The 72089-nt window shown below is 47.6% G+C and overlaps 1 protein-coding gene across 1 annotated transcript; it reads left to right on the top strand.

Moving 5' to 3' along the window:
• The first annotated feature begins 22541 nt into the window (after positions 1-22541).
• LOC100381684 (uncharacterized) lies at positions 22542-27075 on the top strand. The gene is made up of 4 exons (XM_008645250.4): positions 22542-23827; positions 23953-24140; positions 25635-25858; positions 25953-27075. Exons 1-4 carry the CDS (start codon positions 22702-22704, stop codon positions 26752-26754), a joined length of 2340 nt encoding a protein of 779 aa, XP_008643472.1. The 5' UTR covers positions 22542-22701; the 3' UTR covers positions 26755-27075.
• The last annotated feature ends 45014 nt before the right edge of the window (positions 27076-72089 follow it).

Genomic DNA, 72089 nt, shown 5'->3' on the forward strand with positions numbered 1-72089 from the left:
GAGAGAATAGAAGGCGTCCAGTTCTTTACGCTAGCACAATTACATCAAAGAGCTTTGGCTTGTGAAAGCCGAAGCAAAGAACTAGCCAAAACAGTTCGTTATGATGTCTAGATAATAGAATACGATCAAAGTAGTTCGGACGACGAATCAAAGGAAGTATATGCTGCCGAAATGGTTTGTCCCAAGCAAGCCAAACCTTCGGCTTGTTCCTCCTTGCAGCCGGTTTAAAAGAAACGGCAAGAGGAGGTTAAGTTTACATTTAATGTTGGCAAATGTGATAAGATATTCGACGGATTACTAAAAATGTCAACATTAAGATAGATTATACTGTTCTACCCGCCGATGAACTAAAACGACGCGCATATTGCAAGTGGCACAACTCATTTTCACATGCCACTAATGATTGTAATGTGTTTCGACGACAAATCCAATCGGTCATTAATGAGGGACGATTGAAATTTCAGGAAGACACAGAGCCTGTCGGAGAGGAAATCTCTCTGGCCAGGTGGCGGATTGCACCCGCCCTAAATCCTAAGAAGAGAAGGGGCCTAAGCGTTTTGCTTGTTACGAGACTGGTGGATGAACACACAAGAGCACGCGAGGGTTTAGAGTGGTTCGGGCCGCCAGAGCATAATACCCTACTCCACTGTGTGATGTATTGCTTGAGAGCTTGTATGAACTTGAGAGTGTCTGAGTGAGCATAAGATTGGATCTGTCTAGTAACGCCGCATGCCTCCCCTTTTATAGCTGAAGGGGGCATGCACAAAGGTACTAAGCCCCGACATACAGGCCTAGGGACATAGCGAATACAGCACTTGGAGCCACAAATGCTTGCTGCTGGGGCGATCTTCTAGTGCCCTGACACCCGAGATCTACGTATCCTCGGCATGTAGGGGAGGCTTCTTGTAGACGGGATGATGAGTACAGTGCGCCGCTCGGCACGGGCGCACTGTTTGCCAACAGACCGGTCAGGCGCGCCGCCTGCTGGATGACCCTGACGTCGTCTGCCAGCGGATTGGACAGGACACATTAAATGCTGGGAGGGCACGTCGCCCGTTAGCGTGGTGGCAGGCGGCGTGTCCTCTCCGCAATAAATGTAGAGGCTGCACGGCTTTAAGGGCTTTACGTCAGGCTCGGCCCGTTGGCTTATGTCACGGGCCCTAAGCCACGCGGCAGCAGCGGGGAGCGCAGGGCAAGGCCTGGACACATGTCAGCACCGGACCCCTACTCATGCCAGGGCCCTTCTCGTCACGGGACCTTGCTAAGGCTCGGACCTTACTCAGAGGGGGACTAGGGCCCTCCCAAGGTACCCGGTGTGCCTTCTTGGGGGCTCTGGACTTGTACGCATGGGGGTCCGGTGTCCTTCTATGGAGGTCCAGACCCAATAATGAATATTGGGATGATGTGACGTGGCGCCCTTGGACCTGCCCATGTGGTGGGGTTGGGCACCATTCTCCAAGTGGCCTTGAGGTGTTGCACGGGTGCGGTGTCTTCATGCTGTAGAAGAGGGTACCCCTGATCCTGGGTACCGACAGTGGCCCTCGGGCCCACCTCAAGGGAGGATGCGAGCCTGCAGGTGGGGCCAGAATCTGATTGGCAATCTGCCTGCTGCTCCTGCGTGCCTGTTGGTGCAATTACTACCGGCCCACCTATGGCTACGCCGACTGTCATGCCCGTTCCCACGGCTGACTGGCCCATGACCTTTGTACTTAATGTCACTGTTGGGCCATGCGCGGGGTGCCTCGAGTCGCTGCACCGGTTCTGAAAACTCATCTTTTCAGTCTTCTGTGATGGCCCCGAGGGGACGTGGCATTGGTGCAAGCGGCGGTGCGATTTTTTCGCACCCAGTAACCGGCACGCCGGTTGCATGACATGTGGGCCTGGGTCCGCATGTTGGACCGCCGATTGCAGCGAAGCTGAGGGAGCGCACAACCGTGGGGCAGTTGTTCGCTTCCTGTGTGGCAGTTCGCCTTCTTGACCACTGGTTTTGGCGAAAATGAAGGGGCGCATAACCGCGGGGCGGTTGCACGTTCCTTGTGCGGTGGTTCGTCTTCCGGACCATTGGTTGCTCCGAAAATGAAGGGCGTATAAACACGGGGCGGTTGCATGCTCCTCAGCCATCGCTCGGCTTCAAGGATTTTTATCATGCAGCCCGGCTGCAGTCCCCCGCCAGTGGCCATCCAGAAGGGTGACCACCAACCTCGTGGTGGGGAGAAGCAAGCCGGGCTACGGCCTCCCCCCCCACCCTCAGCTTCAAGGATGTTCATCATCCTCGCTGGGATGGAGGGCGAGCCAAGTCGGGGCCTTGCCCTCCGCATGGACTGGTGACCCAATTCTTCCTCCAGCATTCGGAGGGAAGGGTGTTCACCAGCCTTGCGGAGGAGGCGAACCCCGGCTATGCGGGGCCGGCTGGCTGCAGGCCGTCAGCTGCAGCATGTCTGGCCCTTTGGGCTGGACGGCTTTGGTGCTGCCTCCGACACTGCCTCCTGCCGTCTGGTCGGAGCGCGGCTGTCCGTCCACCGCACAGGCGACGGTCGCGCCGTGCGAGGGTCCGCCACATCCACAGCTTCTCCCGCGCCGCTGGCCATCCTGGGGGGGCCGTACAAGGCATCGTATGCCGCGGGGGCGGCGGCCGCGTTCTTGGATGGTCTTGTCCCCACTCCTTTGGGAGGACGGGAGCGAGGACCCCTTCGTGCGTGCTGAGGCAGCCGCCGTCCACCGGTGCAGAGGTGGGCGCTGTCGTCGGTGCTGAGGTGGTCGTCGCCGCTGGTGAGGCTACCCAATGCAGAGGTGGTTGCCTCCGCTAGCGGGACCATCAAAGCCACCTGCCGTCGAGTCCCTGACTCTTTGGCTTTAATGGCCTCGTTGTCGCCCCCGTAGGAGGACGGGGACGAGGACCTCCTCGCAATGGCACACACCCTGAGGTGGTCGCCGCTTCTAGCAAGCCGCTCGGAGCGGAGGTGGTTGTCGCTGCTAGTGCAGAGGTGGTCGCTACCGTCGGTGAACCGTTGGTGCAGAGGTGGCCGCCGCCGCCGGTGAGGCCACCCGGAGCTAGCTTCCAGCGCGACTCCTGCTAGTGCAGCGCAGTTCATTCCTGTGTATCGCTCGTTCCTGCTGTGTGCGATGTTACATTGCTGACTCGCCCTGGTGGCTGGCCCCCCGCCTGGGATGCAGGCTTGATGTGTCGAGATTGGATACCAGCGCGTCTAAAAGAGTTGTCAACAATTCTCGAGAAGCGGCTTCGCCGAGACCTGGATCTATACATAGCTTTAGCTAAGGAGCGTTAGCAGTATACCCGTAGGACCCGTCATCTGACACTAGCCATCCTTCGATACATGCTCGGGACTTGCAGGGTCTAGCCTGGGGGAGCCAAGTTGTGTATCCGGACCCCTGGATGGTGATTCTAGGTACTAGGACACCTGCCGCAGGGTGGTGGAGTGTGCAGGCCCATAGTACGGGACCAGGCTGAGCGGCTACACGGCTCCGGACCACCCCAGGAGACAAGTGTCTCTTCTCTAGTTCTGGACCCCAGGTTGTCGTAGCCACAGGACTTATAGCTCCAAATAGTAGGGTACCCTTCATAGAGTGGTGGAGTGTGCAGGATTTCGGGTACGGAACCAGGCTAACCGACCACACAGGCTTCGGACCACCCCATGGAACAGGCTCCCATTCTCCAGAGCTGGCCCCCAGGTTGTCGGGCCCTCCTGCTTTCGCATAGAGGTCCTAAACTGCAAGCCTAGCTGCTCAATTCAGATGTCATCATGCCTGATAGGATGGAAACTGATCGGGTGGGTTAGATAAAATACAATCCGGAAACTGCAGGGTAAGACCTTGGAGCAGTAGGATAACACTATCATAGAGGTACATCTAAGAGGGTAGTTTTCCTTTATAACTTATCATGCATGGGTGCGGACCAACAGGCCGGGTTTATGGGGACAGACCCCACCGGGTTGGCGTACACGTATGTGTTACCTAGTTACAAAAGGGAAACACTTCGACCCCTCAGACTTGCTCTGTAGATAAAACTTACAGAGATGTTCCGGCACCGGGGGAGGCACTCATTCAGTCGTAGCTAGAGAGTTGCCCTCGGGTCGGAGTATTCCCGTTACCTTGAAGGGTCCTTCCCAGCTGCAGGAGTGTTGCAAAGCCCTAATTTGGTTTGGTACTTCCATAAGATTAGGTCCCGACCCCGGGTTTCTATCTGCGTTTGACGAAGGAGCCCCCGTCTTTGGTTGCGGTCATTCCTGGATGAACATGTCAGAAGTCTGGACCCGTGGGGAATCCAGAAGGGTTTCCGGAGGAAGGCAGGCTTCAGCTCCGTAGGCCGAGGGACATGGGGTCCCGTCGGCGGTCCGTCTAGTCATCGCCATCGGAGTGGGAGTCCCTAGTGAAGACGTCCTTTAGGTCCCCTTCGGGTGACTGATACCCGAGGTCTCGCTCAGCCGTGGCTACCTCACCGTCGTCGACCTTTTCCTTGCCAGGGCAGCGACGAGGTGGGGAGTCATCCTTGGAAGACTGCTCACGCCGCTCGCTGATGCGTTTGCTGACGCGTTTTGTGAGATCAATGATCTCGCGACACTCCGTGGCGCTGTGGCGACCGTTGGGGTGTACAGGGCACGAGCCACTGTTACCTATTTGCGGTCGTGGGCGTTTGTTGTGGTCGCCCTGGCCCCCGGTCGTAGCTGCAACGACTAGCACGGTAGACTGCGGCCTTTCGTAGCCGCGGCCCTTCTTTTTCTGTTTGCCGTCCCGGGGGCGGCACCTGAGCCACCTGTCTGGGTAGTCCCGGTTTGTGGGACCGAGTGCCATGCATGGCCCTCGGCGACTCTGGCGCACTTGTCAGCCAGAGCGAAGAGCGTGGGGATAGTCTCCACGTCATGTGTGGCTAGCTTCTCCAACATTTTCTTATCACGTACCCCCTATCGGAAGGCTGTGATGATGGAGGCATCGGAAATACGAGGTATAGTACCTATTACCTTGGTGAAGCGGGAGATAAACGTCCGGAGGGTCTCTCCGGGCTCCTGCCTCACTGCGTGTAGGTGGGCCTCCACGCCGTGTTGCTGGTAAGCGCTGGCGAAGTTTGCAATGAACCGTGTGCAAAGCTCTTCCCAGGTGTAGATTGACCCTGGGGCGAGGTTCATGAGCCAAGTCCGGGCAGGTCCAGACAAGGCGACATGAAATACGTCACCATCACAGCGGTGTTTCCACCTGTTGCCTTGATGGCGGTGACGTACACCTGCAGGAACTCTGACAGGTTTGATGTTCTATCATATTTTTCTGGCAGGTGCGGCCGGAACTTGGGCGGCCATGACGCCGCGCGAAGATGGTCCGCGAGGGCGGCGCAGCCCACGCCGACCAAGAGGACACCCATTTGGGACCGGGTGCCCATTGGTGTCTATGGTGTTGCCGCAGCAAAGTCTTGATCGAGGCTACGGCCCTCGATGTTTTGGCGGCGCTCGCGCGCCCTTTCCAAAGAGATCCGGGTGTCCTCTCCCATACGCCTGCGGTTGAGTTCTCCCGGAGGTCGTCGGTCTGTGCACCCCTTACAGAGGGTGAGCATACAGACGCCGTCGCCTAACGTTGGCACCGGGATGACAGAGGCCGGTCAACATCGTCACGCCACTGCTTCATGGCCCCCGATGAAGCCGTGGAGCTAGGGGTGGCGTAGCAACTCCCTGGCCACAGACAGCGCTGTAGGTGCTGCCCTCGACGGAGTCCGGGACACCTGTGCTGGCGTGTGCTGTTGCACTGCGTGTACAGCAACAGCCCCAGACTCAGGGCGGTCGGGTACTCGCGGCGCGAAGGATGCAACTTCTTGCTCCATCACCAAATCTTCTGAAGTTTCGGTGCGGTGCTCGATGATCTGCACCATCATGCTGAGCAAGAAAACAAGCAAAAACTTCAAGCCTAGACCCCCTACCTGGCGCGCCAAATGTCGGAGAGGAAATCTCTCCAGCCGGGTGGCGGATTGCACCCGCCCTAAATCCTAAGAAGAGGAGGGGCCTAACGTTTTGCTAGTTACGAGACTGGTGGATGAACACACAAGAGCACGCGAGGGTTTAGAGTGGTTCGGGCTGCCGGAGCGTAATACCCTACTCCACTGTGTGATGTATTGCTTGAGAGCTTGTATGAACTTGAGAGTGTCTGAGCGAGCCTAAGATTGGATCTGTCTAGTAACGCCGCATGCCTCCCCTTTAATAGCTGAAGGGGGGCATGCACAAAGGTACTAAGTCCCGACATACGGGCCCAGGGACATAGCGAATACAGCACTTGGAGCCGCAAATGCTTGCTGTTGGGGCGATCTTCTAGTGCCCTGACACTCGAGATCTACGTATCCTCGGCGTGCAGGGGAGGCTTCTTGTAGAAGGGATGATGAGTACAGTGCGCCGCTCGGCACGGTCGCACTGTTTGCCAATAGACCGGTCAGGCGCGCCGCCTGCTGGATGACCCTGACGCCGTCTGCCAGTGGATTGGACAGGACGCATTAAATGCTGGGAGGGCACATTGCCCGTTAGCATGGTGGCAGGCGGCGCGTCCTCTCCGCAATAAATGCAGAGGCTACACGACTTTATGGGCTTTACGTCAGGCTTGGCCCGTTGGCTTATGTCACGGGCCACAAGCCACGCGGAAGCAGCAGGGAGCGCAGGGCAAGGCCTGGACACGTGCCAGCACCGGACCCCTACTCATGCCAGGGCCCTTCTCGTCCCGGGACCTTGCTAAGGCTCGGACCTTACTAGGAGGGGGACTAGGGCCCTCCCAAGGGACCCAGCGTGCCTTCTTGGGGGCTCTGGACTTGTACGCATGGGGGTCCGGTGTCCTTCTGTGGAGGTCCGGACCCAACAATGAATACTGGGATGTACTACCTTTCCTTGCCACGTGGCGCCCTTGGACCTGCCCATGTGGAGGGGTTAGGCGCCATTCTCCGCGTGGCCTTGAGGTGTTGCATGGGTGCGGCGTCTTCATGCTGTAGAAGAGGGTACCCCTGATCCAAGGTACCGACAGAGCCCTTCCTGATGAATGTGATCAACTTTGAGGGCAAAAAAGTCCTAATTCAGCCCAGCGCGACCGATAAGGGCGAAGGCAAGGAAGTCATCATTGGCAACGCACGAAAGGCCGATGAAAATAATAGAATTTCATACAGGAAGGTGGTTGCCGAGAAGACTCCTAATAGAGGGGAAACTCTGAAGGTTACCATCACAAACGTTAGGGGGCAATCTGTAACACCCGGATTTTAGGGGTCCAAAACCCGGGCGCGAACATAATCACCAGGTGTGCTGGGACCAAGTCTCACACATATGATGATACATGGCACAGGATCGAATGTCACATCTTTACTATATAATCAGAGTTTTGTACAAAATAAATAAATAATTACATTATATGGAGACAACGGTCCAGCAACCCAAAGTTGACTGGGAGACGACGACCTAGACCTCTCACGAACTCGTCACAGCATCCTCCAAGCGCCTCATCCTGTGGTACCTGCTCTTGACCTGTGGGGGGGTGTGAGACAGCAAGAGTGAGCTCACATACGTTCATCGCTCAACAAGTTGTGGGGAATAATGTGCATGAACTCGCCAAAGGTGGGAGCTCACGTGAAGTGTAAGGCTTACCAAAGAGGATGGTTAGAGCTGAGCATTGCTTTTAAAGTTGGTCAAAATTTTATTAGCAGTTACTAAGTATAAGTAAATACCAACCCAATTAAGTAGTAGAACAAAAGTAACATCATCACCTGCGATGCAATGCATATGACAAATTGAATTTAGTTCCATAAATTAATCATCAGAGAGTCCTGAGCTGCTCATGACCGTGAGCTCGGCTAGTATACCAGTTTTACACTCTGCAGAGGTGGTACCCTTTACCCACAAGTCATGTTACCCATCTGCCAAGGGATCGCGACTTCCCATACACCTCTACCGAGGAGGCGAGGCAGGGTAACACTACGAGGCCTTTACAAAGTTCCACTAGCTTCAGAAAACCCGCTACAGTTTATAGGAAGCTCCAATGCAGAAATCCCTTGCAGGACTGCCATCGCAGCAAAATCCTCCCGAGGGCCTCCCTACACTGACCACTCCCCTACTGCCCTTGCCCCTTTCGGGTAAGGTAGTCCTCCACTAGCTTTCCTAATTAGTCAGCCAAGGGCGTCCCATTAAACCCTTGTGGTGGCACGTGGTTCTCAAGTTAAGCTCTATGTTCCAATTAACATTAATGATCTTGACATGAACAGTAAATATCAACGAATAACAAAAGTATAATCATGAATAATGTATCTTCATACCCAAAACCACATAAAGCACTAGCAAGTACTACCCAAAAAGTTAAGTGGTAAACAAGGTATAAAGATAGACAAACTAGGGTAACCTATTGGGTCCCATCAAAATTAACCTATGCAGATCATTATGATTAATTAGAACATGAGTGGGTAAAAAGAAGTGATCAAGGGCACAACTTGCCTGGGACTTGAGATTCCAGGTACCAGGATGATCTTCAGATGACACGTGTTCTCACCGCTAAACGTAGCAATACAGACATACATGTATAGGCAAAATTAACATCACACCAAACATAAGAATAAACTGCGTAATAATAATCTATGCACTGCTACGATACTAACGCAACTTGAACGGATCAAATCGGAGTTAAAACGGAGGAGATACGAATTTCCTAAGGTTTTATGTATTTGATATAAGATTAATCGAGATATACATTTTAATATGGTTTTCATGTCAAAACAGAGACACTAGATGATAAACAATAATATTATAAAATTATAGAAACTGGAATGAATAAATTTGGACTTCATATGACTTTTCTATGAATTGAACAAGTTATAGGGTTTATTTTCATATTAAAAATCAAATTCTCAATTCATTTAATCAAATTAAAACAGCTCTGGACTAGGCCTCAATAAATAGAAAACGCAGGGGCTACGGAGTAAAACTCCTAAGACACAGCGCACAGTGATCTAGGACGGCGGGTTGATTTCACTAAAGTCCGAGGGTTCTTTAGAAAAATATCCAGGCCGAAGGGGTATCGGATCGCGCTGGCCGCACGATCAGGAATCTAGGGCTACGATTAGATTCATCCTAACAATGAAACGGTACACTCTGGTCGCCCATGGATCGAGGATCGATGGTCTTGATTTAAAGTACTGAGATCTAATCCTGACCCTACGATTGCCATCGGATGGACTCGAACTTACCGACCCAGGGAAAAATCCAGATTCAATCCCAGCCGCTGGAGTTTTGATCAACGACTCACACGTTATTACCCTTTGGTCTAATCTTGGCCGCACAATTGCTGATTAACGACGTAGGCATCATCTTCCACCCAACGTCCACTCGAGGCAGCTAGCCACAGCGGCGCCGTGACCTACGATGGAGACTAGCGCCGGGCATCCCCACGCAGGTTCTAGTAGCACACCCGCACAAGCAAATACTACCCTGCGCATCGCGACTCATCGAACCAGTAGGACACCAAACAGAACAACTCACCGGCGTCGAATTGATGAAGTATTCCGGCCTCGGGCGGATGAGCTTGCTCATCACCGGCTATGGCTTGGGCGGACCGCAACCAGGCGGGCATGCCTACGCAGACGAGGCCCTGTGCGGCGGCCCCATGCGTCTCGCTTCCTTTCTCCCCGATCGGCACAGACGCGGTGATCTTCGGCTGCAGGGGCCAGCAGAACCACCATCCGTTCTCTCTCTCTCTTTGCTCACGGTTCCGCACAGCGCAAGAGCAGTCTTCGTGGTGGCGATTCTAGCGAAGGTGAGAACGCATCTACTAAATTCCAAGGGAAGAAGTCCCTCCCGACCTTATAGGCACGTCGGGCGAGCAAATCGTGGAGGCCCAGCCGCGGAACTCGCGGAATCCGTTGCAACGATCGACGACGGAGGTCTTCGCGCGGAGTACGGCAGCATCACTGACATGCGGGGTCTCGCGCACAGTTGCAGCGGTGATGGCTGGCCAGCGTGACCCACACGGCAGAGGAACACGGGAGCTGCCAGCGAGAAACCTGCAGGAGGGAGGCGTGGGCCGCGAGCGCCATTCGGCCCAGGAAGCGCAGGTTTGACCTTTTCTTCTTTTCATTTTATTTTCTATTTCCTTTTCCCAAATCCAAAGGTTCAAGCTAAATTCAAATGTTTTGAATTCCAGATTTCCAATATCCAACATAATCCTAATGTGATTATAAATACTACTATTTGCAATAATTTTTATTTATTTTCCTTCCTATTATTCAATTGTGGGAGGAATAATTTACTTATTTTTAAATCTTTTTTTTAAAAATTCTTGAATTTCTCTTAGATCCTAAATTCCTTGGAGTTTAATATATTTCTTTTCACATTATATTTATATACACACACAATAAAATCCCAATATGATGCATATTCCATTTTTTTGTATCTTTTGTTTTTTTAATTAATCGTTCCCAATTATAGGCATGCTCTTGTTATGATGAATATATGACACTCCAAATAAGAAGGTTAACTATACCTTCCATTTATACATTTTTGGGTATTACACAATCGCAAACAGGTGGTCGAACGTGGGAACCTATTCTACACATCACGGACGGTCCGGTACATAGACGCGGACAGTTTGGGACCTCACCAGACAGTCCGAGTCATTCTAGTAGACGGTCTGTAACGCCAAGGAGCCACGACGACCACGTACCTTCAAATCACAATGACTAGAAATAGGTACGTGGAAAACTAACACGTTCAAGGCAGCTGGTCGGTTGGTCAAATCCAGCCTGACCTTTGATCAATTATTGCCTAAATATGTGAAAAAGAAGGCCAGCCCCAGTGACCGGCCACCAAAGCAACCTCGCTTACCCACCCAGGAGCGATAGTAGGTTAGGCCGATTGGACCACCTCAGCAATCGGAAAGAACAGGAGGTCATAATGTTCAATTAAGACCTAACGCACATGCATGGACACCTCCACCTCCACATACACCTATGTCATGTCATTATACATACATACATACCACCGCCACCATATATCCTGAATCAGATGTGGGGCGCGCCACCATATCCATTCGGGATACCACAATACCCCACCTGGGGGCACCTCAATCATCTGTTTTTGATAGGTTGACACCTCCAATACAAGACCGATTGAGATCCCTTCAATCTAGTCCACGAGCACGGGCCCAACAAGATTGTCGGACCACTCGGACGCAAAGACCGATTAATCTAGCAGGGGGCATACAGCTACAGCCTCCAATAAGACGATAAAAGGAGACGTCATCAAAATGAGAATGACAGATGTCGAAGGACCGATGATTGGTGAAGGGGCCAACACAAGCAAAAAAAGAAGACACGACTGTCAATAAAACAACTGATCCAAAATACTCAGGCCCCGATGGTGCCCATCAGGATTGACACGATCACAAAAGCGAAAATTACAGCGCCTAAGCGCGAAGGAGAACCAGGAAAAGGAGGCAGAAAAGATATTCAATGACACACATCCGCAGTACCCGTCACCACAAAAGAGATGGAGACCAACGGCTGTTGAGGAAAAGCAAACGACCACAAAGGCGGAAAATAAAACAACAACTGTGCAGCTCTCTGCAGGTATGGCAGACAATCCGGCTATAAAGGCCGGACCATGCACGGATGACATGGACCGTCTGATCCCTGAGGCTGGACCATCTGCACTACACCAGGACACCTCCAACGACGTACCGACACCCATGGAGGAAGACGACCTGCAAGGAGAACACCTGGTCGACTACGGAGCTACGCCAGAACACACAAAATTAGTAAAGCAAGATGACGAATTGGTGAGGACCAATATGACACTTGGCGGTGTTGGGACTGACAGTTCGATCAAAGCTAAACGGGTCACGTCCGTTGAGTTAACAATCGGGACCAAGACCCTTGCGTACTATCCTAGTAGGTGGTAAGATGCCTAAGAAAACCAATGTGATCACATTAGTAAGTTGCTTTTGGTTCACTCAGCTCCACCAAAAGACAGGGGGCATATGTTGAACACCAAATTGAGCGACCGGACGGTCCGGTCCTGAGGCTAGACGGTCCGCGATCCGGACGGTCCGCACTGGGGTGCGGACGGTCCGCGCGTGTAGAACCAGTTAGGGTTCTGAGTTTCTTGCTACAGTCATTGGCAAGATTCACGAAATTAGCTAGGAAATCTATTTGTAACGGGTCCAGCCCCCTCCTCTATAAATACAAAGGATTACAGCCGATTAAGAATCATCAATCAAATCAATAATCAATTTATCTCGCATTTATTTTTTATACATTTAGGAGTAGTTCTAGTCTAGTTCTAGTTTAGCCTTCCAACCCCAAATTCTCTGCTTCTCTTTGACTCTACGTCGATTAGAGGAGTCTAGGTCGGCCTGCCGAGCCTAAACAACACCTAGGATCTCTTCTCCCCGATGGGGTCCCTCCCAGGAGTGAGATCCAGGCGTCGCCGGCAACCTTCGTTGCCCCTGCACACGCGCGGACAGTCCGGCCTGTAGGCGTGGACCGTCCGACCTTCACGCAGGAAACCTGTCACACCCGAATTTAAGGGACAAAGCGGGGTGCATCTCATACATGCGCCAAAGAAGACAACATTTATAATTATAGTGTATACAGATAAATGTCACAATATAATCAAAGTACTTATTACATAGCAGAAGTCTTACAAAATAAAAGATAAATATAAAAGGATCTAAAATCCATCCTTGGCGCCAGAAAGTCAACTGGGAGACAATGACCTAGACTTCTCACCAACACATTGCAACATCCACCATGCGCCTCATCCTGCGGTACCTTTCCTTGACCTATGGGGGGTGTGAGACAGTAAGGGTGAGGTCACACATGTTTATCTCTCAATAAGTTGTGGGGAATAATGTGCATGAACTCGCCAAAAGTGGGAGCTCATGAAGTGTAAGGCTTACCAAAGTGAATGGTTAAAGCTGAGCATTGCTTTTAAAGTTGGTCAAAATTTTATTAGCAGTTACTAAATGTAAGTGAATACCAAACCATAATAATAATAATAATAATAATAATAGAACAAAATTAATAACAAATCCCATGCAATGCATATGACAAATTGAGTTTAAGTTCCATAAATTAATCATGCGAGAGTCCTGAGGTGCTCTTGACCGTGAGCTCGGCTAGTATACCAGTTTTACACTCTGCAGAGGTTGTACCCTTTACCCACAAGTCATGTATCCCATGTCGCCAGGTTTAGCTAGACCCTTAGACACAACCGAGGTGAATGGCTAGGGATCTACTACTAGGCCTTTACAAAGTTTCACTAGCTTCCGAAAACCCACTACAATTTATAGGAAGAGCACTTGCAAGAATCCCTCGACTGACCGCCATTACAGCAAAATCAACCCGAGAACCTCCCTCCATGCAACTCCCCTACTGCCCTTGCCCCTTTCGGGTAAGGTAGTCTTCCACTAGCTTTCCTAATTAGTCAGCCAAGGGGTCCCATTCCTCCCTTGTGGTGGCACGTGTTTCTCAAGTTAAGCTCCATGTTCCAATTAAAGATTAATGATCTTGACATGAACATAAATAACATAACAGAATAATTGGAACATGGATATAATGAAATATTAACCCAAAACCATATAAAGCAATAACATAACTACATAAATGATTCAGGGGTAAACAAGGTAAAAAGATAAACAGTGACCTATTGGGTCCCATCAAAATTAAACCTATGCATGAATAAATGATTATAAAGGACATTATTGGGTAATAAAGGTGGTCAAGGGCACAACTTGCCTGGCATTTGAGAATCCAGGTACCAAGATGATTCTTCAGATCCTCGAAACCTCACGCTAGTCGTAGCAATACAAACAAACATGGTATAAACAAAATTAACATCACACCATACCTAAGAACAAATTGCATAATAATGATCTACGCGAAGCTACAAGATCGTGGGATCGAGAACTACTAAGATCGGAGTCGTGGTCCTCAAGTTATGATGTGATTAAATGATTAAAACTAGGTGTTATTTTATAATTCTATAGAAAAGATAACCAAAAATAGTAATTAATTCAACTTTAATCTAACTCATAAATTGACCATAGATCATATTCTAGTAGATTATAATGGTAAGTAGACTAACCAAACTAACCAACATAAGTTAAATAAAATCTAATTATAAAGTAATGAGACATGGTATAGTAAGTGTTGTTATTGCATAGTAAATATTTATACGAGACTAACGCAACTTGAACGGATCAAATCGGAGTTAAAACAGAGGAGTTATGAATTTCCTAAGGTTTTATGTATTCAATACAAGATTAACCAAGAGATTAATTTTAATACAAATTTCATGTCAAAACAGTGGCACTAATTGATAAACAATAATATTATAAAATTATAGAAATTGGAATGAATAAATTTGGACTCCATATGAATTTTCTAGGAATTATACAAGTTCTAGTCATTATTTTCATATTAAAACCCCATTTCTAAATTCATTTCCTCTGATTTTCTAATTCTATGGACCGTGCGTCAAATACTAGAGAAATTAGGGTCTCTGGTGCAAGAATCCGCAAGACTCAAAGCACAAGCGCGAGGGACGGTGGGTTCTATTTTTTAGAACCCCGAGGGCTCTTTTGCAAAACTGAACGGCTGAAGGGGGTAACTCTAGATCTCGGCTGTTGGATCTTACTCCGAGGGTCATGATTAGATGGCGCCTTAAGTGAACCGGTATTCAACCACAACCCTTCGATCTATATCGGACGACCCAAAATACCGAGACCCATGATGAACCGGTATGCCATCCGGGTCGTTAGATCCCTAACCTATCGCCCCGATTTTATGAAACCCAACTCAATCCCACTCCACGGATCGAGATCTGATGGTTCCCATCAATCATAGAACCGCACCCCATCGATCGGATCAAGGCCTCACAAACCCGAATCAACGGCTAGAGTGCGCCATCCTCACTTAACCCCAGGCAGCGGCGGCACGCCAGCATCTACGGCGGAGCAGTTCCCCTGGCAGTACCCAGCACGGTGGCGCACCACCGGTGTGCAAAGATTCTAGGGTGCTAGTGACCGAACTCTATTGCGAACAAGTGCTACGCGAAGTAAAAATTGAAGCAAAACTATTTGAGGGTATTATTACCGAGGATGAAGGTGACGAGGAACACTAATCACAGAGATCCGCGGCTCGGCGATGGTGAATGGCGTTCACCGAGCAAATTCTGCCACCCCATAGCTCCTTGCGCGAGCGAGAACTTGCCCGGACCGCACATCAACCCCAGAGCAGTGCCGCCGGTGAGCTGTTCGCGTGCGGCCTGTTTCTTCACCCGTGGACATGCTTAGCGACGATGCACGACGAGGCACAACGGAGGAGCCCGGGCGCTAGAGGGAGCTCGCCATGGGGGAGGCTACTAGGGAGGGAGCTCAGACTATAAATCTTGGACGCACACCATATCTCAATGGAACTATCTGATCCCAGTGGCAACGATTTCGGTGGCCTATTTCAAGGAGACGGAGGGGATAGAGCTGACTAAGATGGCCCGCATGGCAGTGAACTATAGAGCAGAGACGTGCGCCCCCGCGGAGGCTGACGGCTGGGCCCACTTGGAAATGAGACCGTGCACGGACAACATAGGGGTTGTGGGACTGACCCGTGGGTCCCCCATGTCGGCGTGGACGAGTGTGCGCTAGGGTGGGCTGCGCGGTGGTGAACAGGGGTAAATGGGCCAGAAGGGGAGGAAACGGCCCATGATGCGCTGGTTTCCCCTTTTTTATTTTCTATTTTTTTGGATTTCAGATTTGAACTTCTACCTAAATTTCAAAATCCAATATTTGAATTCAAATTTATGTTGGGATTTCACATAGTAATCAAGTGCATAAAAAGTATTAACATGAAGGAGTATATTTATTCATGTATATTATTTTCTTTCTCTTCTCTTTTCTTTTCTTATTCCTTAATTCAAATTTTTAAGCTTAAACTTGTCTCACAAGTTTGAATGCCAGTGCAAAAATACAAGAACTTCAGCATGAAATGCATATTTCTGTATTTATTTATTTATTTGTTATTTGACTACCTTAATTCCATTAATTGAATATGCACAATGAAAAGAAAACCAAATAATCTCCAAAGGTTCCTTAATTACCCAAACACTAACATATAAATATATTTATTTATTTTATTATTTTTCTCTTATACCAATTTTGGGCTTTACAAATCCTACTCCCCTTAATAGAAATCTCATTCTCTAGATTTGTAAGAAAAGGAATATAGAAGGATTGGTCTGTAATTCGGTTTTTTAGTCTATAATTGATTCAGAAATCTAGAGTCTCATTTTTTAGTCAATAGTGGGTGATTGGGAGGGCACCGGTATCTAGCTACATATCATGTAGGTTATAAGCTGGACAGGTTGAGGTAAAATAGATTATGGCCTGGAAAAGACTTCATTCGAAAGGTTTTAAGTTTTGATTCATCTCGAGATTTGCTTTGGTTGTTATATCCTTCCTTGTTGGTGTTGATCTTTTCTTCTCTGGCCTTTGTCTCATTGATTTGATGTTAGTGTATATCATTGGAGTTGGGGGAATATGGTTAAGATAGATATGGATGAGATAGACTACATGATGTAGGTCAAAAGTTTGTTTGATGTTAGGTGGGGATAGACAGATTATGCAATCCATCATGACTCTATTGGTTGGGTTAGATCTTCTGCTAATAGTTGAGTTGGTCTAATGTGCTAAGTTAAGTTAACACCAGGCTAGTAGGGTTTGATATCTTCTACTAGCATCACTAATTTGTTTAAGTAGACCACACTAGTTTAGATCATACTAGATTAGATCACATTAGATTCTATGATTCCATTCAAGAATATTATTTAGTTATGCATAACAAGTTGACTTTATCTTTATGAAATACTAGTATATGTTTTTTGAAGTGGAACTTCCAATTAGTATGAAATTTTTTATACACCTAAAATTCTTCATGCCATTAGCAGGTGTAACATAGAAAACAAGGGTACATCAGATTTTAGCTATTAGGTGAGTGTTGACATAATGAGTGTACTATGGCATAATCGAGCTTCCTTTGGGGTCTGAATTAGGGACCATCGGTCGTGGTGTTAGATGCCATTATCTGAGTTGGGATAACAATTGTGGTATATGGGGTAGGTAGATTAAACAAAGTTTTGCTTTGCTTTTGGAATGAATGAGTTGGGCAACCTATCACATAGGCTAGGTCGTGGTTTCACTGATGAGTGGGTCAAAGATACCAATTTAGGTTTAAAATTCATTTATCAGAATATGGTTTAGTTAGTACTTGTAACATAGATTAGACCATATTAGATTAGGTAGGGTCCAGATTAGATTGGATATAGCTAGATTAGACTAGTTTCAGTTAGATAGATCTACTAGAGTAGAATATATTATTAGGATATGTTAGAATCTTTTGATATAGGATGGATTATATGGTGTAGGTAAGTCAGGATCTCTGTCGGTTAAAATAGAGGGGTTATGCAACCATCGAGTGGTTAAGGTAGTTGCATATGGCTAGGTTGGACTAAGACTCCAATTTAGATTAAACCTATTTATAAGAGTAGGATCCAATCTTATTTTACCAGTATTATCTAACATGTATGTCCATTAGGTTAGATCTGATCAGATTAGATGGGATCAGAATTAAATTGGTGTAATCAAATTAGACTAGATAAAATCTACTTAATTTATTTTGGAATATATCGTGTTTGTTACAATGTCGTGAGATAAGCAAAGTGGTGGGGATAAGTATGCACATTAGGACAAGATGAGTCTCTAAGAATAAGATAGAATCTTTTGAGATTACTTAGATCTATTAGGATAGGATAGAATCTTTTCGAGATAAGATGGATCTATTAAGATAAGAGAGAATCTTGTAAGATAAGATGGATCTATTAAGATAAGAGAGAATCTTGTAAGATAAGATGGATCTATTAAGATAAGGGAGAACCTTCCAAGATAAGATGGATATATCTGATATATTCTAGTGGGGGTACTTTTAGTCGGTCTAGTTTATCTTATAAACAATTTAAGAGGATAAGAAATTTTTTTAACACCAGATGAACCTATTAGGATAAGATAGATTCCTTAAGTTAAGAGGGATCCATTAAAGTAAGAAAGAATCTTTTAAGGTAAGAAGGATCTATTAAGATAAGAGAGAGTCTTTTAAGATAAGAGGGATCTATATGAAATAGATACACTTTAATGAAGGATAATTTAAGTTGTTTAGTTATCTTATGAATTCTATTTATGCCTATATGGATATGCAGATGTAATTGTGGACATTACTCCATGACTAAGCACACTCAATCAAAGATCCAAATCAGGCAGGTATCATAAGAACAAACACTCAAGCATATAGATACCTATACAAATAGTTTTATTCTTGTTCCTAAGAGTAGGTCTCCTATTCCCAAAGGTCACTTTAGGCACATGATTTCAAAGTGTGAAATCCACATTTGTCTTTAGAAAGAAAAGGTAAGAATAATCAGAGTAAAACGGAAATAGATGAGAAAAGATTAAGAAAAGTTTAGAAAAGAATCAGAGTAAGGTAAGCAGGTAAGGGTTTGTCCATTTCTATCTAGGTTTCGTCCTACAGTCAACATTCCTCTGATACCACTTCTGTCACACCTGGATTTAAGGGACAAAGTCGGGTGCATCTCATACATGCGCCAAAGAAGATAACATATATAATAACAGAGTGTATAGAGATAAATGTCACAATATAATCAGAGTACTTATTACATAGCGGAAGTCTTACAAAATAAAATATAAATATAAAAGGATCTAAAATCCATCCTTGGCGCCAGAAAGTCAACTGGGAGACGACGACCTAGACTTCCCACGAACACATTGCAACATCCACCATGCGCCTCATCATGCGGTACCTGTCCTTGACCTGTGGGGGGTGTGAGACAGCAAGGGTGAGCTCACACATGTTCATCGCTCAACAAGTTGTGGGGAATAATGTGCATGAACTCGCCAAAGGTGGGAGCTCATGAAGTGTAAGGCTTACCAAAGTGAATGGTTAAAGCTGAGCATTACTTTAAAAGTTGGTCAAAATTTTATTAGCGGTTACTAAATGTAAGTGAATACCAAACCATAATAATAATAATAGAACATAATTAATAACAAATCCCATGCAATGCATATGACAAATTGAGTTTAAGTTCCATAAATTAATCATACGAGAGTCCTGAGGTGCTCTTGACTGTGAGCTCGGCTAGTATACCAGTTTTACACTTTGCAGAAGTTGTACCCTTTACCCACAAGTCATGTATCCCATGTTGCCAGGGTTAGCTAGACCCTTAGACACTACCGAGGTGAATGGCTAGGGATCCACTATGAGGCCTTTACAAAGTTCCACTAGCTTCTGAAAACCCGCTACAGTTTATGGGAAGAGCACTTGCAAGAATCCCACGTCTGACCGCCATCGCAGCAAAATCAACCCAAGAACCTTCCTGCATGCAACTCCCCTACTGCCCTTGCCCCTTTCGGGTAATGTAGTCTTCCACTATCTTTCCTAATTAGTCAGCCAAGGGGTCCCATTCCTCCCTTGTGGTGGCACGTGTTTCTCAAGTTAAGCACCATGTTCCAATTAAAGATTAATGATCTTGACATGAACATAAATAACATAACAGAATAATTGGAACATGGATATAATGAAATATTAACCCAAAACCATATAAAGCAATAGCATAACTACCCAAATGATTCAAGGGTAAACAAGGTAAAAAGATAAATAGTCTAGGGTGACCTATTGGGTCCCATCAAAATTAAACCTATGCATGACTAAATGATTATAAAGGACATTATTGGGTAATAAATGTGGTCAATGGCACAACTTGCCTGGCACTTGAGAATCCAGGTACCAGGATAATTCTTCAGATCCTCGAAACCTCGCGCTAGTCATAGCAATACAAACAAACATGGTATAGACAAAATTAACATCAAACCATACCTAAGAACAAACTGCATAATAATGATCTACACGAACCTACGAGATCGTGGGATCGAGAACTACTAAGATCGGAGTCGTGGTCCTCAAGTTATGATGTGATTAAATGATTAAAACTAGGTGTTATTTTATAATTCCAGAGAAAAGATAACAAAAAATAGTAATTAATTCAACTTTAATCTAACTTATAAATTGACCATAGATCATATTTCAGTAGATTATAATGGTAAGTAGACTAACCAGACTAACCAACATAAGTTAAATAAAATCTAATTATAAAGTAATGAGACATGGTATAGTAAGTGTTGTTATTGCATAATAAATATTTATACAAGACTAACCGCAACTTGAACGGAACAAATCAGAGTTAAAACAGAGGAGTTATAAATTTTCTAAGGTTTTATGTATTCAATACAAGATTAACCAAGAGATTAATTTTAATAGAATTTTTATGTCAAAACAGTGGCACTAATTGATAAACAATAATATTATAAAATTATAGAAATTGGAATGAATAAATTTGGTCTCCATATGAATTTTCTAGGAATTATACAAGTTCTAGTCATTATTTTCATAATAAAAACCCATTTCTAAATTCATTTCCTCTGATTTTCTAATCCTCTGGACCGTGCGTCAAATACTAGAGAAGGTAGGGTCTCTGGTGCAAGAATCCACAAGACTCAAAGCACAAGCGCGAGGGACAGCGGGTTCTATTTTTCAGAACCCCGAGGGCTCTTTTGCAAAACTGATCGACTGAAGGGGGTTACTCTAGATCTCGACCGTTGGATCTTACTCCGAGGGTCACGATTAGATGGCGCCATAAGTGAACCGGTATTCAACCACAACCCTTCGATCTATATGGACGACCCAAAATATCGAGACCCACGATGAACCGGTATGCCATCTGGGTCGTTAGATCCCTAACCTATCGCCCCGATTTTATGAAAGCCAACTCAATCCCACTCCACCGATCGAGATCTGACGGTTCCCATCAATCATAAAACTGCACCCCATCGATCGGATCAGGGCCACACAAACCCGGATCAACGACCAGGGTGTGCCATCCTCACTTAACCCTAGGCAGCGGCGGTGCGCCAGCATCTACGGTGGAGCAGTCCCCCTAGCGGTACCCAGCACGGTGGCGTACCACTGGCGCGTAAAGGTTCTAGGGTGCTAGTGACCGAACTCTATTGTGAACAAGTGCTACGCGAAGCGAAAATCGAAGCAAAACTATTTAGGATATTATTACCAAGGATGAAGGTGACGAGGAACGCTAATCACAGAGATCCGCGACTCGGCGATGGTGAATGGCGTTCACCGAGCAAAATTCTGCAACCCCATAGCTCCCTGCGCGAGCGAGAACTTGCCCGAACCGCACATCAACCCTAGAGCAGTGCCGCCGGTGAGCTGTTCGCGCGTGGCCTGTTTCTTCACCCGCGGACATGCTTGGCGACGGTGCACGACAAGGCACAATGGAGGAGCCCGGACGCCAGAGGGAGCTCGCCATGGGGGAGGCTACTAGGGAGGGAGCTCGGACTATAAATCTTGGATGCACACCATATCTCAACGGAACTAGCCGATCCCGGCGGCTACGATTTCGGTGGCCCGTTAAAGGAGACGGAGGGGATAGAGCTGACTATGGTGGCCCGCATGGCGGTGAACTAGAGAGCGGAGACGTGCGCCCCCGCGGAGACTGACGGCTGGGCCCACTTGGAAATGAGACCGTGCGCGGCCAACAAAGGGGGTGTGGGACTAACCTGTGGGTCCCCCATGTCGGCTCGGACGAGTGTGCGCTAGGGTGGGCTGCGTGGTGGTGAACATGGGTAAATGGGCCAGAAGGGGAGGAAACATCCCATGGCGCGCTGGTTTCCCCTTTTTTATCTTCTATTTTTTTGGATTTCAGATTTGAACTTCTTCCTAAATTTCAAAATCCAATATTTGAGTTTAAGTTTATGTTGGGGATTTCACATAGTAATCAAGTGCATAAAAAGTATTAACATGAAGGAGTATATTTATTCATGTATATTCTTTTCTTTCTCTTCTCTTTTCTTTTCTTATTCCTTAATTCAAATTCAAATTTTTAAACTTAAACTTGTCTCACAAGTTTGAATGCCAGTGCAAAAATACAAGAACTTTGAAATGTATATTTCCGTATTTATTTATTTGTTATTTGACTACCTTAATTCCATTAATTGAATATGCACGATGAAAAGAAAACCAAATAATCTCCAAAGATTCCTTAATTACCAAAACACTAACATATATATATATATATTTATTTATTTTATTAATTTTCTTTTATACCAATTTTGGGTTTTAAAAAACCCTAAACCTTGCTCCGGATCGCGGATCGTCCGGCTTCTGGCCGCGGACCGTTCACGCCTGTGCAGCGAGCACCGCCGCCGGTTCTCACGTATTGATTGGCGCCAAAAAGACACCAACAATACAATTATAATTTTAAATAAACACCCGTCATACAACCTATAGTTCAATTCTTTAATCACCTTGTTAAGAAGAAACATGTCTACACGGCTAGTCGGGTCACCGGCCGGTCCCAGGCTCTGAGGCTCCCATCAAGCAGAAAGCAGTGAGAAAGGGTGGCCTCAATAAAAAAAAAAGTGCAGCTTAAAAAGAAGCTGCTCACTCTCACAATCCCACTCACACTCGCTCTCTCACTGAAGTGAGGAAGAACAGAGAGAAGGGGAGGGAGATCGTAGCAGCGGCGCTGTTCGAGAGCTCGCCGATCTGCTGCGGGAATGGGGTGCACGGCGTCCAAGGTGGAGCAGGAGGACACGGTCCGGCGCTGCAAGGAGCGCCGCCGCCACATGAAGGACGCGGTAGCGGCGCGCCAGCTGCTGGCATCCGCGCACGCCGACTACCTCCGCTCTCTCCGCGTCACCGCCGCCGCGCTCTCGCGCTTCGCGAAGGGCCACCCCTCGCTCGCCGTTTCGCACCACACTACCCCCGTCCTCCTCTCCGCTGCCGCACCGCCGCCTGCCCCCAGCGCCGCCCGTGCGCTCCCCACACCGGCGCCGTCCACCGCCGCGTCGTCATCGCTCCCGCCTCCGACGCCGCTCGCCCAGCACCCACACCCGCCGCCGCAGCCGCCGGCGGCGATGGCGGCGCCGCAACCGGCGCCGGCGAGGGCACCGCGTCCGCGGCGGCTCAGGGTGCCCCACATCCTGTCGGACTCCAGCGTGGCCAGCCCCGCGCGGTCGTCGTTCCGCAAGCAGCCGCCGGTGGGCACGCCGTCCTCCTCGTCCGCGTGGGACTGGGAGAACTTCTACCCGCCGTCGCCGCCAGACTCCGAGTTCTTCGACCGCCGCAAGGCCGAGGTCGAGCATGCCAGCCGTCTCCGGGAGCTCGAGGAGGAGGAGAAGGCCCGGGCCTACCTCCAGCACCACACCCAGTACAACCTCAAGGAAGAAGACGAGGCCGCCGAAGACGACGACGGCGAGGTGGACCATGAACCGGAGGGGATGCATTGCGGCGGATGGGAGGACGACGAGCACTACGCGTCCACGACCACATCGGAGACCAGATCGGAGGATGAGGGCGAGATGGGGGACAGATCAGAATGCGGGTTCGCGGCCAGATCGGAGTGCGGGTTCGTGGCCAGATCGGAGTACGGCGGGACGGCACCGTCAGAGTACGCCGCCGTCCCATTGCCCCTGAGGAGGGATGAGAGGTCGGAGGCTGGCGACTCCTCCACGGTCACGGCGGCGACAGAGATGCGGATGGTGGTGCGCCATCGCACTCTCGAGGAAATCGTGGCGGCCATTGAGGAGTACTTTGTCAAGGCAGCCGACTCCGGCAACGATGTGTCCGAGCTCCTGGAGGCCAGCCGCGCACAACTCGACCGCAACTTCCGGCAGCTCAAAAGTATGAGAAAACCCAAACTATGACCCAGAAATGAAAATTTGCTGTTATGCCTTATGATTTAACTGAATATGCAATGACTTGTGATTTATGGTTTAACTGTTTTACTTTGATTTCTTCTTTTGCAGAGACGGTGTACCATTCCAACAGCGTGCTATCAGCATTGTCGTCGACATGGACATCAAAACCGCCATTGGCTGTACGATACAAGTTGGACACTAATGCACTGGAGATGGAGTCGACGGAAGGGAAGAGTCATGGATCCACTCTAGAGCGGCTTTTGGCTTGGGAGAAGAAGCTCTACGAGGAGGTCAAGGTAATTTTGTTCCTTTGTTGATGGTTACTTCATTACTTGGACATTTATGATTCTCATATTCAGCATTTGAGTAATGGAACAGCACCCAAGTTGAGATGTTGCTTGCTATGAAAATTTTCGGTTGTCGCAATCACTATTTGTCAGTGAAACATCTTGGGACTATTTAACTTGGCTCTCTTGGTTAATGATCCAACTTCATTAGCAATGCGAGCTCTATGAGCTCAGCTGCCACATTCTGCATCCACCTTTATTTTGCATGGAAACAATGGCATGCACATATGATGCTTCAATAAGATTGGCAAAGTCCGCATCTTTGCTCTTGAAAAGAGCGATGGCCCTGGCAGTCATTAGACTCTCACATGGTATTGTAGGCTATCAATCCGCCAAAGACCAAGGGCATGGCTGAAGCTAGTTTTGATCTTTTTGCTAAGAATTAGGTTATGCTACAAATGAACCTTACGAAAAGAATGACGAGAAATTTTATTTTCTATCGGATCGAGTGAATAGCTTCCATATTTGAACCTTTTTTCAGAAAATGTGAAAGGAGAATCTGATTCTGTTGCATAAAGTGTCTTTAGAGGTGCATTTTCTTACTTTGGAACAGCAAGAGTCTTTGCACAATAGTTTTAACTACTTTCAGGAAAGGTAGCAAGCACGAACACCTTGATACATTGCAATTGACTTCTTAACCACCACCTTCATATTCTGTTCCTTTTTTTTGCTCTATTTGTTTCTACAATACTCTTGTCCTTCATTTTTTTTTGTCTATGAAGGTATTGAATGAGCAAGCCCTCAAAAAGGCTAGTTTGAGAGGAGTCTAGAACTAGAAATAGAAATCAGGCTAAAATGCACATGATCCAAATAAGGAGAGGAAGCGGAGATCTTGAATCGAGAAAGTGGCTTTTTCTATCAGAAAATGAATCTGCTTTCTGATGGCCCATATAAAGTTGCAATGTATCTGCAATGAGTTCATCTACTCCGGGGTGTTCTCCGCACTTCTCAAGAAAGAAATAGTTGGAAATTCCCCGGATCGTCTGCGCTTGGCTTGGTATTCTTATACTGAATCGCTGTTGGATAAAAGAAAATGGTTAAGAATTGTCTTTTTTTAGGCATAATATATCCCTGTAATGCTGCCAAGATTAGATTTAGCATATCTTTGTCTTTACTATAACAAATTGATGGTACTGCCTTCTGCAGCTTTAAAGCTTCTTGCATTACATTACAATTTTTTGGATTGATGAATCCCTAAGGGCTTATTCAGTTACGTCTGGATCGAAGAGGATTGGAGGGGATTAAATCCCTCCTTAGTCAAAATTGAATAGAAGGGGATTTAATCTCCCTCAATCCCCTTCGATGATTTGATCCAGACGCGACCGAAAAAGGCCTAAGTGATGTAATGGATCTTCAGTGGAGACTGCTACTTGAAGTCCTTCTGTTCACTAAGCCGTTTCTTGAGATAGTATCTGACATATAGATCAATTTTAATTACTGCAGGCTAGAGAGAGTGTGAAGATTGAGCATGAGAAAAAGCTTTCTACTCTGCAGAGCCTGGAGTACAGAAGGAGGGATAGCGCAAAGCTGGACAAGACCAAGGCCTCCATAAACAGGCTGCAATCCCTGATCGTAGTTACGTCGCAGGCTGCCACAACCACATCATCAGCCATTGTTAGAGTCCGTGACAATGAGCTTGCACCACAGCTTGTCCAGCTCTGTTTTGCGTAAGCGTCTTATGTCCACTCCTACATCCCTAATTCCAGATCATGTGCTCTTGCTCTCCAAGCACTTAACTGATTTATGAATATTAACATACAGGCTACTGGGCATGTGGAGGTCAATGAACCATTTCCACGAGATACAAAACGAGATCGTTCAGCAAGTCCGCGGCCTGGTGGACAACTCCATGGCCGAGTCAACATCCGACCTCCATAGGCTTGCGACTCGTGATCTCGAGGCCGCTGTCGCGGCATGGCACTCGAACTTCAACCGTCTCATCAAGTACCAACGCGACTACATCCGCTCTCTGTACGGCTGGTTGAAGCTCACGCTCTGCCAGGTGGACAGCAGCGTGCCCCAGGAAGTCCATGCCTCGATGATCTCGCGCGAGCTCACCAGCTTCTGCGACGAGTGGAAGCAGGCGCTGGACCGCCTCCCGGACGCCGTCGCCTCGGAGGCGATCAAGAGCTTCGTGAACGTGGTCCACGTCATCTACACCAAGCAGGCCGAGGAGATGAAGATCAAGAAGCGGGCGGAGACGTACTCCAAGGAGCTGGAGAAGAAGGCCAACTCGCTCAGGTCCATCGAGAAGAAGTACTACCAGTCCTACTCCATGGTCGGCCTCGGCCTCCCCGGCAGCGGGCGCGATGGCATCGAAAGCCACGCTGCGTACGATGCCCGCGACCCTCTCGCGGAGAAGAAGACCGAGATCGCCCAGTGCCGCCGGAAGGTGGAGGACGAGATGACGAGGCACGCCAAGGCCGTCGAGGTCACGCGGTCCATGACGCTGAACAACATACAGACCGGCCTGCCGGGTATATTCCAAGCCATAGCTGGGTTCTCGGGGACAGTGGTCGAAGCTCTTGATGTGGTCTGCCGCCGAGCTGGGTCTGTGCGGTAGAAGAAGCTCTTTCCCATCAGGATTACCAAGAGACCATTTGCTGCCTCTCTCTCTCTCTCTCTCTTTCTGGGTGATTCAGTAGTTTATTTATATAGGGAAACTGCAATATATTATATATATAGCTCAAAGTAGAGTGGTCAAGTATAGAAGATGGTTCCCCGGATGTTTTGCCCTGTCACAGGATGGTTTCAGTTGTAGTTGTAGATAATGTGATTTTGCCCAGGATTTGTTGGTCTCCTTTTTCTGGGGCGAGTGCGAGGGGAGAGATTTATAATGTACAGACATTAAGGTTGCCTTGCACTCTAGCCTCATCATGATCAAGCCTGTGTTTCTGTTTAGCAAAAGCGCTGGTGTCCTACTTTCTTTATATATATATATATATATATATATATATATATATATATATATATATATATATATATATATATATATATATATATATATATATATATATATATATATATTATGTGCTACCTGAGTGGTCTTTGAAGTGGGTTCTACTGTTTCCTGTGGGTTGAAAATTCTAGGGTCTGAGCTCCGGACTGGGCTGCCGGCCTGTGCATCTGTCTCTGCCTGCCTGTCTGGAGGACTGAGGAGTGGCTGCATATGCGTTGGTCTCGTCCTGTTGTTCCCTGTTGGACCATACCATTTGTTCTCCGCCGTTGTCGCTGCCATGCTGCATTAGCTGTTCACGATGATCCAGGTGTGCAACGGCGCTCGTTTCGCTTGTTGGCTTTACGCGCCGATTCTACGGTTCTGTTTCGGGCCTCCCTGGAAATCTTCGAGTCCATGGAGCATCTTGCCGTGCCTTTTGGGTGTCTTTACTCTTCAGCGCTAATGCAGCCAAGTTTATATGCATTTTCATAGGCGATCAAGGGGCCAAGTTGTATGGCTTTGGTAGGCGATCAAGGGGCAGGCAGCCAGCTGGTGCGGCCATGCCCACACGGGAGGGGGGGTCCGCCACAGCACGGCCTTTCCCCACCGAATTGCAACTTCAGCAGCACGGAGGCGGTGGAGAAGAAGAAGAGCGGCAAAGCAAGGCTGGCATTCTTGGAGCTATCCGGCTGCTGGGCAAAGGCAGCCGTCCCTTTTGATGCGTGTCTCCGTGGCATGAAAATGTAGTTGGCATTGAGGCACCGACGGGGTCCAGGACATGATACGCATCGTTGGGATCCACAGCAGGACGGAGGTCGGGACTCGGGAGGAGGAAAAAAGCCAGGGTGCACGGCATGGACCCAACATGTGTGCTTGACACCTACCGCTCCAAGTTCGGTGGCTGGAATTTGAGAATGCTCTCTTAATCCTTTAGTAGTGATTTGGTGACCAAATAATCGAAAGGATTCATAGAATATGAATCTTTTTCCTATTTAAAATTAAATAGCAAGAGAATTTCTATCATATAGATCCCTTCTAATTCTCTAGTCACCAAACCAGTCTTAGAGGCTGGCCGAGCAAGGCTCCAGAATGCCAAGTGCTGAATTGCATAGAGAATCTGGGAACAGATAAAGTTTAACCAACTTCCTCTGCCTCTCATTATAAACCCCACTCTATAAACATTGTAGTTTATAGTGCAAAACATTGTTCTATACCACCTACAAGCTATACTAGTGAAAAAATCAATATTAGTAAAAAGTTACATATATTCTTATATATTGAGTATAAACGTCGTTACAAATCTCAGATTCAGAAACCCAACCCTCCTATCTGCAGTGAAGACACGAGAAAGATATAGGAGACTTATTTCTCTTTCCATGACAGCGTAAGCATAAAAAGACATGAGACATGGTGGAGGATCTCTTATTTTCTCTTGCTCTCTTTTGTAAGAGGTACATGTTTATTATATAAATATATAAAGTCTTTCGGGGTACATTGGTATTAGCTCATGTAACACTACAGAGCGTTTCTTAACACTCTCTCTCGACCGAATACCATGACTAACTAATACTCCCTCCGTTTCTTTTTATTAGTCGCTGGATAGTGCAAAATTGTACTATCCAGCGACTAATAAAAAGAAACGGAGGGAGTATTTCTTTAAAATTCCGAAAAACCTAGTGAAAAAACGGAGTGTACAATGCTTCTCCATATATTGCACTTATTGTCTCATTAAAACCATCTAGGAGAAACTTTTAAAAAAACTCACAATGAGAAAAATGGTTGTCTTCAGGACAATTATGACCTTAAGGGTTGATGGATACGATAAACTTAAGAAAAACTCATAATGAGACAAATGGTCGTGTCGGCGTTTCGAGACCGGGGGGTCCCTGGGCCGACGAGTGAATTGTCGTCGCGTGCCCCAGCCCAGATGGGTCGGCGCGAGACGGAGCGCGAAGGGGGGAAGGCAGCCGGAGGGAGACGGGCGTGAGAGGTGGAAATCCCGTGGCCTTCGTGTTTGTCCAGCGCCCAGGTCGGGTGCGCTTGCAGTAGGGGGTTACAAGCGTCCACGCGGGAGGGAGCGAGCGGCCTCACGCGAGCGCCTGTCCCGTCCTTTCCCCGCGCGGCCAACCCTCTGTAAGAGTGCCCTGGTCCTTCCTTTTATAGGCGCAAGGAGAGGATCTAGGTGTACAATGGGGGGTGTAGCAGTGTGCTAACGTGTCTAGCGGAGGAGAGCTAGCGCCCTAAGTACATGCCATCATGGCAGCCGGAGAGGTTTTGGCACCCAGTTCGTGTGGTGTCGTGGCCGTTGGAGGAGCGCTGGAGCCTGGTGGAAGGACATCTATCGGGGCTGTCGAGTCTTTGCTGACGTCCTCTTGCTTCCGTAAGGGGGCTGGGAGCCGCCGTCGTCATAGAGCGTGCGGAGCGGAGTTCGTCGTCTTCCGGGGCTGAGCCCGAGTCCGAGCCCTGGGGTCGGGCGGAGCGGAGATCGTCGTCTTCCGGGGCTGAGCCCGAGTCCGAGCCCTGGGGTCGGGCGAAGCGGAGTTTCCCATGGCGCTTAGGGCCGGACTTGGCTGCTGTCAGCCTCACTCTGCCGAGTGGCACAACAGTCGGTGCGGCGCAGGCGGCGCTGTCCTCTTGTCAGAGCGATAAGTGGAGCGGCGAAGTGACTGCGGTCACTTCGGCTCTGTCGACTGGAGGGCGCGCGTCAGGATAAAGGTGTCAGGCCACCTTTGCATTAAACGCCCCTGCGATTTGGTCGGTTGGCGTGACGATTTGGCCAAGGTTGCTTCTTGGTGAAGACTGGGCCTTGGGCGAGCCGAAGGTGTGTCCGTTGCTGGAGGGGGGCCTCGGGCGAGACGTAGATCCTCCGGGGTCGGCTGCCCTTGTCCGAGGCTGGGCTCGGGCGAGGCGTGACCGCGTCCCTCGAATGGACCGATCCTTGACTTAGTTGCACCCATCAGGCCTTTGCAGCTTTGTGCTGATGGGGGTTACCAGCTGAGATTTAGGAGCCTTGAGGGTACCCCTAATTATGGTCCCCGACAGTAGCCCCCGAGCCTCGGAGGGAGTGTTAACACTCGCTTGGAGGCTTTTGTCGCACTTTTTTGCAAGGGGACCAGCCTTTCTCGGTTGCGTTTTGTTCCGGTGGGTGCGCGCGAGCGCACCCGCCGGGTGTAGCCCCCGAGGCCTCGGAGGAGTGGTTTGACTCCTCCGAGGTCTTAATGCCTCGCGCAATGCTTCGGCTGGTCTGGTCGTTCCCTCATGCGAGCTGGCCGTAGCCCGGGTGCATGGTCGGGTCCCAAGTTCTCGGGCTGGTATGTTGACGCTGTCAACGGTTTGGCCGGAGCCGGGTTTGCGAGAGCAGCCCCCGAGCCTCTGCACAGGGCGAGAGGACGGTCAAGGACAGACTCGACTTTTTTACATACGCCCATGCGTCGCCTTTCCGCAAGGAGGAGGGGGGAAAGCGCCATGTTGCCCTCGGAGGGCGCCGAACATGGTGTCTCCGGTGAGCTGCTGGCGAGTAATCCGAGTGGACGCCCGTGCCCCATTTGTTAGGGGTCGGCTAGAGGCCCGGAGGCGCGCTCAAAAATACCTGTGGGTGATCTGCCAGACCCGGTACCCTGTTGACGGGGTCCGAGGGCTCGATGCCTCCCTCTGATGGGATTCCGTTACAAGATCGTTCCCGCTGGTCTCGGAAATGTCCTAGGGTACCTCGGGAGCGTAGCCCGAGCCTTGGTTATGTATCGAACGTACCTAGGGTCATCCCTCGCTCTGTGTCTGAGGCGGCTGTGAACCCTTCGAGGGCCAGCCTACGAACCCCTGATCAGTAGTGGGCGCGGAGCCCGAGTGGCCTGAGGCGGCCGTTGAACCCTTCCGAGGGGCCGGCCTTCGAACCTCTGACTAGTAGTGGGTGTGGAGCCCATGCGCTCTGAGGCAGCTGTTAAACCCCTCCGAGGGGCCAGCCTTTGAACCTCTGATCAGTAGGGAGGCTCAGAGCCTGTTTCCTTCACGGAGAAGGATCCTTTTCGGGGTATCCCCCTTTCCCGGTCCCTGTTGTAAGAGAGAGAAAGAGGAAAAGGAAAAGGATACGAAATCGAATGACGTGGCGTACCTTTTTTGATGTGGTCATTATGGCGAAGGCGAAGCGTCGCTTGCTTCTCCTGCCAGAGGCGCCGCCTGTCCCGCCGCGGAGTTAATGCGACGGGGCGAGTGGTTCGCGGGGCGGCCGTTGCGCGTGTGCGAGCCGTTCGAGGGACGGATCACGGGCGCGCCGTCTTCACGCCGTGAGAGAGGGTTCTCTCGCTGTCCCACGAGGTGACGTGAGCTTGGCTGACGACGTGTCCGCTGCTCCTGCCCGCCTGCCACCGCCATTACTGCCAGCCCCTTTTTGGCTGTATTGACCGTCGCGCCTGGCTGGCACTGCTGGGTCGTACACAAGGTTGCCTCGAGTCGCGGTACTGGTTCCGCAGTCGAGGAGGCGTGGTAGTGGTGCGAGTGGCGGTGCAGTCGCTTGCACGTAGCAACCGGCGCGCCGGTTGCATGACGCGTGGGCCTGGGCCTCCATGCTGGGTGCGTTGGAAGTCGAAGGGGCGCGCCCACTTGGCGCGGTTGCATGCCGCCTGCACGGCTGTCCGCCCTTTCACCCGCTGGTCTGGGCGAAAGTGGAGGGACGCTTGTAACCGCTGGGCGGTTGCATGCACCGCGCGCGGCGGTTTGGCTTCTTCTGCCCTGGGCCAGCTTGCATGACGCGTGGGACCCAGCCCCCGCGCCATAAGGGGAGGACCTTGGAGCGTGTTGGAGAAGACTCAGCCCACGACGGCTGGGGACACAAGTAGGGAGAGTCGCCTTTAAAAGGAGGGCGGCCCCCTTGAAAGGCGACCATGTCTTCGGGCTCCCTTATGCATCGTGTCTTTCCACCTTCCGAGCCCCCGGATGGGGAACACCCGCAATCCTTCCGCCTTGTCGTTGGAGGAACGCAACTTCGTGGAAGTTGGTACCTTTCAGCCATCGTTTGGCTTCAAGGATTTTCATCACGCGGCCCGGCTGCATCCCCTCGCCGGTGGTCACCCGAGACGGTGACCACCAGCCCCTGGATGGGGAGAAGCAAGCCGGGCTGCGATCTTGGTCCTGCCCTCAGCTTCAATGATGTTCATCATCCTTGCTGGGGCGGAGAGCAAGGCGAGCCGGGGCTCTACCTCCCGCACGGGTCGGCTGGCCACCTCCTCTTCCAGCTTCTGGTGGTGGAAACCATCCTCCAGCTCTGCGGAGGAGGCGTCCTCCAGCCATGCCGGGGGAGGCGGACTGTTGCTGCCCAGCTAGGATGCAACATTTCGTCCTCTTCCTCGCTTGCGTGGCAAGGACGGGAGCGAGGACCTGCCGGTGCGCTTTGGAGCAGCCCGCTCTTTGGCTTTGATGTCTGGTTCACGTCCCTTGAGCGGGGACGCGAACGAGAGCCTTCCGGTGGCCGCGTCCGTCCTGGGACCATAGCTGCTGCTGCAGAGGTCGCTGGCGAGTCGTCCGGAACTTGTCGCCCCGCAGGCTCCCCGGTGTGGAGGTTGTTCATACCCGCGGGGACGGAACCGGAGTTCCGTTTGTAATGGCACCTTGAATGCCAGTCTTTTGGTCATTGTGGCTGTCGGGGCCTGAACATGTATGTATTTTTGGCGCGGAGCCGTGTTTTTTCCTCATTTTCGAGCACTAAGACTCGCCTGTTGGTTATCTGAACCGCTTCACCAAGCGTGAGTCGCCCGTGCAAAGGTGACGAGTGAGGTATCCGTATCCCGGAGGCGTAGGAGTCCCTCGGCTGGGTCGGCCTTGCTGTCCGAGGCTTCTCTTGCTTAGTTAAAGGAACCCCTCGGCCGCTCTTCGATGAGCCGAAGCCAGGGGTAGCGGTGTCAGCACGGACAGAGGCAGAGTTGGCTCGAAAAGAAGACTTGGTCGGCCAGAGCCTGGCCGGGTCGTCCACTGGCGGGACCAACGCCGGAATTGAGTTGCCGAGGCCTCGGGCCGGGCTGATGTCTTCGGGGGACAGCTGGCCGAGGCCTCGGGGTGACCGGTCGAGCCGTCTGCTCGAGCCGGATTCCTGGAGAAGACCCTGGCGGCGATGGCCTGGGCGTGGTGATGACGTCGTCCTTCAGAGTGGAGATTCTCCGACTGCTTCGCCGTCCGAGGCTAGGTCGGACCTCGCCGAAGGTGTAGTTGACGCCGAGGGTGCTGCTGCTCCCTTCAACTGTCAAGATCCGAGCCTGCAGGATCGGATTATCTTGTAGCGTGTGCTTTCTGCGGCCGCCGAGGCCCAAACACACCATCGTCGTGTTGTAAAGTTGCACTTCTTTTCCTCTTGTTTCGAGTATCTGGACTTTTTCGTCGGTAACAAAATTGTCTGTGCGAGCGAGAGTTGCTTTTCACGGAAGGTGATGAGTGAGGTATCTGTATCCCGGAGGCGTAGGAATCCCTCGGCTCGGTCGGCCTTGCCGCTTACGCGCACTCTTGCCCGTCCATAGGGTTCTGTCGAGAAGGCCCGAAGAATCGCTTCGGCAGAGGAGCTTTCGAGCGTGAAGACTTGTCCAGTCCGCGGAATCACTTATCCGAACGCGAGTTACTTATCGCAGAAGGTGATGAGTGAGGTATCCGTATCCCGGAGGCGTAGGAGTCCCTCGGCTCGGTCAGCCTTGGCTGCTTACGTGTACTCCGTCGTTTTTAGGATCCACTTTTGAAGTAGTCGAAAAGCACGAAAGACATTCTGGCAGAAAGGATCTTTTTTTCGAGGAAAATTTCAACGCAGAGGGGGTTCCCCCCTTTTAGCCCCCGAGGGAGGGTCGGGCTTTGCCGAGGCAAGGCTGACCCTTCCTTGATGACTAAACTTTGCGTGGGAACGAGGTATACGAACAACTTGAAAGCATCTTAAGGGTAGAAGCGACGTAGCTGTTGGATGTTCCAAGCGTTGCTGTAGACCTCGCCTTGACTGTTGGCCAGCTTGTACGTTCCGGGCTTCAGAACTTTGGCGATGACGAACGGCCCTTCCCAGGGAGGCGTGAGCTTGTGCCACCCTCGGGCGTCTTGTCGCAGCCGAAGCACCAGGTCGCCCACCTGGAGGTCTCGGGACCGAACCCCTCGGGTGTGGTAGCGTCGCAGAGACTGCTGGTACCGCGCCGAGTGTAGTAAGGCCATGTCCCGAGCCTCTTCCAGCTGGTTCAGCGAGTCTTCTCGATTAGCTTGGTTGCTTTGGTCGGCGTAGGCCCTCGTCCTCGGGGAACCGTATTCTAAGTCTGTGGGCAGGATGGCCTCAGCCCCATAGACTAGAAAGAACGGCGTGAAGCCCGTGGCTCGGCTCGGCGTTGTCCTCAGACTCCAGACCACCGAGGGGAGTTCCTTCATCCATCGCTTGCCGAACTTGTTGAGGTCATTGTAGATCCGAGGCTTGAGTCCTTGTAGAATCATGCCGTTGGCACACTCTACTTGCCCATTCGTCATGGGGTGAGCCACGGCGGCCCAGTCCACCCGGATGTGGTGATCCTCGCAGAAGTCCAGGAACTTTCTGCCGGTGAACTGGGTGCCGTTGTCGGTGATGATGGAGTTCGGGACCACAAAGCGATGGATGATGTTGGTGAAGAACGCCACCGCCTGTTCGGACCTGATGCTGTTTAGGGGTCGGACCTCGATCCACTTGGAGAATTTGTCGATGGCGACCAACAGGTGCGTGTAGCCCCCGGGTGCCTTCTACAAGGGGCCGACGAGGTCCAGACCCCACACAGCAAAAGGTCAGGTGATGGGTATCGTCTGCAAGGCCTGAGCGGGCAGGTGGGTCTGCCTTGCGTAGAACTGACACCCTTCGCAGGTGCGGACAATTCTAGTGGCGTCGGCCACCGCCGTCGGCTAGTAGAAACCTTGTCGGAAGGCGTTTCCAACAAGGGCTCGAGGTGCTGCGTGATGGACGCAAGCCCCCGAGTGTATCTCTTGTAGGAGCTCCTGGCCTTCGGCGATGGAAATGCATCGCTGGAGGATGCCTGAGGGGCTGCGGTGGTAGAGTTCCTTCCCGTCCCCCAGCAAGACAAACGACTTGGCGCACCGCGCCAACCGCCGAGCTTCGGCTCGGTCGAGGGGTAGCTCTCCTCGGTGGAGATATTGCAGGTACGGGGTCTGCCAGTTTCGATTAGGCGTGACCCCTCTTCGCTCCTCCTCGATGCATAGTGCCTCACCCTCAGGGGCCGAGGGTACCTCGGGCCGAACCGAGGGTGTCTCGGACCGAGCCGAGGGTACCTCAGGTTGGGCCGAGGGTGCCTCGGGCCGAGCCGAGGGTGCCTCAGGCTCGGCCGAGGCCTTCTCGGGCTCGGGCGTGTCGTCGGTCTTGACGGAGGGTTGATGCAGGTCTCGGGAGAAGACGTCTGGGGGAACCGTTGTTCGCCCCGAGGCTATTTTAGCCAGCTCGTCCGTAGTCTCGTTGTAGCGTCGGGCGATGTGGTTGAGCTCGAGCCCGTAGAACTTGTCTTCCAGGCGCCGAACCTCATCGCAGTAGGCTTCCATCTTCGGGTCGCGGCAGTGGGAGTTCTTCATGACTTGGTCGATGACGAGCTGCGAGTCGCCGTGAGCGTCGAGGCGTCGGACCCCTAGCTCGATGGCGATGCGCAACCCGTTGACCAGAGCCTCGTACTCAGCCACATTGTTGGACGCCGGGAAATGGAGGCGTAGCACGTAGCGTAGGTGCTTTCCGAGGGGCGAGATGAAGAGCAGGCCTGCGCCTGCTCCTGTCTTCATCAACGACCCGTCGAAGAACATGGTCCAGAGTTCCGGTTGGATCGGAACTGTTGGGAGCTGGGTGTCGACCCATTCAGCCACGAAGTCCGCCAAGACCTGGGCCTCGGATTCGGCGAGGGCCTCGGCGTACTCCACGCACTCCACATCGCATTCGAATGCGTGTCGGTACGTGGGGCCGACGGTGATGACCCCGTTGGGGCCCAACATCTTGAGCTTGAGGTAGGTGTAGTTGGGGATGGCCATCAACTTCGCGTAGCATGGCCTCCCCAGTACTGCGTGGTAGGTTCCTCGGAACCCGACCACCTCGAACGTGAGGGTCTCCCTTCGGAAGTTGGAGGGCATCCCAAAGCAGATGGGAAGATCGAGTTGTCCGAGGGGCTGGACGCGCTTCTCGGGGATGATCCCGTGGAAAGGCGCAGCGCCTGCCCGGACCGAGGACAGATCCACACGCAGGAGCCCGAGGGTCTCGGTGTAAATGATGTTGAGGCTGCTGCCTCCGTCCATGAGGACCTTGGTGAGCCTGACGTCGCCGATGACGGGGTCGACAACGAGCGGGTATTTCCCCGGGCTCGGCACACGGTCGAGATGGTCGGCTTGGTCGAAGGTGATGGGCTTGTCGGACCAGTCTAGGTAGACTGGCGCTGCCACCTTTACCGAGCAGACCTCCCGACGCTCTTGCTTGCGGTGCCGAGCCGAGGCGTTCGCCGCTTGCCCACCATAGATCATGAAGCAGTCGCGGACCTCGGGGAACTCTCCTGCCTGGTGATCTTCCTTCTTGTCGTCGTCGCGAGCCCTGCCACCCTCCGCGGGTGGCCCGACCCTGTGGAAGTGGCGCCGAAGCATGGCGTACTCCTCAAGGGTGCGCTTGACGGGCCCCTGATGATAGGGGCATGACTCCTTGAGCATCTTGTCGAAGAGGTTGGCACCTCCGGGGGGTTTCCGAGGGTTCTTGTACTCGGCGGCGGCGACAAGGTCGGCGTCGGCGGCGTCGCGTTTCGCTTGCGACTTCTTCTCGCCTTTCTTCTTGGCACCGCGCTGAGTTGACGCCTTGGGGGCATCTTCCGGTGGGCGGCCCTGGGGCTGCTTGTCCTTCTGGAAGATAGCCTCAACCGCCTCCTGGCCAGAGGTGAACTTGGTGGCGATGTCCATCAGCTCGCTCGCCCTGGTGGGGGTCTTGCGACCCAGCTTGCTCACCAGGTCGCGGCAGGTGGTGCCGGCGAGGAACGCGCCGATGACATCCGAATCGGTGATGTTGGGCAGCTCGGTGCGTTGCTTCGAGAATCGCCGGATGTAGTCCCGGAGAGACTCTCCCGGCTGCTGTCGACAGCTTCGGAGATCCTAGGAGTTTCCAGGGCGCACGTACGTGCCCTGGAAATTGCCGGCGAAGGCTTGGATCAGGTCGTCCCAGTTGGAGATTTGCCCCGGAGGCAGGTGCTCCAACCAAGCGCGAGCGGTGTCGGAGAGGAACAGGGGGAGGTTGCGGATGATGAGGTTGTCATCGTCCGTTCCACCCAGTTGGCAGGCCAGCCGGTAGTCCGCGAGCCACAGTTCCGGTCTCGTCTCCCCCGAGTACTTTGTGATAGTAGCCGGGGTTTGGAACCGGGTCGGGAACGGCGCCCGTCGTATGGCGCGGCTGAAAGCCTGCGGACCGGTTGGTTCGGGCGAGGGACTCCGATCTTCCCCGCTATCGTAGCGTCCCCCACGCCTGGGGTGGTAGCCTCGGCGCACCCTCTCGTCGAGGTGGGCCCGACGGTTGTGGTGATGGTGCTCGTTGCCGAGGCGACCCGGGGCCGCAGGCGCTGTGTTGCGCGTGCGCCTGGTGTGGACCGAGGCTTCCCGCATGAATCGGGAAGTCGCGGCGTGATGTTCCGAGGGGTACCCCTGCCTTCGGGAGGCGGAGCTTTCGGCCCGTCGGACCGCGGCGCCCTCCAGGAGATTCTTGAGCTCTCCCTGAATTCGCCGCCCCTCGGTGGTTGATGGCTCCGGCATCACGCGGAGGAGCATTGCCGCTGCAGCCAGGTTCTGGCCGACTCCACTGGAAGCGGGTGGCGGCCTTGCCCTGACATCGTCGGCGATGCAGTGCTGGAAACCCTGGGGTAGATGACGCACTTCCTCGGCCGGAGGTTGGCCCGCCCACTCCTGCCCGACGTCCCAACGGATCGGCTCAAGTGTTCCTCCTCCCTCGTCGAGCCTGGCCTGCACCCCGCGGATTTGCTCGAGCTGTGGGTCATGACCCCCCGCCGGAACGGGGACCACAGCTAGCTCCCGTAGGATGTCAACGCGAGGCATAGGCCTAGGGAGATCACCGTTCTCCGGCATACCAAGATGGTTGCCTTCGGAGGGACCCCCTAGATCGACGTGGAAACATTCACGACTTGGGCCGCAGTCCTCGTCGCCGAGGCTGCGGCTACCATCGGAATAGTCGGAAAGGCAGTAGTCGCATGCGGTCATGAAGTCCTGCATGGCACTGGGGTTACCAAGTCCAGAGAAATCCCAACAGAAGTCGGGCCCGTCATCTTCCTCGGACCCCGAGGGCCCGTAGGTTGAGACGTCCGTCAGCCGGTCCCAGGGCGACCGCATACGATACCCCAGAGGGTTTGGACTCGCCTCTACGAGAGCGCCCACCAAAGCGAAGGCGCTCGGCGGGTCGAGGCTGAATCCAAAAGGTGTGAGATGGGAATCGGTTGGTACCTCTTGGTCGACGGGCGGTGATGAAGTCGCGTCAGGGACTGACTGCACCATCGTCTCAGGTACGAGGGTGACACCCAGCAAGTCCTTCGTGAGCGTGCTGGCGTCGTCCGTTCGCTTGGGATTGGCGCGTTGCGGGGAGACGGCGCTCGTCTTTGTCTCAGACGAGAGGTCGATGCTCGGCATGCCCCCCGTTGGGGCGCCGGCGCCGTCGACTCGCTCGACAGCCGACGAGGTGCCGCCTCCTGCTTGGCCTTGGTTGCCCCGCCTCCTCCTCCGTCGGCGGGGGAGGGGACGAGGTGAGCTCGAATGTTGTTCTTCCACCACGCGGGGAAGACATCGTCGATTCTGCCGCCGGCGGGTGGGCTGTCGGCCGCCATTGTCGCTGTCGCACGGCGGGGGAAGGAGTATCATGTCGTAGCTGTCGTCGAGGGACATGAACTCAAGACTCCTGAAACGGAGCACCGTCCCGGGCTGGAAAGGTTGCTGGAGACTGCCCATCTGGAGCTTGACGGGAAGCTGTTCGTCAACACGCAGCAGGCCCCTACCTGGCGCGCCAACTGTCGGCGTTTCGAGACCGGGGGGTCCCTGGGCCGACGAGTGAATTGTCGCCGCATGCCCTAGCCCAGATGGGTCGACGCGAGACGGAGCGCGAAGGGGGGAAGGCAGCCGGAGGGAGACGGGCGTGAGAGGTGGAAATCCCGCGGCCTTCGTGTTTGTCCCGCGCCCAGGTCGGGTGCGCTTGCAGTAGGGGGTTACAAGCGTCCACGCGGGAGGGAGCGAGCGGCCTCACGCGAGCACCTGTCCCTTCCTTTCCCCGCGCGGCCAACCCTCTATAAGAGGGCCCTGGTCCTTCCTTTTATAGGCGCAAGGAGAGGATCCAGGTGTACAATGGGGGGTGTAGCAGTGTGCTAACGTGTCTAGCGGAGGAGAGCTAGCGCCCTAAGTACATGCCATCGTGGCAGCCGGAGAGGTTTTGGCACCCAGTTCGTGTGGTGTCGTGGCCGTCGGAGGAGCACTGGAGCCTGGCGGAAGGACAGTTGTCGGGGCTGTCGAGTCTTTGCTGACGTCCTCTTGCTTCTGTAAGGGGGCTGGGAGCCGCCGTCGTCATAGAGCGTGCGGGGTGCCATCATTACTTGTCTGGCGGAGCGAGACAGATGGGACGCCGGTCTTGTTCCCCGTAGCCTGAGTCAGCTTGGGGTAGGGTAATGATGGCGCCTCCTGTCGACGTGGTCGGTCCGTGCCCTAGGTTGGGCGATGTGGAGGCTCCTCCGAGGTCGAGGTCGAGTCTGTCTTCCGAGGCCGAGGTCGAGTCCGAGCCCCTGGGTCGAGCGAGGCGGAGACCGTCGGCTGAAGCCAGAGCTGAGTCCGAGCCCTGGGGTCGGGCGAAGCGGAGTTCGTCGTCTTCCGGGGCTGAGCCCGAGTCCGAGCCCTGGGGTCGGGCGGAGCGGAGTTCGTCGTCTTCCTGGGCTAAGCCCGAGTCCGAGCCCTGGGGTCGGGCGGAGCGAAGTTCGTCGTCTTCCGGGGCTGAGCCCGAGTCCGAGCCCTGGGTCGGGCGGAGCGGAGTTCGTCGTCTTCCGGGGCTAAGCCCGAGTCCGAGCCCTGGGGTCGGGCGGAGCGGAGTTCGTCGTCTTCCGGGGCTGAGCCCGAGTCCGAGCCCTAGGGTCGGGCGGAGCGGAGTTCGTCGTCTTCCGGGGCTGAGCCCGAGTCCGAGCCCTGGGGTCGGGCGAAGCGGAGTTTCCCATGGCGCTTAGGGCCGGACTTGGCTGCTGTCAGCCTCACTCTGCCGAGTGGCACAGCAGTCGGTGCGGCGCAGGCGGCGCTGTCCTCTTGTCAGAGCGATCAGTGGAGCGGCGAAGTGACTGCGGTCACTTCGGCTCTGTCGACTGGAGGGCGTGCGTCAGGATAAAGGTGTCAGGCCACCTTTGCATTAAACGCCCCTGCGATTTGGTCGGTTGGTGTGGCGATTTGGCCAAGGTTGCTTCTTGGTGAAGACTGGGCCTTGGGCAAGCCGAAGGTGTGTCCGTTGCTGGAGGGGGGCCGCGGGCGAGACGTAGATCCTCCGGGGTCGGTTGTCCTTATCCGAGGCTGGGCTCGGGCGAGGCGTGACCGCGTCCCTCGAATGGACCGATCCTTGACTTAGTTGCACCCATCAGGCCTTTGCAGCTTTGTGCTGATGGGGGTTACCAGCTGAGATTTAGAAGCCTTGAGGGTACCCCTAATTATGGTCCCCGACAGGTTGTCTTCAAGACAATTATGACCTTAAGGGTTGATGGATACGAGAAACAGTCGTGAATCTAGCCAAGAATATTGTTGGGGTCAGCAGTGTTAACTTTATTATATGAAATATTTTTTTTTAAACTTTAACAATGTTTTACTAAAGGATTTAGAAATTTTATCAGGGTCGGTTGACCCCGACAAACCCTCCTAAATTCACCCCTGACGAGAAACTTAAGAAAAACTCACAATGAGATAAATGGTTGTCTTAAGACAATTATGACCTTAAGGGTTGATGGATACGAGAAACTTCAAAAAAACTCACAATGAGAAAAATGGTTGTCTTCATGTCACACCCGTGTTTTAGGGGTCCAAAACCCGGGCACGAAATAATCACCAAGTGTGCTAGGACCAAGTCTCACACATATGATGACTCATGGTACAGAAACGAATGTCACATCTTTACTATATAATAAGAGTTCTATATAAAATAAATACATAATTACATCATATGGAGACAACGATCCAGCAACTCAAAGTTGACTGGGAGACGACAGCCTAGACCTCTCACGAACTCGTCACATCATTCTCCATGCGCATATTCCTGTGGTACATGTTCTTGACCTGTGGGGATGTGAGACAGCAAGAGTGAGCTCACATACGTTCATCACACAACAAGTTGTAGGGAATAATATGCATGAACTCGCCAAAGGTGGGAGCTCACGTGAAGTTTAAGGCTTACCAAAGAGGATGATTAGAGCTGAGCATTGCTTTAAAAGTTGGTCAAAATTTTATTAGCAATTACTAAATATAAGTAAATACCAACCCAATTAAGTACTAGAACAAAAGTGATAACAACACCTGCGATGCAATGCATATGAAAAACTGAATTTAGTTCTACAAATTAATCATATGAGGGTCTGAGCTGCTCATGACTGTGAGCACGGCTGATATACCAGTTTTACACTATGCAGAGGTTGTGCATCTTTACCCACAAGTCATGTTACCCATCTACCAAGAGAAGGCCACTCCCATACACCTCTACCGAGGAGGCGAGGCAGGGTAACACTACGAGGCCTTTACAAAGTTCCACTAGCTTCAGGAAACCCGCCACAGTTTCTAGGAAGCTCCAATACAGAGACCCCTCGCCTTACCGCCATCGCAACAAAATCAACCCAAGGGCCTCCCTATACTGACCACTCCCCTACCGCCCTTGCCCCTTTCGGGTAAGGTAGTCCTCCACTAGCTTTCCTAATTAGTCAGCCAAGGGTGTCCCATACCACCCTTGTGGTAGCACTGTTTCCCGGGTGGTCGCTCCATGTTCCAATTAACATAATGATCTTATCATGAACAGTAAATAACAGAACTGATAATAACAGTATGATCATGACTAATGTGTATCTCTATACCCAAAACCACATAAAGCAATAGCATGTACTACCCAGAAAGTACAGTGGTAAACAAGGTATAAAGATAGTCAAACTAGGGTAACCTATTTGGTCCCATCAAATTTAACCTATACAGATCATTATGATTAATAAGAACATGATTGGTTAAAAATAAGTGATCAATGGCACAACTTGCCTGGGACTTGAGATTCCAGGTACCAACTTGCTCTTCAGATGACACGTGTCCTCACTGCTAAACGTAGCAATACAACCAAACATGGTATAGGCAAAATTAACAACACACCAAACATAAGAATAAATTGCGTAATAATAATCTGCGCGTTGTAACGAGATCGTAGGAACAAGAATCACTAAATTCGGAGTTATGGTTATGAAGTTATGATTTTCCGAAGATTTAGGAGTGGGGTACAAAAGAAACTAAGTACATAATTTTAGTTTAGGTTTCATAACAAAATAAAGTTACTAGGTGATAAACAATATTAATATGAATTTAATGCAACTGGAATGGATTAATTTGGAGTTAAAATGAATTAAACAAGTTTCTAGATTTATTTTTGTATTGAAAATCAATTTTCAGACTTATTTTATAAATTTCAGAGCTTATTTGTACCGTGGTTTCTATTTTCTGGAAAGTCAGGGTCTATTTTGAATAAAATCGGATCCATCTATAATTACTTCCCACCTGGACTGGATGGCGGGTTAGTTATCATAAACTCTAGGGGCCTCTTTGGCAAATTGTCCAAGACGAAGAGGTACGGGGAAATATGGGCCATTGGATTATCAAACGAGCCCCCGGATTAGATTTCCCTTAAACCTAACCGGTATGCACTAGCGGTCGTTGGATTAAGATCCGATGGTCTCGAGTTGTCCATGTCCTGATCGAACCGGGGCCCTTAGATGCACATCTAGATGTCACGGTTCTATACAACGAAACGTTATGTGCCCTCTAATCCTAGCCGATCACCGCGGGACTGACAACCAGATGTCCCTCATCAATCTCCCCACGCCAACACCTGAGCAGAGGCGCCGCCGCCTAGCCTGCACTGTGGAATCCCGTCGGAGCACGACGCTCCGAGGCCCGCGATGCATGGTTTCCGCCCCTATTTGCGTAAATACGATGGGAAGGACATGGCGAAGTGATTCAATTGGTTATTTACCTTCTGTAATGCGATCACGTGCCCAATCTGCGGCGCACGACGGCAACACCACGGAGGCCGGAATTCCATCAAGAAATAAACCGGACTTCGGCCACAATTCTGATGCGCACGTACCAGACAAAGCTCCCCCGCGTGCTTATGAAGCCCCAGAACCACCCCACTGGTGTAGAAGGGCAGCACCGGTGAGCCAAGGATGCGGCGGCCCTCTCTCCCCCGCACAACTATCTATCCCTCTCCCACGGTGTCGACGGAAGCTTGCTCCCAACGGATAGATGGGGAAAGGGTACCCGACATCCGGCTTTATAAATACTAGCGATCGGTCCAGGGAAAGCGGCAACAGAACCCCGGTTCAGCGTGAGAATCGCGACATTGGTAGCGGTGGCCCGGACACGAGGTAGGGGACGACGCCCGACCACCTGGGCCCACGCTTCAGCGAAAAGGGAGATCGCGATCGTGCCCCAGTGACAGACCACGCGGGCCCCGCAGTACTAAAACGGCACACGTCCCGGGTGGCTGCCAGGGCGGGCCCACCGGTCGACGCGAGAGCGCGCAGCCCTGAAGCAGGCTGAGCGAGTGGAGGAATGGGCCAGCCGGGGATTTTGGGCCCAATTCGACTTTCCCATTTCTTTTTCTTTTATTATTTTTGTTTTGCATTTCTTTCTTAATTTCAAAATTTAGTATTTGAATTCAAATTTGTTTGTGAGTTCACACATAGGTTAAATGCACCAATAAAGCACTAGTGTGAAAAATTATAATTAATTATATATATCTTTCTTTATAACGTATATCCTTTTCCATTTCTATCTCATTATCTTTCCTTATTCCTCTTTCCATTCAAATTTTAGATATCCAAATCAAATTCAACTCCTACTTTGAATTTCAAATTTCCCAAGTACCATATTAATATTAATGTAAATATAACGTCTATTGTTTCCAATATTATTATTTATTATCTAACTTATCATTTATTTATGGTAGGAGCCAATGGTTGCATTAAAATTCCCTTTTCTCATTTTCTATTTTATGTTTTTATTTAAAATTGCAGATAAAGTTTATGTTTTCCATAGAATGCATCACCACAAATTCATCATCAAGAGATTAACCCTTTCTTTATCAATTTATTAGTTACTTAACTAATTTAATATTATTGTTTGAATATGAGGAGGGAGAATCCTAATAGATTTCAAAGGCCTTCAAAAATTCTCACCACACTTATTATATATATTTTTATCTCTTTATTTTTATTATTTCATGATATATTATTATTATTTATTTTTTTACTAAATTTTGGGCTTTACAAATTGTACCCCCTTACAAGAAATCTTGTCCTCGAGATTTGTAAGAAGAAGGATGTATAACTGTCACACCCGGTTTTGGAAGGCAAACCGAATGCGAACCATGTACGTGCCAGGATCAGAAACTCACGTACACAGCGATTACATAATTGGGCATCATCACACAATGCTCGAAATAAATAGCGGAAAGGCACTTGATTACATCAAGATGTCCAAGACATCCACAGAGTCTATTACATAACCATTGTCTTTAACATAACTATCAAAGTGCGGAAATACAAAACGTAGATGCTAAGCCTACACAGGAAGCTGACTGGGGGTTTGCCACTAAGAAAGAACTAGAACTCGTCGTAGTCTTGAAACTCCTCAAATTCCTCCATGTTGCCAGCATCACCTCCTGAGCACTGAGTACAGTGGGTACAACCTGGGGTGGGGTGGTTTGTAAAGCAAGGGTGAGTACACATCAACGTACTCAGCAAATGTCCCGTTTGGCTAAAGTGGACTAGTTGTATATGGAGTTGAGGTTAAGCAGTTGCTTTTAGTTGGTCAAGTACTTATTATTATTAGTAGAGCCAAGTTTTAGTAATAAACCTAGTTATTACCCAGAAGTACCCCATCAAAAGAGGAGATACCAGAGATCAGATTTTATAACATCATTATTAATCATCATCATAAAAGTATCCAAAGTTCTTCTAATCAAAGAGGATCCCAAGGCTGCTCTTAACCGTGAGCTCGGCTGATATACCAGTTTCTAACACTCTGCAGAGGTTGCACACTTTACCCACAAGTCGTGATCCCTTTATGCCTCGGGTCGATCAAACCCTCAAATACTACCAAGGTGAGTCGGCAAGGTTTCACTACGTAGCCTTTACAAAGACTCCCCTGGTGCATAGCTGCTCGTTAGGTTTCGCCAGTCGTACAAACGCAGTACACCTCCCCAAGGTGGGTGACTAACAAAACCAAATCGAATGAACCTCTGCACCCCAACCTTGGAAGAGCGAGCACTACGCCCCGGCTCCCATTGACGGCCCTCCGACAAAGCCAACTACACCCCCAGGTTTATCTAATTAATCAGCTAAGGGCGTCCCATTCCACCCTCATGGTTGCACTGTTATCCCGGGTGGTCACTCCACGAACAGGTCCTTACGGAGAGGTACTCAGGAAAAGGCCTGAGCCCCCTAGAGTTTCACAAATTCATCAACATACTCAGGATAACATTATCATATCATAAATGTTTACATCATGTTCATTGATTAAAGTTAAGGCAATAGCAAAATGCTAACCATGATAACCCAAAATGGTAAACAAGGATAAGTAAATACAGACTAGTCAATGCTTAGGTTTCATAAGGTAATGCGGGACAGTGAATCCTAAAGTATGTAGGACATAATAGGTCAGAGGACACTTGCCTTCACCTTGTTGTTGCTCAGGGAGGTCTCCAACAACACACTCAGGAATCTCGGACTGCTCGTTGTCTAAATAAAGCGAGCATGCATTCAATACATTTGGAAAGTACAAATGAACATCACACCAAACATGTACAAACATCGGAACACATCTTAAAAAGACACAATACTACATAAGGGATAATGAATTCAAATTATAACATAAACTATAACATGCATTAACTTCATTTGAAAATAGATTATTATTTCCCTAAGTGTTACTTACAAATACATAATCATAGTTCAACTTATTTTATTGTGACCTAAAAGTTAGAACAGAGATGAACTCATGTAATACACATTATTAATCTCACAAGATTAAACATGTTTAAATCTCTAAGGTTCTCCTTTTATTTATTTTATTAAATAAATAAATCTACATCTACATTAGTTCATACTTAATCATAAAAATTAGAATGTGCAGACAGTAAATGAAACTATTTTATTTAGACAGAGAATAATTCTATGAACATTTTGCAATTTGACTCACTAAATTTGGAGTTCACATGCAAAAGTTATGAAATAAACAAGTTTGGGAATTCAAAATATGAAATTAGGTCTAATTCTGTGAATATTTAAAAGTCCAGGGCTAAATCTGCAAGATTACATGGGCCTGTGCGTGAAAACCAGGGACGACGGGTTGATTTCCAATAAACCGAGGGGCTCTTTAACAAAACAACAACGCGAAGGGGTATCGGGTAAATCTAACCGTTAGATCTAAAACCAACGGCTGAGATTAGATCTGCGACAGAGGGCACGCACGCGGGCGGGCAAGCAATGACAAGCGGGCCAGGGGCGTCAGCGACCGAGGGGGAGGACGCACTGACTGAGCGGGCCCAGCGCCAGGGGAATTGGGCACTGACAGTGGGCCAGGGCGTCAGGCGCGCGTGCGCGAAGCGGTATCCTGCGATCTGGGCCGTGCGATGAGGATCGGACCGAGGGGATCAGACCGAGGAGGATGAACGGTTGCGGGCGGCGCTGCTACTCTCTGCGACAGTGAGGTCGCTGGAGTTGAGGCAGGCGCGAGCTAGGGTGGCTCCGGGGTCGCCGGAGTTGGGCAGAGAGGGAGAGAACGCCACAGCGAACTCAATGGCGGGGAAGAGGCCATGAATCCTCGGGCAGAGAGGGGAGAACGGCGGAGAGAAGGTCTCGGGCGGGCCGTAGTAACTCCGGTGAGGAATCCCAGCCACGAGGAGGGGGCTTAAGGCGCGCAAAGGCCTTGGCTAACTTCAGCAGAGGCAGAGGCACCTTAGGGACTAACGCCAGGGAACTAGACCGGGCTAAATCGGCCGGCCACCGCGCGAGGATGGCGGTCCGCCGCGGCCGAGCACCGGTGAAGTCGAAATTAGCTAAGCACAGAGCGCAATAGGGAAAATTGGGCACGGGGACAGGTGTCTCACCTCGGGGCGGAGCTCGGGGAGGCTTGGCACTATCTCCGGCGGCCTGGACGGTCAGGAACGCGGTCGCGGGTCTCTAGCGGCGGCTGGCGGCGTGGGCAGAGCGCGAGAGAGGGTGAAGCTATGCGAAATGAGGCGAGGGGTGAGAGAGGGGCACTGGCGGGGCTCTAAGAAGGGAGCTGGGCGCGTGGGCGGCGTCGTGGCCGAGAAACCCGGCGACGCGCGCAAGTGCGCACTCATCGGTCCACGGTGGGCGCGGAGAGGGCGGAGCTGACAGGGCAGGCCCACAGCGCAGAGAAAGAAAAGGGGACGCGCGGGGCAACGACTTGGCAACTGGCGAACCGGGCCCGCGAGGCAAAGAGAGAGGAGGGCGCGCGGGTGAAGAAACTTACGTCGACAGGTCAGCCCCACTGGGCAGTGAGCGAGAGAGGGAGGGCGCGCGCGAGAGAGAATTGTCGCTGACAGCCGGGGTCCGCCTGTCAGGCGGAGTGGGCGCGCGACCTGGCTGGGCCGAGTTGGGCCGACTGGGCTGCATTTCCTTTTTCATTTTCTCTGGATTTTCTAATTCCTTTTCTATAGGGTTTTCAAATCCAAATTCAAACTAGGTTTCAAATTCAAATAAATTCAAACTTGTGCAACACTTCAAAGACTATTTTAAGCTCAGCATGATGCAACATGTCATAACTCATAATGTTTTGGCAAAAAATAAATAATTAAATCCCCCTAACTTTAAGCTATTTCTACTCAAAAGGGAAAAAGGGAGAGAGAATCTAGAGAGAGATAAAACCTAGAGTGAGAGAGAGAAGAGTAACACATGAATTTGGGTGATAATTAGAAAGAAATTTTATACCCCAAATTCAGGGTGTTACAATAACCATATTGTCTCAGAACATATGCACGAACAAGAATATCAGCATGATGCATAATTCATTAACGAAACATAGGGTCAAATAGACCTTATTATTATTCCTAAAATAGTAAAATACTAACTACTAACTTAAAGTAACATTAGGTCTTACAAATAGTAATATATATATTTATATATCTTGGTGGAGCTGGTGGTGGTGGTGGTGGTGGAGGTAGTGGGTGTTGTTGTTGTTGTTGTCTTTCCAACCGTGCTTGCCTTATTTCTTGACGCATCTCCAGCCGGTCCTGACACATTTCCTGGCGTTCTTGCCTTATCTGATTTTGCATTTCGTTCACCATATTTGTCATTTGTTGTAGCACCAGCATTTAGGCGGCAACCACTGGATCGGTTCGAGCCGATGGAGGATTTGGAGGATTCATTTCTGTTTGTTGTTGCCTGATAATCCTCCAGTTGTGGGGTTGACCGGTAGATCGATTCCTCCTCCCTTCTTGGTATTGACCATCGGAGTTAGAAGCATATGGTAAGTTAGTTTTGCAAGGGAAATTATTTGGTAGGTAGAACGAATAGGCTAGTAGCTGGTTATGAACTGAAAATTCCTTGGTAGGGCTTGATCTGTTGTTTTATGTACAGATTGGGGCAACTAGTCGTATAAGGTGAAGTTCCAAAGGTAAGATAGAATCTGTCAAGATGAGATAGATATGGGTGAGATAGACTACATGATGTAGGTCAAAATCTTGTTTGATGTTAGGTGGGGATAGATAGATTATACAATTCGTCATGACTCTATTGGTTGGGTTAGCTCTCATGCTCATGGTTAAGTTGGTCTAATGTGCTAAGTTAAGTTAACACCTGGCTAGTAGGGTCTAATCTCTTCTACCAGTATCACTAATCCGTTTAAATAGATCACATTAGATTAGAATATCATTTAGTTAAGCATATCAAGCTGACTTTATCTTTACGGAGTTCTAGTATAATATATATATATATTTTATATATACATATATTATATATATATTATATATATATCCAAGTGGAACTTCCAATTAGTATTTTTTATACACCTTAAATTTTTCATGCCATTAGCAGGTGTGGCATAGAAAGCAAGGGTACATCAGGTTTTAGCTATTAGTGAGTGTAGAGAAGATTTGGGGTAAGAGAAAGTTAGGTAAGGAAGACTTTTATTCCGGGTGGTGGATCTTGATTCATCTGAAGATCTATTTCTACTCATATCCTTCATTGTCGAGGATAACCTTCTTCTTAGGTCTGATTTAGGGACCATCGGTTGTGGTGTTAGATGCCATTATCTGACTTGAGTTAACAATTGCGGGTACATGGGGTAGGTAGATTAAACAGAGTTTTACTTTGCTTTTGGGATAAATGGGTTGGGCAACCTATAACATAGGCTAGGTCGTGGACGAGTTGGTCTAAGATACCAAGTTAGGTTTAAAACCCATTTATAGGAATATGGTCTATCTATGTTACTAGTATTAACCAGCTTGTTTAAGTAACTCCCTTTAGATTGGATCATATTAGATTAGGTAGGGTCTAGATTAGATTGGATATAACTAGATTAAACTAGTTTAAGTTAGATATATCTACTAGGGTAGGATATATATTATTAGGATATGTTAGAATCTTTTGAGATAGATTGGATTATATAGTGTAGGTAAGTCAGAATCAATGTTAGGTTAAAACAGAGGGGTTATGCAACCATCGAATGGTTAAGGTAGTTGCATAAGGTCGAGTTGGTCTGTCGTTCTTAATTTAGTGCAGAGTAAACTAAGTTAAAACATATTTTATAGGAGTATAATCTAATTTATTTCATCAGTATTAACTTTCTTGTTAAGTAACTTACATTAGATTAGCTCCACCTACGGTTAGCCTTTGTTAGGTTAGATCAATCTATCACATTAGATCAGATCTAGGTTAGATTGGTATGACTAGATAGACTAGATAAGATCTCATTAATTTGGATTAGATCATGGTTGTTACTCTAGGATGAGAAAAGCAAAGTGGTTGGGGCAAGATAAATCTATTAGGATAAGATAGAATCTTTCAAGATAAGATGAATCTATAGAGCTAGATATATTTTAATGGGGAATAATCTAATTTGTCAAGTTATCTTATAAACATTTTTTATGCCTATATGTATGTGCAGATGCAGTTGTGGACATTACTCCGCAACTCATCACACTCAATCAAGGATCCAAATTAGACAAGTATCATAAGAACAAACATTTAAGTTCATAGATATCTATAAAAAATTTGTTTTTTTCCTAAGAGTAGGTCTCCTATTCCTAAAGGTCACTTTAGGTACAAGATTTCAAAGTGTGAAATCCACTTTTGTCTTTAGAAAATAAAAGATAAGAATAATCAGAGTAAAGCAGCAGTGGATGAGAAAAGATTAAGGAAAGTTTTAGAAAGGATCAGAGTAGCAAAAGTAAGTAAGTAAGGGTTATCCAGTTCTATCTAGGTTTCGTCCTACAGTCAACATCGCTCTAATACCACTTCTGTCACACCCGGGTTTTAGGGGTCCAAAACCCGGACGTGAAATAATCACCAAGTGTGCTAGGACCAAGTCTCACACATATGATGACTCATGGTACAGAAACGAATGTCACATCTTTACTATATAATAGGAGTTCTGTACAAAATAAATAAATAATTACATCATATGGAGACAACGATCCAGCAACCCAAAGTTGACTGGGAGACGATGGCCTAGACCTCTCACGAACTCGTCACAGCATCCTCCATGCGCCTCTTCATGTTGTACCTGTTCTTGACCTGTGGGGGGTGTGAGACAGCAAGAGTGAGCTCACATACGTTCATCGCTCAACAAGTTGTAGGGAATAATATGCATGAACTCGCCAAAGGTGGGAGCTCACGTGAAGTTTAAGGCTTACCAAAGAGGATGATTAGAGCTGAGCATTGCTTTAAAAGTTGGTCAAAATTTTATTAGCAATCACTAAATATAAGTAAATACCAACCCAATTAAGTACTAGAACAAAAGTGATAACAACACCTGCGATGCAATGCATATGACAAACTGAATTTAGTTCTACAAATTAATCATGTGAGGGTCCGAGCTGCTCATGACTGTGAGCACGGCTGATATACCAGTTTTACACTCTGCAGAGGTTGTGCATCTTTACCCACAAGTCATGTTACCCATCTGCCAAGGGAAGGCCACTCCCATACACCTCTACCGAGGAGGCGAGGCAGGGTAACACTACGAGGCCTTTCCAAAGTTCCACTAGCTTCAGGAAACCCGCCACAGTTTCTAGGAAGCTCCAATGCAGGGACCCCTCGCCTGACCGCCATCGCAGCAAAATCAACCCAAGGGCCTCCCTACACTAACCACTCCCCTACTGCCCTTGCCCCTTTCGGGTAAGGTAGTCCTCCACTAGCCTTACTAATTAGTCAGCCAAGGGCGTCCCATACCACCCTTATGGTAGCACTGTTTTCCCGGGTGGTCGCTTCATGTTCCAATTAACATAATGATCTTATCATGAACAGTAAATAACAAAACTGATAATAACAATATGATCATGACTAATGTGTAACTCTACACCCGAAACCATATAAAGCAATAACAAGTACTACCCAGAAAGTTCAGTGGTAAACAAGGTATAAAGATAGTCAAACTAGGGTAACCTATTGGGTCCCATCAAAATTTAACCTATGCAGATCATTATTGTAAGGAAAATGGACCCCGAGCCATTTGGCTAAATGAGTTTTGGTGTTTCATGACTAACACAACCTGTGAACTAATGTGTTTGCTAGTGTTTGTGTTTGTAGTTCACAAGATGCTAAAGTAACTTGGACCAAGACATTGAGGAAAGCAACACCTCAAAAGAAGACATTATGAAGATCAAGTGAAGTCCAAGAGAAGAATCAAGTGTTGCCTGTGGACTGTCTGTGCGAGGAGCACTGGACTGTCCGGTGGTATACAGGACTGTCTGGTGCCACACGCCGGACTGTCCGGTGCACCAGGAACAGTAGCCCTAACGGCTAGTTCAAGGTGGCACCGTGGGAAGACCATCGTACTGTCCGGTGTGAAGTCTGGACTATCCGGTGCAAAAAGCCTGTGCGCCAACGGTCACCTGCGCTGACAGATCCAACGGCTAGGCGCACCGGACAGGGACACCGGACTGTTCGGTGACCCCACCGGACTGTGTGGTGTACCACAGAAAGCAACAACTTTCCTCCAACGACTAGTTTTGTGTTGGGGGCTATAAATACATCCCCAATCGGCCATTTCCAAGTGTGGGAGACCAAGATACATACCAAGGCATATAGTAGACATTCCCAAGTGCTCTTACACCCAAGTGCTTAATAGAATCACTCGATGATTAGCGTAGGTGCTTTGCGAAGTGCTTAGGTTAGTTAAACCGCTCTAGCGCTTGCTCTAGGTGAATCCTAGTTAGTTGAGTGAGTTTAGATAAACCACCAACCCCTCGGCTCTTGTGCGAGCCATTGTAATTGTACCAAGTGGGGCAAGAGTCTTGCGAGACCGTGACAACCGCGTTTGTGTCACGGTCGCCACCGTGTACCTGAGGGAACGAGACCCGCGGCGTTTTCAGCCGGAAGCTCGATAGTGGAGACGGCTGGGAGCGTCCGAGAGGAGCCGGAAGCGGAGCACCACTTGCGCATGGAGAAATCCCACGGCTCTCTACGGAGTTACTCGACCGAGGTGCTTGGCCCTCGTGTGGGCTTCCCTTTGTGTAGGGGCCCCAACGAGGATTAGTTGTGACCTTACGTGGTTCCGGATACCTCGGTAAAGTACCGGCGTCATCCACGAGACTTTGCATCTCTACCTTGCTCTTTAAGTTTCCGCATTTATATTAAGCATTTAAGTTTCATTCTTGTATTCATATTTATGTAGTGTAGATTGAAACTTAGCCATTGCGGTAGAGATAGCAACACTTAGACAAAACCTAGTTTGCACATTCTAGTTTGATTATTTGCATAGGTTTTGCTCTAGGGAATTATTCGTGGCCTAGTTTAGTGAAAGTTTTAGAAGTCCTAATTCACCCCCTCTTATGCGTCACCTATTTTCTTCAATTGGTATCAGAGCCTGGTTTGGCTCATTTGAAACGCTTTAGCTTCACCGCTAAAAGAGTCGACGCTTTTGAGAGGAAGGGATGGATACCTATAGGCCACCACACTTCGATGGCACTAACTTCCCACATTATAGTGCTAGAATGGCTTGTTACCTAGAGGTCGTTGATCTAGGTGTTTGGAGAGTCACTCGTGATGAGATGAAACCTCCCAAGAATCCCGAGAAACCCACCATGAGTGAGGAAAAAGAAATTCATTTAAGTGCTAGAGCCAAAAATTGCTTGTATGAATCTCTTAGCATGGATATTTTTAATCAAGTATTTACATTGAAAACTGTAATGCGATTTGGCTAAAATTGCATGAGCTCCATGACGGCACATCAAATGTCCGTGAGCAAAAACATTGCCTAGTCTTAAATGAGTATAATTCTTTTGCTATGAAAGAAAATGAGCTTGTTAGAGATATGTATTCTCATTTAAATCTAATCATCAATGATCGCAATTCTATTTGCATTAATAAGCTAGGTGATGCGGACATTGTAAGGAAGATTATCTCCCTGCTACCACAACAAAGATATGGGAGCATCGTGACCATCCTTCACAACATGGAGGACTTGAGTATAATGACCCTGACCATTATGATTGGGAAAATCGCGGCCTTTGAGATGTCGAGAAAAATGTATCGGGGAGAGGAGCCAACTTCCTCAAGGCCATATGCTTTTGCATGTGATGAATTGCACTAGCGGTCGTTGGATTCAGATCCGATGGTCTCGAGTTGTCCATGTCCTGATCCAACTGGGGCCTTAGATGCACATCTAGTGGTCACAGTTCTATACAATGAAACATTATGTGCCCTCTAATCCTAGTTGATTACCGTGGGACAGACGGCCAGATGTCCCTCATCAATCTCCCCGCGCCAACACCTGAGCAGAGGCGACGCTTCCTAGCCTGCACGGCAGAATCCCGCCGGAGCACGACGCTCCGGGGCCCCCGATGCATGGTTTTCGCCCCTATTTGCGTAAATACGATGGGAAGGACATGGTGAAGTGATTCAATTGGTTATTTACCTTCTGTTATGCGATCACGTGCCCAATCTGCGTCGCAAGGCGACAACACCACGGAGGCCGGAATTCTGTCAAGAAATTACCCGGACTCCGGCCACAACCCTGATGCGCTCGTACCAGACAAAGCTCCCCCGTGTGCTTGCGAAGCCCTAGAACCACCCCACTGGTGTAGAAGGGCAGCACCGGTGAGCAAGGATGCGCCAGCCCTCTCTCTCTCCCGCACAGCTCTCTATCCTTCTCCCACGGTGTCGACGGAAGCTTGCTCCCAGCGGATAGATGGGGGAAAGGGAACCTGACATCCAGGTTTATAAATACTAGCGATCGGTCCAGGGAAAGCGGCAACGGAACCTCGGTTCAGCGCAAGAATCGCGGCATTGGTAGCGGTGGCCCGGACACGAGGTAGGGGACGACGCCCGACCACGTTGGCCCACGCTTCAGCGAAAAGGGAGATCACGATCATGCCCCAGTGACAGACCACGCGAGCCCCGCAGTATAGAGATGGCACACGTCCCTGGTGGCTGCCAGGGCGGGCCCACTGGTCGGCGCGAGGGCGCGCAACCCTGAAGCAGGCTGAGCGAGTGGAGGAATGGGCTAGCCGGGGATTTTGGGCCCAATTCGACTTTCCCATTTCTGTTTCTTTCATTATTTTTGTTTTGCATTTCTTTCTTAATTTCAAAGTTTAGTATTTGAATTCAAATTTGTTTGTGAGTTCACACATAGGTTAAATGCACCAATAAAGCACTAGTGTGAAAAATTATAATTAATCATATATATCTTTCTTTATAATGTATATCCTTTTCCATTTCTATCTCATTATCTTTCCTTATTCCTCTTTCCATTTTCAAATTTCAGATATCCAAATCAAATTCTACTCCTATTTTGAATTTCAAATTTCCCAAGTACCATATTAATACTAATGTAAATATAGCGTCTATTGTTTCCAATATTATTATTTATTATCTAACTTATCATTTATTTATGGTAGGAGCCAATGGTTGCATTAAAATTCCCTTTTCTCATTTTCTATTTTATGTTTTTATTTAAAATTGGAGATCAAGTTTATGTTTTCCATAAAATGCATCACCACAAATTCATCATCAAGAGATCAACCTTTTCTTTATCAATTTATTAGTTACTTAACTAATTTAATATTATTGTTTGAATATGAGGAGGGAGAATCCTAATAGATTTCAAAGGTCTTCAAAAATTCTCACCACACTTATTATATATATTTTTATCTCTTTATTTTATTATTTCATGATATATTATTATTATTATTTATTTTACCAAATTTTGGGCTTTACACTTCAAGACAATTACAACCTTCAGGGTTTATGGATACGAGAAACTTAAAAAAACTCACAGTGAAGGAACAACATATCCTACTTCTTGATTTAGCTGATGGGGATGAAGCCTGTCACATAGGACATTTCAACAAGGTTGGCAGTATGTCGATTAAAAGTGCTGATGGATACCAGATGGCCTCGCCCCTAACACTCCCGTCAGTAAAAGAGACGTGAGGAAAGATGTAGAAGATCTATTTCCCTTCCCACATAGGAGACAATAACATAGGAACTATTCTTTGTTGTCGTTCTTATTACGAGGGGATATAACTTCATTAGAGTATCTCCAACTAGGAGCTCTAAAAATGGAGCCCTAAAACTGAAAATAAGATTGTATGAAAGGAAATTTTCACTCCAATAGTTAAGCCTTAAATAACTCCATTTAAAAATAAATCACGTTATTAGGAAATAAATAGTTAAAGATTAAGAGAAAACAAGAATAGGGCTCTAATATATAGGATACTATATTTAGGAGTTGAGAGATCGAGCCCTATATTCGTTTTAATAAATTTTTATGAAATAAGATCATTGTTGGAGGGTGTTTCATGATCTCGAACACTATATTTTAAAGCAGTGACACATTTATAGCGTGTTTGGTTTGAGAAATAAAGTAGTCCATCATATTCTCACTCCTCACTTTCTTGTTTGGTTTGTGGAATATAATGAGTTGATCTATCATCATTTAATTTCTCATAGGCTAATAATTAGTAATAATATGATGAATGAGTTCATTCCACCATATTTATGGAATAGACTCATGATGCACCATCTTATATAGAATAGATTGATTCTTCATACCAAACAATTTCTTAGAGCCTCTCTCTTGGATATTAAAGGCAGAGGTTGTCAGAAATACTCAAACCATTGCATTTTGAGAATAGTAGAAGTAGAAAAAAGTGAGGTAGCACCATGTCTAGAAGATGTATTTATTTTAAAACAAAAATTAAAATCTAAAAGTGTTTGTTTTAAAAACTAGAAGAGTATTTATTATGGACGAGGGGTACTATCTAGATTAATTGCCTTTTCACACGTAGGCGGCTCAGTTAGACTATCTAAAGCGGCTTTTGAATATTTCCCCTATATCATTTTTTATCACATCATCAATATTTCATCCCCTAATGTTTTTATCTCCTACAGCAATTCCTCTTTTATTATCCCCTATACTCCACTATAACTATAAAATATCATTATCCAACCTTATTTTTCATCTATTATGATTTTTTCTTCACCTATTAAAAAACTAATGTACACATGAACAGTGATAGGGGAGCCGACGCCCTCACGCTAGCTGTGGTGGTCTCCTGTTCACTTCCGCCAACCGAAGGGCCTGGTAGGGAGCCACATTACGGGCGTGGCGGCGCTCCTGTAGCCGTCATACAAGGGGAGGGGGTGACCGCACGGGGAGCGTTGCAAGGGTCACCTTTCGCAGGGCTGAGTGTATCTCTGCAGGACATAGGATAGCAATAGGGAAATCCCCGTCGGGTTTTAGCTCCCCATTCTTGTCCTCGCAACGAAAAAAATCCCCACGGGAATCCTCACGAACGCTTGCGGAAGACATTTCTTCCTTATCTTCGTTCCCCGTGAGGATAAATTCCCGTCAGGAATCTCCGCCCACACTTAAATTATAATTAGGACATACTTCATATGTTATTAATGCAAAACATTGTCACTTATACACATTATCAGATGTAATAAATTATTATGTGTACATCAAAATAAACATATTTTGTACAATGAATGATCTTTTGACAAGGTAATTGTTTATTTTTATCATTAACTATTATATGAAGATGTCGCCACGTTTAAAGGGTCCTGGCGAGGAACAGGAATGGAGAATGCTTCTTCATCCTCATCCCCGTTTATTCGTTGGGGAAGAATTTTTTCCGTTTACATCCCATGATCTCCATCTTCTAATGAAAGAATTTCCCACCGGATCAAGGATAGGGTCCCATTAGCATTTCTAGGACGTAGTAGCTTGTATTCATACTCGTGGAGTAGGGGTAAGAAAAGCTGGCAACCTCTCATCAGGTCTCAGATGCTGCATGTCCTTCTGTAACTTACTACTGTCGTTAAGTGAGTAGCACTATGCATGAATGCATAATGACCATAGACTCTAAGGCCATCAAGAAGAGAGTTGACTAGTGGTCCTGATGGCCTGGTATCAATCAACAATAGTTGCTGAGAGCAACTAGGCTTATGCAGCTGTAGAGATCTGCATTGCTGATGAAACGAAACAGTTGTATACAAGGACTTGTGTGCCTTTTTTAATAATGGAAGGCACTTGTGTCCTGTACTCGTGTGTGATAACTGGTAACAGGGGAGCGACGTGAATGGAAGCAGTGACTACGATTTGTTTGGTTGAGGTACTGATTATCCCAACTGCACTGTCTCATTTAGTGCTTGTTCGGTTATACCGTAATCTATATGAATCGAGGGGATTGAGGGGATTGAGGGGATTTCAATCACTAGTAAGTTAAAATCTCTCTCAATCTGTATTAATCCATTCCAATTTATATGGATTGAAAATAACCGAATAAGCCCTTAGGGGTGAAAAAGGCACGGTACCCGGATCGGGTACCAGATACGGGTAGTGAAATAACCCGATTTTTCGAATATAGATACGGGTATTTTTGTTGTCGGGACGGATACGAATACTACACGAATAATGTACAGCCAGATACAGATAGGATACAGAGTCACTATTATCCGGTAACAACCCGCGAACCTCGGTTCGGATACGGGTATCGGATGATCGGGTACCCGGGTACTCACCTAGCGGGCACCTTGCTATTTTGGCCGGTTGCGGTCTCCACTGTCATGCGCCATGCGGATGAAGCTGGCTTACGGCTCATTAGCCCAAGCTCAGTGTTTGGTTGGTTAGCTTTGGCCTACTAGCACTACGACAGTGACAATCGAAATTCTGAGAACCAGCTTGCTACCATATACTGCTAGTAGTAGCCAAATACTACGTGACATTTTTGTACGTACATGACATTTTTGTCCTTTGGGCACATCTATCGACTTCATTGCTTAGTTTCCCATAATCAGAAATAGGGTATACGTTTACTGCAGAAAATGATATGTCACATGCTAAGAAATGGATTTGTAAGAGCAACGCTGTCAGATTTATGCATTATCTTACTAGTGTTATCCAGATAACTATGATAAAATTTATTGGAGAAGTGGGAATCAAAATCCTCCAACACAACTCCAGAAGTTGATGTGTTCTACATTTGTTAATTGGTAACGTATCATGGTAATATAATGCGTCATGAGCAGAAGTCTTCAAGGGAAATAAAGAATGAAAGAATGTTATGGATGTACAAGAGAAAAAAGTTCCTCAAGCGAAGGAAGCAGCTATAAATCACGTATACTTGTAGATTATGTTTTTTCAAATTATGTTGTCGATTCTATAATATCCTTATTCATTTACATAATTATGTATTTCTTATTTTATTTGTTTGTTGGATGGTTGGTCAATTAATATTATTGGGACGAACTACCCGATAAATATCTGTTATCTACCCGAGTGATATCCGATACCCGTTTATTACCCGTCCGAATTATTAGCCGGTTCCGTCTTATATTCGTCTCGAATTTTAACTATCCGTATCCGGTCTCGTATCCGAGACAAATACATTGGAGGAGAATACGAGATGACCCTGTATTCTTTTTGAGTGGGCCGGTCCGCGTAAACTATGGAAATCCTGCCCACCCATGACTTGCACAAATGGGCTGAACGTCATAGAAGCCCACTTAAAGCCCCAAGCCTGGGAGTACGACTTATGTAGTATTCCACCAGATCGAAGATGACTGTCATTTGGTACGCGCAGCCATGTTTGGCCCATGGAAACACCCGTGAAAAACAACAAGCCTACAGCGGCCCGTTGCCAGTTATGTCTTTCGCCTCTCTCTCTAAACCGGTCAACCCTACCACGGAAGAATCTGATGGGCCTACGCTGCGTACTCTAACCGTCAATGCATTTTCTTTAAATTCTGCCATCTCCGTTCCAAACTACAAACTACAACTTGTTTTGAATTTTCTTTTCAAATACGTATTGTTGGTAACCAAAATGTGACCGAAACCATTGAAGATGGATTGGAAAATTATGTGTGAACAAAAATTATTGAATCCATGGGCCCATCCGTCAGTGGGTCCATGGGCCCGTGCGGTGGCCGTGACTGAAGTGTGGGATCCTTATGGTGGCGTACAAGAGCGGGGAGCATGTGGATGAGGGTAAGGCTTGTTAAGTTTAGGGTTATATGGGTAAATACCTGCTTTGCTCCTAAGGGGTCTCACATCTTTATATAAGAAACATCTTTATATAAGAAACCTGTATACTCTCTCATAATACAAAAAAGAGAAAGAGGCCAGAGGCCCAACCCTATACCCGGTGTCTCGTGTGTTTCCTCTATCGTGCTTATGGGAAGGGAGACGGGTCTTCTACAGCTTCTCGCGCCTCTACTGCTGACGGGAGGGAAGGGAGCGGATCTGGTGATCCGTGGTGACGTAGTTCTCAACACGTTATCAGCACGCTCTACCTCGATGTCGCTGCGGGATCAGATCTGCATCAACTCTCGTTAAGCCGGCAGGTCTTACGGCCTAGCCGAACTGTCCTACGCGACAGTCTTCGATTCTCTATCTACGCAAACAAACGGTATGTTTACTGATTGATCAGTTAGTTGTGCACGTGCTGTAATTTGTGTGCGACGAACTGCCATCGCCGTAGTGGTGCTCCGCTCATCGGGACCGCACTGCGCTAGCAGCCGTGCCTCGACTATGCCAGAGCCGTATCGGGGCCACACCCGAACAAGAGCATTCTATAAGATCCGGTTGCTCGGCGGCGTCGCTCGGCGCATCAGGTCGCTGGCTCCACGCGCATTTTTTGGATCTAGGAGACATGCACGCAGTTGCAGCCGCGAGACTTTCTCCTTGCCGTTGCTGACCTGCTGACCCGCGCACGTCTCCATACACATATGCATGATGCCATGCATCCCCTGCCGCATGAGTCAAACTAGGAAAAGATGCATGCGGCTAAGAAAACAATCATGCGTTGAGTATTTCATGTAAGTGACCGGTTGAGAAACAAAATAATTAAGCATGTTTTTTTATCTTAATCAGTTATTTTTCTATCGCAAATAATTAGTAGAAAAATACATGCTTGAATATGGTAAAATGATAGTTACACGTGATGTGTTATGCTCATGCATTAATTTTGGTGTTCGTTTTTTGCATTAATAATTATTTCCCGTAGTAAATAATTAGCAGAAAATTATTAAAATGGGTGTGCAGACTATACTGCGCAGACTAAAATCGCTCTAAATATTTATGATGTGTTGAGCTTTTGGACTCACGTTGAGCGATTAAATTGTATAGTGGGTACTCTGACATGTCGATCAGACTACGTTATTAATCGACCGAGTTATGGCATTGGCTGAGTATTGGCTGCACCCTGGCAACACGACACAGTATTTGTGTTGTACGAACTTGGCTGTGTCATGTGATTACTATGTCACACTCTCATTTAATCGGACCGCTCCCGTTGAGTCGAACCGCAATCGTCGAGTCACACATTTTTCGCAACCCTGTAGGAACTATCCGTCTGTCGTGATCATCGAGCCACAATTACGTCTGTTGCGCACGTTGTGTGGATTTATCGTGTACCCCAGCTACCGAGCCACAATTGTGCTTGTTATAAAGGCTTGTTGTGTTGTTGTAGCCCTGATGGCCGCACATATGTTGACGCCAGATACGCTAGAGCTTGTACTCACATGGAATGTGGTGGGTTATTCAAGCTCTAAAGTCACATTATTGCACAACCTTCGTAAACAATTTTGTTTGGCTCTATATTTTATTTGATTGTGTTGTGTGGCATCATATATTTATATATATCGCCAAGGGGCCATAACTACTATATCAAGCCCCATAGTGCTTGGAAATCTGGGAAATTAAATTGAAATACAATGAAACATAAATAAGTTAATTCTCTGCTCTCTCTCTCTCTCATGCATAAAGTTTTACTTGAAGTAACCCGAAGATATATAATATAATGCATGAAAGTCTTTTTGTCATAGAAGACATCACAAATTGGGATTTTATTAGTAAGCAATAAGACCTTGTCAGATGAATAAATGCTAGAATCTCAGTCATACATTGCTCAACCAGATGTTGGCACATTGCTATTTGTCGCTGAGCGGCATGAAGCGAACTTTGAGATAAATGGCTAGTACCTTAGCAACACGAAGTTGTGAGTACATCGAAAGGTAATTCTGAGAATTTTTTCACAACGTTGGTGTGAAAAAACATTGTGTGTTCTCGTTGATCCACTTTACTTGGCCTATCTAGGCCCTCTATGCTTGTGTTGCATACATCTCTCAGAATTTAAATACTTATAGCCGCTGAACTGACTTGGGATAGTCCTTTGACTGGTATGGTATATACTATAAACCAAATGGTAAAGGTCGATTCTGAATAGACATATATCTGGGGTTTATGTAGCAGAACTATATTGTATTCCACCCCTTGGCATGCTTACCATAATCTATATCTGATCTACCAGAAGTAAGAAAAGTACAAATATAGCCATGGAATCCCACATCACCACAGAGCTTGAAGCTACATTAGGCATTAATTTGTCCTTGGTTTTTTGTGTTGGAAGAGCCACAATTCTCGATCGCAATACTGTCATTGATGGTAATTTGTGATAGAAATATAAAGATCTTATGGAGACCTGTTGTATTCTCCCTAGTCCTGATGACTCCTTCGTATGAGAGTAGTACTATCTGTTGTTGAAGACGGATCCTAGTCTTGTTTTTGTTCTTGCCAAGCAGTTATCATCATTTGTTTCATGAAAAGCTAGTTATATGGTGATTTTTCCCAGATAAAAATGAATTCTTGGCCTTGCCGGTTCTATTCCAAAACTTCTTATTTTGTCGAACAACGAAGATATCGAAATAATGCTTTATAGAACAAAATGATATATAATTTGAGGAGAAATGTTTGCCCTGCTGGCAGCATCACAATTTATTAACTATTGTTATAAATTCTCTCTCAAAATTATAATACCTAAAATGTTGCATAAATCGATACCCAATTTCAGAACGGTATGAGTAATTGGGTAAACCATGGGCAATAATAAAATGAGCTGGACTATACATCTTTGCATATAAAAATCTTTGCCTAGCAGCATTGGCCTGATGCCGTGCACTTTACTACCAATATAAACACACATTTTCCTATGTGCTTCAAAGCACAATGAAACCAGTGAATGTCCTTGTGAGCGCTAAACCTTGATGGTCATTTTACTTGTTGACCTGAAGTCAACTAATGGCTCCAAACGACAAATGGTATGCATGAGCCCCTGAAGGACCCTTATGGATAAAAATAGTGTTGTGCATGTTAGTCTAAATCTTAATGATTGACTGTGTATTTGGTAATAAAAACAATAAGTTTGCAGAATTTTAACCATGAAGCAACTTGTTGTTGCATGTATCGCTAGATGTTGAGACTAACCCATCATGTTGAAGGACAAATATGTAGTATTCATGCCACTACATTAATCTAAGTCTAAAGCTCACTGCATAAAACCCCTATCTGTAATGTGTGTAAGATTTCCCAAATAAATCACCACAATAGCATACATTGGCCACAACTAGATGATTGTGGTTGGGGATTTTATATGTATACTTTTAGAACATCTCGGCATTAGGGGGAGGAATGCCCATATAGTGTAATGCCTCAATATTCTATTAAACGCACAAAAGCCAAACTGAACCTGTCGTTTGGTGTGTACTCCTGTGTATATGGAGTTTGCCAGAAATCGTTGAGGAGTAACCATATTGGTCTGAATGCTTCTACCTGATGTAGATGTGGATATACCCGGGATTAATATAATTCCACATTTGACTTATTGGCATTTGATCTATTCTCGGGGACGCCTGCGAATATGATCTGTTGGTCTTAGTCAAAGCATATATTCTGATTGCAGATTCACGTGGTCTGTAATAACTCTCCTCCGATGAACTCGTCCTGCTGGTGAGTTGCCTCACGAAGAGGTTCATCATGATGATGAAATTCCTAGTAATGCGCGCAATATCATTGTGCTAGGAATACAGAACAATGAATCTTTTGTTTTTGGGAAATGACGAAGATCATTATTAAATGTGGGAGACAAATGTGTCAACACCTATCGTGCCTCTATAAATTGCAAAGGGATCCAAAACAAAGTCCTAGGCATGCGTGCTTTAAGCTCTCTTATCGGGTAATTGATAAATGCAATCGAGGCTGAACCAAAAATCGCAAAGTGAAAGTCGCGAGCTTGAAGTTCGGACATTATGGGCACTATTGAAATAATATGTGGTGAATGCGATGGTTCAAGTGGTCTTGTGAGAGACCCATCCCACATATGTGTTGAATAAACACTGTTCCGCTATGTAATATATCTGGCAAATGGCATGAATTAAAATATGCAGTTAATAGGATTATGAAGATCCGTCATGAGATCCTAGCAGGACCCATATCTTTGAATTATAAATATGCAACATATAAATCTCGTACCGAATAATACATTCCTGACGAATGAAAAATCTCCTATGTAGAGAGAATATCTCCTAGATGAGATTATAGTTCCTTAATGGAACCTTTCCAGAAGAAATAAAGTCTGTGTTAAACACCAAAGTTTGATATTCTCTATAAAGGGATAAAGACCCATACAAACCCGAAAAGGAATAAGATGAGGTACCAAAGGACTTGAAGTTCACCGAATAAGTACATGTGCATTCCACGATCTTTACTCATGGTATTTTCCACTAGATGTGGAATTACGGTATCCTCTAAAGCCACGATGGCATAAACCTATAAGGTTTAGGTGATACTGGCAAAATATCCCCATTGTGTTAGAACGACAGACTATAACGATATATCTGATCAATGAAAAATCCCTGATGGATTACGATCTTTGATGGACTTTTGTTACATCATCATAGATGTTGCAATGGATGAACGTCTGGAGCGATGTGTCATATTTAGAATATGTACTATTGCAACTATATTACCCCTAAGTCCCATAGAAGGACATTTTACTTGGTTTGCACAACTATGTATAAATCGTGGTGTAAGATAGAAAATGATAGCACTCCAACCTCATCCATTCTCGTTATTCTAGATGAACAATGAGACATATATCTTGAAGAATATGCTTGAGTTATGAGGGATAACGACTTTGACAGATGTCATCGTCAGGGGGAGCGAATGCTTATATTGATCACAACCGTGAGACAATATGTCATATTCTATGCCCTAAAGGCGTGAGCTTGATAATCAATATGTGAACCTTTATGGAACTTTCTATCAAATATATAGATCTAGTCGATCGAACACCATTAGTCAAAGTGGCTTATTTATATTGATATGTGCACTTACCTCGTATATCCTAGATGTGAGTAGAGGTAAAGTTCCTGAAATAGTCCTTGCAAGGATATGCAATCCGTTTGCTAAATCTTTATGTGCATATACTTCTAGAAGAAGATGTTTTGCCTTATTGATACAGTTTTGCAAGGATTAGGGGGAGCACATTTCTAAAGTTAGCCCTTGTAGAAGATTCGATAGAATCTAGATCCCAAAGGATCGAAATCTGTCCTGATGACAGTTGTTGTACTCTTTTTCCCTTGGTGAGTTTTCTTGAAGTTTCTCACATGAGGTTTTTAACGAGGCAACAAAGTGCAAATGCAATTTGTATCACCATGCACTCTTTCTCCACATTTTTCCCACTGGGTTTTTCGGAGTTTTAACGAGGCATGTGTTGGTCGCGGTATTCGCCCAAGGGGGAGTGTTAAGTAACCCTAGTTAGGGTTATGTGGGCAAATACCTGCTTTGCCCCTGAGGGGTCTCACATCTCTATATAAGGAACCTATACACCCCCTCATAATACAGAGAAGAGAAAGAGGCCAGAGGCCCAACCCTATACCCTGTGTCTCATGTGTTTCCTCTATCGTGCTTATGGGAAGGGAGACAGGTCTTCTACAGCTTCTCGCGCCTCTACTGCTGACGGGAGGGAAGGCAGCGGATCTGGTGATCCGTGGTGACGTAGTTCTCAACAAGGCTGACGTCTCGAGCCTACCTGTCGGCGCCATAATTTAGGCTAGGCTGACGGGGTGAGTTTGAGCCGACGCGATGGAGCGGGTTGTTGGGCTAGCTTCGGGTGTGGGGCCGAAAGGGGTGGGCTGTGTTAAGTAACCCTAGTTAGGGTTATGTGGGAAAATATATGTTTTACCTCTGAGGGGTCTCACATCTCTATATAAGGAATCTGTACACCCCCTCATAATACAGAAAAGAGAAAGAGGCCAAAGGCCCAACCCTATATCTTGTGTCTCATGTGTTTCCTCTGTCGTGCTTATGGGAAGGGAGACAGGTTCTCTACAGCTTCTTGCGCCTCTACTGCTGACGGAAGGGAAAGGAGCGGATCTGGTGATCTGTGGTAACGTAGTTCTCAATACATTATCAGCACACTCTACCTCGACGTTGCCGCGGGATCAGATCTGCATCAATTCTCCATCACGCCGGCAGGTCCTCCGGCTGTGTCGAACTGTCCTACGCGACAGGTTTCGATTCCCCTGCATTCGACTGGTATGCTTCAATTAGATCTATTGTTCTTAATCTGCTACCGTGCGCGATGAACTTACCACGTCCGTCACGCCATGTGCCTGGCCTGTTGCCAGCATCAGCACACATGCAGCAGGCGTGGGGACCACATGTCGTTCTCACCTCGTCACATAGCGCTGTGAGATGCGGCGCTCATCACGCACATCAATATGCATGTAGCAATGCGATGTGAAGCCTATTGCGGCACTAAAATCGGATCCTACAACGGTTACATGGATGAGCTCGGTCACTGCATGGTCACTGCTTGCACACGGTACCGAGCGACATGCAGTTGAGCCGTGCATATTTCTTGCGTCATTATAGGTCCCGGTCAAAGCAGTTACACGCGGCCACTGCATGGCTGCATGCAATAGATCCGAAAATGGTGGTTCAAAAGTGGATTGGGTGTATTGTGCGCACATAAACAGATTCGTGGAAGCAGAGAAAGAAATATGATCTTAATATGCTTTACAATTTTCTTATAAATTAAGGTTGAATTTATACATGTTTTAATTTATATACATGGGTCATACTATTTTATTCTATTTTCTTGCTGAACATAACAAATAGAATAAAAACTTGTTTTACATTGCATTTTCTACCTTAATCAATTATTTCCCGCAGTAAATAATTAGTAGAAAAATGCATGCTTGAATATGAGAAAATGCCTTTCATACACCTGATCTGCTTATGCTTATGCATTAATTCTAGTATTATATTTCTGCTTTATTTCTCGTAGTAAATAGTTAGCAGAAAATTCTTAAAATGCATGTGAGAGCTATACCGTGTATACTCAAATCGCTCTAAATATTTGTGTTGCGTTGAGCTTTCGGACTCACGCCGAGCGATTACATTATATAGTGGGTACTCGGACGCGCCGATCAGGCTACATTATTAATCGGGTGAATTATGACACTGACAAAGCATTGGCTGCGCCCTGGCAACACGACGCAATATTTGTGTCGTACGAATTTGTTTGCGTCATGTGATTGTTATGTCGCACTCTCGCTTAATCGGATCGCTCCCGTTGAGTTGGACCGCCATCACCGAGTCGCGTATTTTTCGCATGCCATGTAGGCACTGTTCGTTTGTCGTTATCATCGAGCCACAAGTATGTATGTTGCACTCATTGCATGGACTTATCGTGTACTCCGACTATCGAGCCACAATGCGCCTGTCGCGCTTGTTATGGAGGATTATTGTGTTGTCGTAGCCTAGATGGTCGCACACGCGTTGATGCCAGATACGCTAGACCTTTACTCGCGTGGATTGTGGTGGGTTGTTCAACCCTCTAAAGTCACATTATGTGCAACCTTCTTAAACAATGTTATTTGGCTCTATATTTTATTTGACTGTGTTGTGTGGCATCATATTTATATATCGACAAGTGGTCATAACAACTATATCAAGCTCTATAGTGCTTGGAAATCTGGGAAATTAAATTGAAATACAATTAAACGCAGATAAGTTAATTTTCTGCTCTCTCCTCGTGCATAAAGTTTTGCCCGAAGTAACTCGAAGATATATAATATAATGCATGAAATCCTTTTTGGCATAGAAGACATCACAACTTGGGATTATATTAGTAGGCAAAGAGACCTTACCAGATTAATAAAGGCTAGAAATCTCAGTGATACATTGCTCAACCAGATGTTGGCACATTGCTATTTGTCGTTGAACGACATTAAGCGAACTTTGAGATAAATGGCTAGTACCCTAGCAACACGAAGTTGCGAGTACATCGAAAGATGACTTCGAGAAAACTTTCACTATGTTGGTGTGAAAAACCATTGTGTGTTCTCGTCGAACCACTTTACTCGTCCTATCTTAAGACCTCTATGCTTGTGTTGCATACATCTCTCAGAATTATAAATACTTATAGTCGCTGAATTGACTTGGAATAGTCCTTTAGCTGGTATGGTATACTTTTAAGCCAAATGGTAAAGGTCAGTCCTGAATGGACATATACCTAGAGTTTATGTAGCAGAACTATATTGGATTCCACCCTTTAACATGCTTATCGTAATCTATCTCTGATCTACCAGGAGTAAGAAGAGTAGAAAATAGCCATGGAATCCCATATTACCACAGAGCTTGAAGCAAAATTGGGCATTAATATGTCATTGGTTCGTAGTGCCGGAAATCCATAATTCTTGACCATTAAACTATTGGTGATGTTAATTTGTGATAGAACTATGAAGATCTTGTGGAGACCAGATGCTTCCTTCATATGAGAGCAGCACTATCTGTTGTTGAAGATGGATCCTAGGCGGATACCAGTCTTGTTTCGTTCTTGCCAAGCAGTTATCATCATTTGCTTCATCAAAAGCTAGTTATATGGTGATTTTCCTAGAAAAATGAATTCTTGGTCTTGTCTGTTCTATTCCAAAGCTTCTCTTTTTGCTGAACAAAGAAGAGATCGAAATAATGCTATATAGAACAATTTGGTATATAATATGAGGAGAAATGTTTGCCCTGCTGGCAACACCACAAATAATTAACTATTGTTATAAGTTCTCTCTCAAAATTATTATACCTAAAAATGTTGCATAAATCGATACCCAATTTCAGAACAGTATGAGTAATTGGGTAAACCATGAGCAATAATAAAACGAGCAGGACTATACATCTCTGCATATAAACATATGTGCTTGGCAGCATTGGCCTCATGCCATGCCCTTTACGACCATTATATGCGCACATATTTTCTATATGCCTGAAAGCACAAAGCAACCTGTGTATATCCATGTGAGCACTAGACCCTGATGGTCATTTTACTTGTTGATCTGAAGTCAACTACGTACTTTCTCCAAACGACGAATGGTATGCATGAGCCCCTGAAGGACCCTTATGGATAACATGGTGCTGCGCATATCAGTCTTTATCTTAATGATTGACTGTGTATTTGGTAATAATCATCATATGTTTGCAGAATTGTAACCACAAAACAATGTGTCGTTGCGCGTCTCGCTAGAAGTTGAGAATAATCTTTCATGTTAAAGGACAAATATGTAGTATTCATGCCACTACATTAATCAAAGTCCAAACCTCACTGCATAAAACCCCTATCTGTAATGTGCGTAAGATTTCCCAAATAAATCACCACAATAGCATACATTGACCACAACTGGATGATTGTGGTTGGGGATTTTATCTGTATGCTTTTAGAACATCTCGGCATTAGGGGGAGGAATGCCCATACATCGTAATGCCTCAATATTCTATTAAACGCACAAAAGCCAAACTCAACATGTCGTTCGGTGTGTACTCCTGTGTATATGGAGTTTGCCAGAAATCGTTGAGGAGTAACCATATTGGTTTGAATGCTTCTACCTGATGTAGATGTGGATATACCCGGGATTAATATCATATCCACATTTGACTTATTGACATTTGATCTATTCTCGGGGACGCCTGCGAATATGATCCATTGGTCTTAGTCAAAGCATATGTTCTGATTGCAGATTCACGTGGTCTGTAATAACTCTCCTCCGATGAACTCGCCCTGCTCGTGAGTTGCCCACGAAGAGGTTCATCTTGATGATGAAATTCCTAGCAATGCGAGCAATATCATTGTGCTAGGAATACGGAACAATGAATCTTTTATTTTTGGGAAATGACGAAGATCATTACTAAATGTGGGAGATAAATGTGTCAACACCTATCTTGCCTCTATAGATTGCAATGGGATCCAAAACAAAGTCCTAGGCATGATTGCTTGAAGCTCTCTTATCAGGTCATTGATAAACGCAATCGAGGCTGAACCAATAATCGCAAAATGAAAGTCACGAGCTTGAAGTTCGGACATTTATGGGCACTATTGAAATAATGTGTGGTGAATGCGATGGTTCAAGTGGTCTTGTAAGAGACCCATCCCACATGTGTGTTGAATAAACATTGTTCTACTATGTAATATATCTGGCAAATGGCATGAATTAAAATATGCAGTTAATAGGATTCTGAAGATCCGCATGAGATCCTACGAGGACTCATATCTTTAAATTATAAATATGCAACATATAAATCTTGTACTAGATAAAACATTCCTGATGAATGATCACTCTCCTATGTAGAGAGAATATCTCCTAGATGAGATTATAGTTCCTTGATGGAACCTTTCCAGAAGAAATAAAGTCTGTGTTAAACACCAAAGTTTGATAATCCCTATAAAGGCATAAAGACCCATACAGACCCGAAAAGGAATAAGATGAGGTACCAAAGGACTTGAAGTTCACCGAATAAGCACATGTGCATTCCACGATCTTTACTCATGGTATTTTCCACTAGATGTGGAATTACGGTATTGAGAGCACCTAGAGGGGGGTGAATAGGTGATCCTGGGAAACTTGAAAACTTAAGCCACAAAAACTTGGTTAATCGTTAGCACAATAATTGCCAAGTGGCTAGAGAGGAGTCAAAACACAATAACCACAAGAAATCAATCACAGAGATGACACGGTGGTTATCCCGTGGTTCGGCCAAGTACAAAACTTGCCTACTCCACGTTGTGGCGTCCCAACGGACGAGAGTTGCACTCAACTCCTCTCAAGTGATCCAATGATCAACTTGAATACCACGGTGTTCTTCTTTACTTTGATCTTTTCCCGTTTGCGAGGAATCTCCACAACTTGGAGTCTCTCGCCCTTACAATTGAATTTCACAAAGAAGTATGGAGTAAGGGAGGGAAGCAACACACACAAATCCATAGCAAAATACGCACACACACGGCCAAGAATCGAGCTCAAATGACTATCTCAAAGTTCTCACTAGAACGGAGCTCGAATCACTGAGAATGACAAACGAATGCGCAAAGACTGAGTGTGGATGATCAAGAATGCTCTTAGGTTGCTTGGTCTCCTCCTCCATGCGCCTAGGGGTCCCTTTTATAGCCCCAAGGCAGCTAGGAGCCGTTGAGAGCAAACAGGGAAGGCAATTCTTGCCTTCTGTCGCGTGGCGCACCGGACAGTCCGGTGCACACCGGACACTGTCCGGTGCCCAATTTCCTTCCTTAAATGGCGAAGCCGACCGTTGGCTGACTTGGAGCCGTTGGCGCACCGGACATGTCCGGTGCACACCGGACAGTCCGGTGCCCCCTTCTAGCCGTTGGCTCGGCCACGTGTCCCGCGCAGATCGCGCGGCCGACCGTTGGCTCACCGGACAGTCCGGTGAATTATAGCCGTACGTCGCCGGTGAATTTCCCGAGAGCGGCCAGTTCGCACCAGCCAGCCTGGCGCACCGGACACTGTCCGGTGCACCACCGGACAGTCCGGTGCTCCCAGACTCAGCAGAGTCTTGGCTGCTCGAGCCAAGACATTTTGAATTGGATTTTTCCTGTTTCCAGCACTTAGACACAATACATTAGTCCATAAAACAATGTACTAAGTCTGAGAAACATACCTTTATCCTTGATTTGTACTTTGTTCACCATTTTTCACTTAGGCACTTGTGTTGGGCACTAAATCACCAAAATACTTAGAAATGGCCCAAGGGCACATTTCCCTTTCAATCTCCCCCTTTTTGGTGATTTATGCCAACACCATATAAAGCAAGTAGAACAAATACAAAAATCAATTCAAATTAGAACTCAAATGTTTTGATTCAAATTTGACATATATGGATCACTC

This window comes from Zea mays, chromosome 1 (genome assembly GCF_902167145.1).
Source record: "Zea mays cultivar B73 chromosome 1, Zm-B73-REFERENCE-NAM-5.0, whole genome shotgun sequence".
Taxonomy (NCBI): Eukaryota; Viridiplantae; Streptophyta; class Magnoliopsida; order Poales; family Poaceae; genus Zea; species Zea mays.

Excerpts from the sequence above, each read along its gene's own strand:
- LOC100381684 (XM_008645250.4), top strand. The coding sequence starts at position 22,702 with ATGGGGTGCACGGCGTCCAAGGTGGAGCAGGAGGACACGGTCCGGCGC. Across the intron at positions 24,141-25,634 it reads AGCTCTACGAGGAGGTCAAG|GCTAGAGAGAGTGTGAAGAT; the intron begins GTAATTTTGTTC and ends TAATTACTGCAG. Across the intron at positions 25,859-25,952 it reads CTTGTCCAGCTCTGTTTTGC|GCTACTGGGCATGTGGAGGT; the intron begins GTAAGCGTCTTA and ends ATTAACATACAG.